Below are 72,089 nucleotides of genomic sequence, written 5' to 3' on the forward strand. Positions count from 1 at the left end.
ACTTTGCTGCATCACCCTTTCCTCTTCAAGGGAAAACCAACGCAGTGCTCAAGAGGTAGCAAGAAGGATTTCTGGTGCCGTTGTCGGGGAGTCTACGCAAAAGTCAACATACCAAGTACCCATCACAAACTCTTATCTCCCGCATTACATTATTTTCCATTTGCCTCTCATTTTCCTCTCCCCCACTTCACCCTTGCCGTTTTATTCGCCCTCTCTCTTTTCCGTTTGCCTTTTTTTTGCTCGCTTCTTGTTTGCTCGTGTGTTGGATTGCTTGCTTGTCACGATGGCTCAAGATAATACCAAATTGTGTGACTTTACCAATACCAACAACAATGATTTTCTTAGCACTCCGATTGCTCCTCTTACCGATACTGAATCTTGTGAAATCAATACTGCCTTATTGAATCTTGTCATGAAAGATCAATTCATCGGCCTTCCTAGTGAAGATGCCGCTACCCATCTAAATAGCTTCGTTGATTTGTGTGATATGCAAAAGAAGAAAGATGTGGACAATGATACTGTTAAATTGAAGCTATTTCCTTTTTCGCTTAGAGATCGCGCTAAAGCTTGGTTTTCATCTTTGCCTAAAAATAGTATTGATTCTTGGAATAAGTGCAAAGATGCTTTTATCTCTAAGTATTTTCCTCCCGCTAAGATCATCTCTCTTAGAAACGATATTATGAATTTTAAGCAACTTGATCATGAACATGTTGCACAAGCTTGGGAGAGGATGAAATTAATGATACGTAATTGCCCTACACATGGTTTAAATCTTTGGATGATTATATAAAAAATTTATGCCGGATTGAATTTTGCTTCTAGAAATCTTTTAGATTCGGCCGCGGGAGGCACTTTTCTGGAAATCACTTTAGGAGAAGCTACTAAACTCCTAGATAATATTATGGTTAATTATTCTCAATGGCACACCGAAAGATCTACTAATAAAAAAGTGCATGCGATAGAAGAAATTAATGTTTTGAGTGGAAAGATGGATGAACTTATGAAATTATTTGCTACTAAAAGTGTTTCTTCTGATCCTAATGATATGCCTTTGTCTACTTTTATTGAGAATAATAATGAATCTATGGATGTGAATTTTGTTGGTAGGAATAATTTTGGTAACAACGCATATAGAGGAAACTTTAATCATAGACTGTATCCTAGTAATTCCTCTAATAATTATGATAATTCCTACAAATTCTTATGGAAATTTTAATAAGATGCCTTCTTAATTTGAGACTAGTGTTAAAGAATTTATGAATTCGCAAAAGAATTTCAATGCTTTGCTTGAAGAAAAATTGCTTAAAGTTGATGAATTGGCTAGGAACGTTGATAGAATTTCTCTTGATGTTGATTCCTTGAAACTTAGATCTATTCCACCTAAGCATGATATCAATGAGTCTCTCAAGGCCATGAGAATTTCCATTGATGAGTGCAAAGAAAGAACCGCTAGGATGCGTGCTAAGAAAGATTGTTTTGTGAAAGCGTGTTCTTCTAGTTTCCATGAAAATAAAGATGAAGATCTAAAAGTTATCGACGTGTCCCCTATTAAATCTTTGTTTTGCAATATGAAACTTGATAATGATGGAACTGAATATGATCCACCTTTACCTAGAAGGCGTTCCAAAAATTCGGAGTTTCTAGATCTTGATGCAAAAATTGGTAAAAGTGGGAGTGAAGAGATCAAAATTCTAGATATTAATGAACCCACTATTATGGATTTCAAGGAATTTAATTATGATAATTGCTCTTTGATAGATTGTATTTCCTTGTTGCAATCCGTGCTAAATTCTCCACATGCTTATAGTCAAAATAAAGCCTTTACCAAACATATTGTTGATGCTTTGATGCAATCTTATGAAGAAAAACTTGAGTTGGAAGTTTCTATCCCTAGAAAACTTTATGATGAGTGGGAACCTACTATTAAAATTAAAATTAAAGATCATGAATGCTATGCTATGTGTGATTTGGGTGCTAGTGTTTCCACGATTCCAAAAACTTTATGTGATTTGCTAGGTTTCCGTGATTTTGATGATTGTTCTTTAAACTTGCACCTTGCGGATTCCACTATTAAGAAACCTATGGGAAGAATTAATGATGTTCTTATTGTTGCAAATAGTAATTATGTGCCCCTAGATTTTATTGTCCTTGATATAGATTGCAATCCTTCATGTCCTATTATTCTTGGTAGACCTTTCCTTAGAACGATTGGTGCAATTATTGATATGAAGGAAGGGAATATTAGATTCCAATTTCCGTTAAGCAAAGTCATGGAACACTTCCCTAGAAAGAAAATAAAATTACCTTATGAATCTATTATGAGAGACACTTATGGATTGCCTACCAAAGATGGCAATACCTAGATCTATCCTTGCTTTTATGCCTAGCTAGGGGCGTTAAACGATAGCGCTTGTTGGGAGGCAACCCAATTTTATTTTTAGTTTTTTGCTTTTTGCTTCTGTTTAGGAATAAATATTTGATCTAGCCTCTGGTTAGATGTGTTTTTATGTTTTAATTAGTGTTTGTGCCAAGTGAAACCTATAGGATCTTCTTGGATAATAGTTATTTGATCTTGCTGAAAAATCCAGAAACTTTCTGTTCATGAAAACAATTGTAAAAAATCACCATAATGTGATAAATATTGATTCCAATTGCTTCTGATCAATAAACAAATTGTCTAGGTCGTCCTATTTTGGCTGAATTTTTTGAGTTCCAGAAGTTTGCGTTAGTTACAGATTACTACAGACTGTTCTGTTTTTGACAGATTCTGTTTTTCGTGTGTTGTTTGCTTATTTTGATGAATCTATGGCTAGTAAAATAGTTTATAAACCATAGAGAAGTTAGAATACAGTAGTTTTAACACAAATATAAAGAAATAATGAGTTCATTACAGTACCTTGAAGTGGTGTTTTGTTTTCTTTCGCTAACAGAGCTCACGAGATTTTCTGTTAAGTTTTGTGTTGTGAAGTTTTCAAGTTTTGGGTAAAAGATTTGATGGATTATGGAACAAGGAGTCGCAAGAGTCTAAGCTTGGGGATGCCCATGGCACCCCAATATAATCTAAGGACACCTAAAAGCCAAAGCTTGGGGATGCCCCGGAAGGCATCCCCTCTTTCGTCTACTTCCATCGGCAACTTTACTTGGAGCTATATTTTTATTCACCACATGATATGTGTTTTGCTTGGAGCGTCTTGTATTATTTGAGTCTTTATTTGTTAGGTTACCATAATCATCCTTGCTGTACACACCTTTTGATAGAGACACACATGATTCGGAATTTGTTAGAATACTCTATGTGCTTCACTTATATCTTTTGAGTTACATAGTTTTTGCTCTAGTGCTTCACTTATATCTTTTAGAGCACGGTGGTGGATTTGTTTTATAGAAACTATTGTTATCTCATGCTTCACTTATATTATTTTGAGAGTCCTACAAAACAGCGTGGTAATTTGCTTTAATTATGATAGGCATTCAAGATTAGTAAAAAAATTCTTAAGAGTGTGTTGAATACTATGAGAAGTTTGATACTTGATAATTGTTTTGAGATATGAAGATGGTAATATTAGAGTCATGCTAGTGAGTAGTTTTGAATTTGAGGAATACTTGTGTTAAAGTTTGTGATTCCCGTAGCATGCACGTATGGTGAACCGTTATGTGATGAAGTCGGAGCATGATTTATTTATTGATTGTCTTCCTTATGAGTGGCGGTCGGGGATGAGCGATGGTCTTTTCCTACCAATCTATCCCCCTAGGAGCATGCGCGTAATACTTTGCTTTGATAACTTGTAGATTTTTGCAATAAGTATATGAGTTCTTTATGACTAATGTTGAGTCCATGGATTATACGCACTTTCTTCCTTCCACCATTGCTAGCCTCTCTAATACTGTGCACTTTTCGCCGGTATCATACACCCACCATATACCTTCCTCAAAACAGCCACCATACCTACCTATCATGGCATTTCCATAGCCATTCCGAGATATATTGCCATGCAACTTACCACCGTTCCGTTTACTATGACACGCTCCATCATTGTCATATTGCTTTCCATGATCATGTAGTTGACATTGTATTTGTGGCAAAGCCACCGTTCATAATTCTTTCATACATGTCACTCTTTATTCATTGCATATCCCGGTACACCGCCGGAGGCATTCACATAGAGTCATATTTTGTTCTAAGTATTGAGTTGTAATTGTTGAGTTGTAAGTAAATAAAAGTGTGGTGATCATCATTTTTAGAGCATTGTCCCAAGTGAGGAAAGGATGATGGAGACTATGATTCCCCCACAAGTCGGGATGAGACTCCGGACTAAAAAAAGAGAAAAGGCCCAAATAAAAAAATGAGAGAAAAAGAGAGAAGGGACAATGTTACTATCCTTTTACCACACTTGTGCTTCAAAGTAGCACCATGATCTTCATGATAGAGAGTCTCCTATGATATCACTTTCATATACTAGTGGGAATTTTTCATTATAGAACTTGGCTTGTATATTCCAATGATGGGCTTCCTCAAAATGCCCTAGGTCTTCGTGAGCAAGCGAGTTGGATGCACACCCACTTAGTTTCTTTTGTTGATCTTTCATATACTTATAGCTCTAGTGCATCCGTTGCATGGCAATCCCTACTCACTCACATTGATATCTATTGATGGGCATCTTCATAGCCCGTTGATACGCCTAGTTGATGTGAGACTATCTTCTCCCTTTTTTTCTTCTCCACAACCACCATTCTATTCCACATATAGTGCTATATCCATGGCTCACGCTCATGTATTGCGTGAAGATTGAAAAAGTTTGAGAACACCAAAAGTATGAAACAATTGCTTGGCTTGTCATCGGGGTTGTGCATGATTTAAATACTTTGTGTGGTGAAGATAGAGCATAGCCAGACTATATGATTTTGTAGGGATAACTTTCTTTGGCCATGTTATTTTGAGAAGACATAATTGCTTAGTTAGTATGCTTGAAGTATTATTATTTTTATGTCAATATTAAACTTTTGCCTTGAATCTTTCGGATCTGAATATTCATACCACAATTAAGAGAATTACATTGAAATTATGTCAAGTAGCATTCCGCATCAAAAATTCTGTTTTTATCATTTACCTACTCGAGGGCGAGTAGGAATTAAGCTTGGGGATGCTTGATACGTCTCCAACGTATCTATAATTTTTGATTGCTTCATGCTATGTTATATTCTGTTTTGGATGAATAATGGGCTTTATTATACACTTTTATATTATTTTTGGGACTATCCTATTAACCGGAGGCCCAGCCCAGAATTGTTGTTTTTTGCCTATTTCAGAGTTTCGCAGAAAAAGAATATCAAACGGAGTCCAAACGGAATGGAACCTTCGGGAACGTGATTTTTGGAACGAACGTGATCCAGAGGACTTGGACCCTACGTCAAGAAAGCTACCAGGAAGGCACGAGGTAGGGGGCGCGCCTACCCCCGCCCCTAGGCGCGCCCTCCACCCTCGTGGGGCCCACGTTGCTCCGCCGACGTACTTCTTCCTCCTATATATACCTACGTACCCCCAAACCAACAGAAGCATCCACGAAAACCTAATTCCACCGCCGCAACCTTCTGTACCCGTGAGATCCCATCTTGGGGCCTTTTCCGGCGTCCTGCCGGAGGGGGCATTGATCACGGAGGGCTTCTACATCAACACCATAGCCTCTCCGATGATGTGTGAGTAGTTTACCTCAGACCTTCGGGTCCATAGTTATTAGCTAGATGGCTTCTTCTCTCTCTTTGGATCTCAATACAAAGTTCTCCACGATTCTCGTGGAGATCTATTCGATGTAATCTTCTTTTGCGGTGTGTTTGTTGAGACCGATGAATTGTGGGTTTATGATCAAGTTTATCTATGAACAATATTTGAATCTTCTCTGAATTCTTTTATGTATGATTGGTTATCTTTGCAAGTCTCTTCGAATTATCAGTTTGGTTTGGCCTACTAGATTGATCTTTCTTGCAATGCGAGAAGTGCTTAGCTTTGGGTTCAATCTTGCGGTGTCCTTTCCCAGTGACAGTAGGGGCAGCAAGGCACGTATTGTATTGTTGCCATCGAGGATAACAAGATGGGGTTTATATCATATTGCATGAGTTTATCCCTCTACATCATGTCATCTTACTTAAAGCGTTACTCTGTTCTTTTGAACTTAATACTCTAGATGCATGCTGGATAGCGGTCGATGTGTGGAGTAATAGTAGTAGATGCAGGCAGGAGTTGGTCTACTTGTCGCGGACGTGATGCCTATATACATGATCATACTTAGATATTCTCATAACTATGCTCAATTCTATCAATTGCTCAAAAGTAATTTGTTCACCCACCGTAATACTTATGCTCTCGAGAGAAGCCACTAGTGAAACCTATGGCCCCCGGGTCTATTCTCCATCATATTAATCTCCCGACAACAAGCTATTTCGGGCGCCGTTTATTTTTCTTTCTTTACTTTTAGTCTTTATCATAAAAATACCAAAAATATTATCTTATCAGATCTCACTTTCGTAAGTGACCGTGAAGGGATTGACAACCCCTTTATTGCGTTGGTTGCGAGGTTTATATTTGTCTGTGTAGGTGCGAGGACTTGTGCGTGGCCTCCTACTGGATTGATACCTTGGTTCTCAAAAACTGAGGGAAATACTTACGCTACTTTGCTGCATCACCCTTTCCTCTTCAAGGGAAAACCAACGCAGTGCTCAAGAGGTAGCAGGGAGATGAGATGGTGGATTACGAATCTACGCCGGCTCAGGAAGGTATGGATATTAATATGGTGTATTACTTACGTGTCGAGTTTCGTGCTATAGGTGAAGAAGAGGATGTGGCCCAGCTGGATTTTGGTCCTAAGAACTCTATCTTCGAGAAGCCAAAAGAACCGGTGAAACACTTGAAGCCATTGTACATCAAAGGTCATATTAACGGATCGCCGGTTGCTAGGATGCTCGTTGATGGTGGTGTTGTGGCAAATCAGCTTCGCCGCCGCGCCTTGCACGCATCGTCGTGTCCCTGGCCGACTGTTGCGTTCGGTGCTGCCGCCGATGGTCGGGGGAGGAGAGGAACCCCGCCGCCGACGACGAAGGCCGAGCCCGCTGCGTCCCGTGCCACCACCGCTACTCGATGGAGGAGAGGGACCACGCCGCCTGTTGACATAGGCTGAGACCAGGCCTGGTCCATACATATTCGGGGCCCTGGGGCGAGACGGCAAAATGGGGCCTTGTGGACAATTTTGTTTAGAATATATTGTATTTCGAAAGCAATTCAGTACATAGCATAGATTGATGGTCCAAAGAACTTGTTGACGCTCAAAAGTGGCATGATCATGAAGAGTAGTTTGAAGCTATGTCAAGATTAATTCAAACTTATTACTGAAAGTCACCATGAGATGGCTCTCTTCAAGAAGATCAAGATGGGTATGAAGATGGTCTAAAACGGAGCTCGGATGCAAAAGTTATGACAAGTTCAGAGATGCTCATGTTGACACCAGATTAAAGAATGGCTTGAAACACAATTAAGATGGCCTCAAATGGAAAAAGGTTTCAACATGAAAGTTGTGCGTCTCGTCGAAGCGGTTGATTTTGATAAAAAAACATCTCCATCGGAGTTCGTATGCAAAAGTTAGAGCCGAAAATGCGCGGCTGCATCAGGATGGCTGGACACTCCGGGAATGATCATCCGGGTTTTGGATTTCTCCGAGGTAATACAAAAGATCGCTCTTCTAAGTGGCACAAAGATACCATCATCTCGCTCTTCTAAGTATGAAAACCTTGTCAAAACTGATAGCAACTTGAACCATTTGTGTTTTTCTTTTCACTTTCTTTTCTTATTGATAAACAGTTTTTAGAACACACATCCCCATACAATTGCAGAAAAACTATCAATACAGGGAACAAAAGCACCTGAATATGGGCATATGGCTTGATGTCGAATTGTCGATGTAGCTTCCAAGATTTGCAAGGCTGCAACAGTTATTCCCCGTACCCCCTTCTCAACCCTGGATCCAATGAAGCTTTGAAGAACAGGCCAAGAGAGGAGTATGAACTAGGAAGAGAAGAATTGCAGATGTCAGATGGAGCAATTAAAGACGGAGAGGCGGGATGTTTAACAGTGAATGAAAAGACTACTTGATTAGGCGAAGGAGGGATACGTACCATCTCTGATGCGGGACGTTGAGGATGCAATGAGAGATGATTGGGGAAGGGAATAGTACCATCGGTTTCCATTAATGGATGCACGGGAGTGGCACCTCGAATTTGGAAGTGCACTGGAGCGGCGGCGCTGTTCTTTGGGATTGGAGAATTCGGGGAGGAGCCGAGGAGACTGGAGGGGATCGATGGATTTAATTATTTTTTGAGGCAAAGGAGATCGATGGAGTGCTGCAGCAGCGTAGTGAACTAACGATCGATTCCTTCGGTCCGTGAGTGCTAGCTACGTGGTGGGCTTGGGCTTTCTTTCTTTTCCTCTTCTTTTTCTGGACCTAATACGTATATTGTAGTCTTACCTGGCCGGGGCCCCTACCTCCCAGGGGCCCAGGGCGGTCGCCCCGTTGCCCCGGCCTATGAGCCGGCCCTGGCTGAGACCCTGCACCCCGCTCCGCTGCCACTGCTCGAGGGAGGAGGGTCGTGCGTTGTCGCCCGTCGGGCGTGTGGGTTTTATTTTAGCGAGGGGTGGCGGCGATAGGTGCGGGAAGGCAGGGGCTAGAAGAGATGCAATCGCGGAGAAGTTAGCAATTAGATTTGCGTGATTGTAGGGGCGTCGGGCGCGTAGGTGGAATATGGGTGTGCTTGGTTCAAGTCCTGGACCTCATGCCTGGGAAAAATCAATGCCTAATGTTGGCCTGGGAGAAAGAAGAAATTTGCCTGGCCAGGCATGTGTGTGGATGTGCTGTTTGGTTGGAAGCCTGGACTGCGAGAAATGTTTAAACATTAAAAAAATATAGATTGCCGGTGTGATGTAACAGAGCGTACATCATGCATGTATCAAGTACAGGCTAAACAAGATGCCTGGAACCCAGGCATCCGGTTCCATCCGCCCGGACCAGGCTAAACAAGTTGCCTCGGAACTGGCCAGGCTAATCAAGAGCAGGTGACCACCGGGCCAGGCATGTGTCTGAGATTTCAGGTTACAAACCAAACACCACCAGGCACGTCTCAGGAGGCTTCCAGGCCAGGCCAATGTGTCCCAGGACTTGAACCAAACACACCCTATTTCTCTGCAGGAGAAGCACGGATAGCCAATGGAAATTGCTACGTGCACACCATAGAGGTATTAGATCAATGATGGTTGTTAGATTCAGATTTGTGGGACTAATCGTGCGGTGGTAAATGAGTCGTCCGGTGTGCCGGGGGTAATTGCGGGGTGCACTTAAGAAAATTCTTGTTAGATTGTTTAATAGAAGTGGAGAAGCGGAGAAGTGGAGAATCGCATGTCAGTCCAATGATGCATGTGGTTTCCTTCTAAGCTGATGTCCACTTTATTTATGGTCTTTTTTTTTCCTGATTTTTTTTGTTTCTTGTTGCTGCATTATATTTGTGGGGGTTTAGATGTGATATCCTTAAAAAACATCTAGATGTGAATTAGACAAACTGATCTTGAATTCCCGTCCGGTACAGATAATATTCAGATTGCAATTTGGTCGTTTGAAAAGACAAGATCGTCTATAATTAGAAGGAAACCCGCATATAATTAGAAGGTGGTAATCAAGCTAATATTAACTTGAAATCCAGCCCGGACGTGATTATTATAGCAGTTATTGCTAATCTTTTTGCAGGGAGGGTGTGATCCCTAGACCTCTCTCTGGTTCTTCTCCATATACAGGATTATATACATGTGTGCATGGACAAATCATCTTGGAGTTTTGCTTAGAACACATATTCTTTTGTCAATCTGTCGCATCACAATATCTAGATGGCCAAGTACACGACTTCCATCCGTGCACCACTCCGGCTGTCTCTACTTCTTCTCGTATGCATTGCTACTACCACACAAGGTAAGCCATCAATACGAAAGGGCGTCTTCACCTCCGATAATCTATCTTTACAACATATATCTGCACGCACAGGTTATGTATACACACGTAATAATTTAATTTTGCATTTCTGCTGGAAGTAGCTTGACAACTGCCTTTTTTCCGTTCATGTGCCATCTGGTGCTTCTTGTTAATCAATTCGAAATAATACTGATGTAATTGTTTGTCTGTTTTTCCATAGGCCAAATCATCGACGGCATGAATAATCGTAAGATCAGTTTACCAGGCGGGCTGTGCGTCTACAGAAAAAAGACTAAGGCCTTCTGCTGCCTTGCAAAGCCTGATTCGTGCCACATCGAGCTCTATTATTGCAACTTAGATTGCAAAAGATATGCAGACGTTGCGGCGATGACAACACCTCCTTCAGCTATCCTCCCTCCACTCCCATAGAATTAAACTTTTATTCAACGAAATAATATGTTATGCATGCGAGTAAGTTTGTCTTGTGATGCAGAGAATTTATCTTGATTATGGTGACAAAATAAAAGCCGAGCAATTTGCCGTGGGACGGGGAAGTTTTGTTTTCTAATTACCCATGTAAAACACGTCCGATCAAACCTCCAGCTTCAGATGTTCTCAGATATACTATGAGATGGAAACATTCAATCATATTACGTGCATACAAACAGTGTTTTGCATGTAATTATTTGTCGAAATTTCATTTCACATGCAACAATTCAGAAATAATCGGATTAAAAAAGTAAAGCCGAGCCACCTATTATCATACAAAGCCCTGTTTTTTTTACTAATTACCGTGGAGCAATAGCCGCAATGTCTTAGATTACCAAAAGCACAACACCGATTTTAATTAATGAATGATCCTCTTTTAGAGATCGTTTCGATCCGTCAGATGAAAATGACACGGTAGCGAGCACCTTCCTCATGAATACCAATGCCATCTAAGGAGGAATCTGCGGTTCTGAACCATTTTTCCTCGGAGCGCGATCAGGTCTACTCCTGCGCTACAAGGCCAACAACCAGTTCAACAAACAATTGTTGTCAAGCTCTCCAAAGAAACAAGAACTAGTGATAATAAAGCTGGGTTTTCAGTCACAATGGGTGGATATGATAATTGAGTGTTTCTCCTCTATGAGTTATAGAATCAAATTCAATAATACAGAGACCGATGAGTTTATACCCACGAGGGGTTTGTGACAAGGGGACCCTTTACCCCCATATCTTTTCTTGATCTGTTCTGAGGGCCTCTCCAGTTTGCTGGCTCATGAGGAAGACATTGGAGGAATTGAAGGTATTCGAGTATGTAGGAATGCTCCTTCGATTTCCCACCTTCTTTTTGCTGCTGACTCCCTTATTTTGCTGAGAGCAACAAATAATAATGCAGATACCATTAAAAGGGTCTTGGTCTCTTGGACACAAACTCTACTAGTTCAGGCCAGCGTGTAAGTACAGCTAAGTCTAGCATTTTCTTTAGCCCTAACACTAGTGTTTTAGTCAGGGAAGATATTTGTGGTAGACTAGAGATAATAACTGAACTCTGTTAGATAAGTACCTAGGCCGACCCACCATGTTTGTGGTGGATAGAAGTGACAGTTTTCAGCATCTAATTGACAGAGCTTGTCAACGGCTAAAAGGTTGGAAATAAAAAATTCTATCAGTGCAAGGTAAAGAAATATTATCGAAATCTGTGGCTCAAGAAATTCATTGTATGTTATGTCTGTTTTTAAATTGCCTAAAGGGATTTGCAAGTCAATTACCGATGAGATAGCGGGGAGATGGAGAAGAAAAGAAGAAGATGCGCTGGTATGCGCGGTGGAAAATGTGCGTCCCAAAGAAGAAGGATGGTATGGGGTTTAGAGACCTTCACAACTTTAATCTTGGTATGTTAGCAAAGCAGTGTTGGTGACTTCTCCAAAATCCCGACTCTCTATGTGCGCAAGTGCTGAGTGCTAAGTACTATCCAGATGGTGACATACTAAAAGCATGCCCACAGAAAGGTTCCTCGTTCACATGGCAAAGCATTGTTGCAGGAATTCAGACCTTTAAAAGCGGATGCATTTGGTGGGTGGGATCAGATTCACACATAAACATTTGGGAAGACCCTTGGATCCCTTGTAGTACAGTCTAGAAAAATCATAACACCAAGAGGAGGGATAATGTTGAGTAAGGTCGAAGAGATAATTGACCCCCACACGGGGACAGTGGGATGAGATTCACATTGAGTCTGTATTTTCCGTAATTTATGTCAATAGAACTATGCAATTTTTTTTCCATGTTGAGGCAATGGAAGACTTCGTGGCCTGAAACTTCACAAGATCTCGGACCTTCTCTGTCCGTTCGTCCTACCATGTGGAACTTGACCACTTGTTTGGGCATCATTTTTTGAGAGGAGATAGCCCAGTGAGTGCAAATATTAACACAATTTCGAAAGATCTTTGGCAGCTCCGAATCCTTGAAAAAATTAAGCATTTTGGATGGAAAATTCTAGAGGGATACTACCATGCTTGGGCGTGCTGGCGGGTAGACACATTCCTCTTATACCCGAATATCCCTTACGTAAAATTGTATTTGAAGATATCCAACACTGCCTCTTTACCCGTTCACGGGCAAAGGATGTATGGGCAGAACTAGGCCTAATCGATCGAACAACTGTTATACAGGATCGCTTCGGCTCAGTCAACTCAGAAACTCTTATCCATCTATACTTAGTTGTGCGGGACATACCTGTTGCTGAATTGATCCTGGTGGCTATGTGGTACATCTAATGGCAGAGATGACAGAGTACAAAAGGAAATACTATCCAGACTCCAAATCATACGGCCATGACTATACGGGTGTTAGCTACAAATTTCTATCGACACCGAACCAGCTAGTTCGTAAGATTGATCACATGTGGAAAAAACAGCCAAGTGAGGGGACTGTAAAAATTAATATCGACGCGTCATTTCATGCTAAAACTTTATTGGGAGTTAATGGTGCTGTGGCGAGGGACAACCATGTAAATTTTATAGCAGCAGCAACCTGGGAATTACCTCTCTAATGTTGAATCAACTTTTTTTAAAGATTCCAATGTTGAATCAACTAAGCTGGATTGATTCTAGCAGCAAATATTGGGTGCAGTAAAATAATCATTGAGTCTGATAGCATGTTTGCTTTGGAGGTGTTAACCAATTCCGATTCATATGTGGGCCCTGATGTATCGACCTTAACAAAATGCAATCAACTGGCTTTACACTTTGCTAGTGTCAGTTTTATTTACTGAGACAATATCAGGTGGAAACCACATATTCAGTGGAAGCATGAAAACTTGAGCATAGGCTGTTGGATCTTGTATCTATGGACTAGATTCAGCCATAACTGCTACATGCAGTTTTGCAGGAAAACGCCCGCTGCCAGCAATTCTATTTTACACATAACCCCCTACCGACTGCAAGTATTACAACAAGTCTGCACATGTCCCCACGTACGCCTGTGCTTCTCCATATATGATCCCCATAGCACAGCTAGCTTAATTTGATATTATAATAGCATTTAGATTAGAATCATAATATAATATTGAAGTCTGCCCAGTTCCTTGTAAATCCAAGTAGAACAAACAACAGCCACAACCATTGCCCAGATCATTTTCGTCAAACAAAATCAAAACCATTGCCCAGCTCCAGAACACACCTGCACTTCGCACAACACATTCCAACAATTGAAATCATTGTCTAAATAATAAACTTAAAGCAATCAGGCCAGTTGCACACAGTGTCATTATGCAGCATCAATATTATTCAGTCACTTAAGATAATGCTTTACTGCAGTACAAAGTTACAAAATAGAGCATCATTAACTGATGGCAAATCTGTAGCTTTATACATCGATCAGTCATAGAGCACATAGCTAGCTCATAACTTGCATAAGTCTGGCGCCAATAGCTAATGGCTCCAGTACACTAGATAAGAACATCACAATGCCATAGTGTATTAGTCCTAATAACTTGCAGAAGCCAGTAGTGCCACCAAGCAACCTGGAACAAAAAAGTTCAATTGGTCAGGGCATTAGGAAAAATAGCAAGAAATTATACCTAATTTTTTTAAACGAATTTCAAAACAAATCTACAAATATAGATACATTAGTGCGTTATATTTATTAGCAAGCAAAATTTTAGAAGTATTCTCTAAACTAAATCCAAAGGAATGTACCATAATCATGTCTTCTGCACTTCCTTTTTCTTGGTCTTCTCTTTTTGTCCTTTCTTTCCACCCTTATCCCTGTATCCCTCAGTCTTTTTATTCTACCCCTTGAACGAATATCATTTGGAGGATGGATATCAACCTCACTTGGAATGGAACAACCTAGAAATTCCTCATATTCTTCTGTTTGAGTTTGTTCTTCGCTGGAACTAGAGTAGACCATTTCTCTCCAAGTGCGAAAATGTGATCTCTCAAGAATTGTATGCCGACCCGAGAAAGCTTCGCTTGTACTAAAAGTTCTTCCATCTTCTCACGTGTGTTTGAAACTAGTTTTTGTATCTCCGGATCAATTGAACTGCTCTCATTGGCCTCCAACAGAATGCCATCTTCATCAAAGACTGGCTCTGTTTTGCACTCTTTTCTAAACCTTTTGAGTACATAGTGCTCTGGCAGTTCCTTTACCTGGGCGGTTCTTAGGACATGGATCAGATGACGACACGGGATACCATGTGTCTCAAACAACTTACATGTGCAAGAACCTACCATGGTTGTTGTGTTGTAAGTTACCACCCTTAGTTTCTTATAACCATCACGTATAGTTACTGTTTTCACCTCACCTTCATGTGCCATCATCTCAACAAGGCAATGATCCCTATCAACAACTCATGTTGAAAATCCTCAAATACCTCATGCGTGAAAACCTCACTGCCATGCTTTTCAATCGCCCAAGATGTCTTCAACACAGGCATCGTATGTAGGCTAAGATGGTCCTCTTGCAACTCTTTATGACGTTGTTCTTCCAAAACTGTGTCAAATCGAAGCCAAAACTCAACCAAAGCATGTTTGTAACCGATAATACGTGAGAAAAAAATTGGCACTCTCTGACCTTGAAGTGGTCCTCATAAGCCCTGACAAAGCTATTTCTTTAAAGTAAGCTGGTATCCATGATTCTCGAAGGCTGAACCTTTTACTGAACCAATCATCATCTTCCAGCCCATACTCCGACATAATTTCCTTCCATCGTTCCTCAAACTCGGTAGGAGTTTCAAAAGACCACACACACCGACCTAATCGTTCATGGAAATCCTCATCGGTATTCAAATCAGGGCCAACCTTCTGCGGAATCTTATTCATAATATGCCACATGCATAGCCTATGTGTGGCTGCTGGGAAAACTTCCCTTATTGCATTGTCCATGCTACTACATTCTTCGGTTATTATAAACCTAGGTGCAGACCCTCCCATAGCTTTCAAGAATGTGCGGAACAACCACTTATAGGAATCAGCCTTCTCATCGTGTAACATTACAGCACCAAAACAAACACTTGCCTTATGGTGATTGATTCCAGTAAAGGGAGTGAATATCATGTTATATTGATTGGTGCTATATGTCGAGTCAAAGGACACAAGCTCTCCAAATAGAGCATAATTTTTCCTACATGTGGCATCCGCCCAGAACACATGTACCAGCCTACCCTTATCATCAAGAACATAATCAAAATAAAAGCCTGAATTTGCAAGATGTTTTCTGGCAAGCTGGTCAACGAACATTTGAGCATCCGATGACTTGATGAGGCACCTAAGGTTTCGGTGGTAATTCTGCAAGTCCCTCTTCTTACAACCAACATGCTCAAACCCCCCCAAACCTACACGAAGGAACCTGTATGCCAAGGATGTGCCGATGCTAGCTCTATGGCAGTTCCATAATGTAGTTTTCGCTTGCTTGCTAACTTTCCTGTTTGATCTAATGAATTGTTTTTAGTTGGCGATACAAGTGTGTGTGTGCTCCTGTTCGAAAAGAGTCACAATGTACCTATTATCAACCGTACGTTTGACCGCAAGTTTAGCCTCACACCCACATCTAGCGATTTTCCTCTCATATTTCCTCTTACTGCCAATGCCAAGTAACAAGTTTTCCTTACCTTTCTGCTCCTGGCGGAAACCTTCACGATCACAGTAGAAACGCTTGTGAGTAATGACACCATTGGCTGTCTTATGTTGTCCTACACGTACTGAAAAACCAACATGATGTGCATAAGCTTCATAGAAATCCTTGGCTGCGTTCAAATCTGTAAAGGTCATCCCTATGGCTGGCCTAATGTCATCATCACACTCTGGAGTACAAGATGAGCGCTGAAATTTTCACGAAAATCCCAACGGATTTATAATGCTGGAATACAAGAAACTATAAGCATGTACATATTAGTTAGACAAGTACTTACACAGAATGGTGCACTGTACATTTTCTGCGGGGTGGTGAATACATTTTCCGAACTTGGTCTAGTGTGGATGGCTGATTCTGCATCAGACTGGACATCGCAAATAGTCAAAGGTGGAGCCTTGCTCAGTTCACTGTGGCATTCCATAGCTACTGCACAGAGAAGATATACAGTTTGTAAGTGGAAAGCAAATTATCATAGGAGTCGGTCAATATGTGTCTTCTGGAATAGCATGGAATAAAATAAACTGTTAGAAAGAACATTCAAGTGTTAGGAATACCTAATCTCAGATAGGACCTACCTGTTGCTGCATTAATATAACAACTACATACCAGATGAATTAGACTTTACCAACTTCCTCAAGACGAAAATCTAAACTGAACTTGTTGGATCTTGGTTTGGGTGTACACTGATCTTGTATGCCCAGTTTTTCAGTGTATAATAAGTTATTTGATCATGGACTATGCATGCTGGAAATATGTGTTTTTTGCATCACATAAACTGAGAGTTCAAGTGTTCTACATTCCAGTTGGTGACAGATTCTTGTGATGAACGACTGTGTACGTGGTTGCTCTCAGTTATGGCTATATCTAGTGTAAAAAGTTTTCTGGATATGCTTATTTTCAGATCTACAGAGAGGCTACTGAAACTGCTTCAGTTGAGGAAAAAGGCTTTGTAGATCTTGTTCAGAAGGCTAATCTTGAAGGAGACAACCAGAATCCACGACCTTTTCCTCTATATTTCCTTGGTAAATCTAGCCCAACTAGAAGAGAATATGGCACATCATATAAGATGAACAATGTGATAGAAATTCTCATACCTTCGGAACGGGATCCAGTACCAATTCGATGGGGAGCGCTCAGAGGAGGATTGGCGCGGTACGCCAGCCGCCGGAGAGAGAGAAGCCAGCTGCCGCAGCAGAATTAGCCTCGCCGGTCGGTCGCCGGCCCTGTGGGAACGAGGTCGTCGTGGTGGGTTGGCGCAGTGGGCCACCCGCCGGAGAGGAGAGAAGGCAGCCGCTGGAAAGGAATTAGTCGCGCCGGTCGCCGGTCGCCGGCCGTGCGCGGAACGAGGGCGTCTTGCTGGGCGAAGCCACCATCTCCAGATCTCCTAACCCTAGTTGTTGATGGAAGGAAATTGAATCGGGATAGCTCCATGGATTAAGGCACGGGATGGCTCAGCTTCCGTTAGGTTGTTGTACCACGGTACATTAAGATTACGGGGTTGTTTTTGCAGTTTGTACAGCTTATCATCTCACACCACACACTTCCTATCCAACGGCACATGATCAAGTTTCCATGCTTCCACTGAATATATGGTTTCCATCAGATATGTACTCTTATTTACTATAGTAGAGAAGCCAATTTAGTTGTTGATAGTCTAGCTAAACATTTTTTTAGTTCGAGTTTGTCTGAAACTTGGGAGTCGATGCTCCTGACTTTATTCTTCCTCTAATAGTAAATGATATGACAATTTTATAAGAATAAAGTTTTTATGCTTAGGGTTTGGTTTTCCTTAAAAGAAGACATTATGGTTTTTGTTTCTACCGTTTGCTTGCTAGCTGACGCAACGGCGTTATTCGGTCATGAGTGTATATTTTATTTTTTATTTTTTGTTGCTCCGGGAGTGTATACATGTTGTAAGTGATAAAACAAGAAGCTACACCATAAGTAAGGAAAAACATGACTTTATTTTAGTTTGAACCACCTTTTTACATGTTGAAACACTTTGAAGTTTGAGCCATGTGTTGGACCTAAAAATCTGTGGTTTCTAATGGAATAGGTACCAAGGCCACTTTGCCTCCTATTGCACACCGCCCTCGCCCTGAAAGATCTCGCTCCACTCCATTTTTTGGGTGTCTAGGTCCATGGTGATGTTCGCGGCTTCTTCCTCTCTCAGGTGTATTACGGTCCGAGCTGCTGGATAGTACTGACATGAGCAACTCCAAGGCATGCTCGACGCAAGTGGATACTAAGCCCAATGAATCTGTCGTGTCGGCCGCTTTCGCGTCTTACTCCTCACACAACTGGAGCATTACGGGGCACCCTGTCCGGCAATATCTTACTCCCACACGTCCTGTTTTGAGCTACCCGTTGTAGCAAGTGTGCGTCCACATGAACTCCCCGTGTGATGTCCACCAGAGCCTTGTTAAATTTAAATGCACTCTGAGTTGTTTTGGCTCGATCTTCTAGCAAAAACTTGCCCATCAACTGAGGTACAAATATGTGTCGCTCATTTTCACGGAGCGCTAGCTCCGCCTGAAGGACCTTCGAATGAGCTGGCAACCACGCAACCCATTTACAGGGACACCATTTTTCTTTGTTTAAACCTTAAGATTAACATATATACGTATACATACTTTCCAATATTTTTTAAAATGTGATGAGAAAATAATAATTATTTACATTTTAAAATATCAAGTAATTTGAAAAGTATTCACACCTTTAAAAATGTTATCGTAATTTAAAAAATATTCATATAATTTATAAAATTGTCAATAGATTAGCATTCACATGTTGTAAGATTTTTTATCTAACTAAAAAGTTTCGTATTGTAGGAAAATGTTCGTATAATTTAAAAGTGTTTTGCATTTTTAAAAGTATTAATTTATTTTTTGAAAACTTTAATATCTGAAAATTATTTCTTCAAAATAAAATAAAAATAAAATAAAAAGGAAAAGCACTTAAACATGAAACTAAAAAAGCCAGAGAAACAAAAAAACAAAAAATGACTCCAGTTAGTGCTAAGTTCTTCCTTGTCCGGATGGTTGAGAGAAGGAGGTGTCTCCTGTGAGCCTTTGGCGGATACATCGACTGATCAAGACACCTCAAGACCACGAGAAGTAGAAATAGTGATAGCAACACTTACAAGGAATGTTGTGATAAGTTGGAAAGAAGGCTAAGATGCTGGTGGAAAGGTTTTCCATGAGATGGTAAGTGAAAGGATCGAGAAGAGGTGTATAGAGGGGGGTGAATAGACTCTTAACAAGAAAAAGTTGCAGTTTTTATTTTCTTCAAGTTAAGGTAGAGTTTTAGTACAAGTTTAAACATTCACAATACATTCAAGCAAGCATGGCAGGAGTATATGAGCAGCGGAAAGTAAAGCATGCAATTTGCGAGAATGTAAAGGGATGGGATTGGAGGTGCAAACGCAATTGGAGACACAGAGATTTTTGGCGTGGTTCCGATAGGTTGTGCTATCGTACATCCACGTTGATGGAGACTTCAACCCACGAAGGGTAACGGTTGCGCGAGTCCATGGAGGGCTCCACCCACGAAGGGTCCACGAAGAAGCAACCTTGTCTATCCCACCATGGCCATCGCCCACGAAGGACTTGCCTCACTAGGGTAGATCTTCACGAAGTAGGCGATCTCCTTGCCCGTACAAACTCCTTGGTTCAACTCCACAATCTTGACGGAGGCTCCCAAGTGACACCTAGCCAATCTAGGAGACACCACTCTTCAAAAGGTAATAGATGGTGTGTTGATGATGAACTCCTTGCTCTTGTGCTTAAAATGATAGTCTCCCCAACACTCAACTCTCTCTCACAGATTTGGATTTGGTGGAAAGATTATTTGAGTGGAAAGCAAGTTGGAGAAGGCTAGAGATCAAGATTTATGTGGTTGGAATGGAATATCTTGACCTCAACACATGAGTAGGTGGTTCTCTCTTAGAAAATATATGCTGAAAGTGTAGGCATGTTCTGATGGCTCTCCTCACGAATGAAGAGTGGGTGGAGGGGTATATATAGCCTCCACACAAAATCTAACCGTTACACACAAATCACCAAACTTGGTGGGACCGAATAATGAAACTCGGTCGGACCGATTCAGTTCAAAATGTGACTGTTAGGCATTTCGGTCTGACTAATATGATCAACTCGGTGGGACCGATGTGCTAGGGTTAGGGTAAAACCTCATCTCGGTTTGACCGATTACACAAACTCGGTGGGACCAATTTTGGTAATAAGCTAACCAGAGAGTTGGTCAGGCAAACTCGGTGAGACCGATTACAAATCTCGGTAAGGCCAAAATTATTGCAACAGTCAACAGAGAGTTTGCAAGCCCATCTTGATGAGACCGAGATCCCATCGGTGAGACCGAAATGACTAGGGTTTCTGGCAGTGGCTATGTCAAGAGAACTCGGTGGCGCCGGATAGAATGTTTCGGTGGGGCCGAGTTTGACTTTTTGGTTTGGGACATATGTGGATATGAGAAAGTGGTTGAGGGTTTTGGAGCATATCACTAAGCACTTTGAGCAAGCAACCCATTAAGCAACACCTCATCCGCTTTTAATAGTATTGGCTTTCCTATGGACTCAATGTGATCTTGGATCACTAAAAGTAAAATGTAGAGTCTTGAGCTTTTGAGCTTGAGCCAATCTTTTATACTTAGCACCTTGAAGGGGTTCCACATCCTCTTGTCCACGCCACTTCATCTGTTGAACTTGTCTGAAATATTCTAGATAAAACATTAGTCCAACAAGAGATATGTTGACATTAATTACCAAAACCACCCAGGGAGCACTTGTACTTTCAATCTCCCCCTTTTTGTAACTGATGACAACATACATCAAAGCTTTAGGTAAAGATAAAGAGAATAGCAAGTAAAGCTTTGAAAAGACATGTAACATGCATAGGCTCCCCCTGCATGTATGCAATCATGTCAATATGGAATGTAAGAGCATGTGAATGCATAAACATGACAGAGCAAGCAATGTGTTACATGTATCTTGGCTATATGCATCGGAGCAAATGATGTGAATATATGAAGTTGTAACTTCATGTTCATGATTCCTTCTTGCAAACAATATGTACAATAGCAAGAGATCTTCATGCACATGAGTGTGATGCATATACTTACCTTGTGGTCTTGAGCTGGCTTAGGAAGAGATGAACCTGAGTAAACAAGGTTAGAGTAACACAGATACAACTACTAGACAGAGCAAACAAAAGGAACCACAAGAGTACCAAGACTGGGATGACATGTAGAGAGTGAGTACTAGGTACTCTAGTTTGATATAGACATGTCCCCAAAGATAAAAAAGATATGCAATGAATTCAAAGATTTCCTTCCCTAGCAGTCTTTCTCCCCCTGAATCTTATACTGGATAATGGGAGAAAATAGGGAAACAAAATCAGAGCAAAACAGATTAGATCACAAATCATAACACAAATTGACATGTCTTTTCCCCTCTTAAAGACATGTGATTTCTCTCCTCTTGAACACCAAGCATCTGGGGCCTTTGATGTGATTATCTCTCTCTCTCCCTTTTTCTCTCTCTCCCCTTTTGAAATGAATAAGCTTTGATGTGATCTCTCTCTCCCCCTTTGACATCAATTTCCAAGAAGGGATCTTCTGGAGTGTGAGTCAAAATAGGTTTGGTCCTTGAGTCACAGAGAAAAGCAGTATATAGAATATGATGCTGGTAGATGACAAGAATCATTGAGTGGAGCTGGAACAAAAGTGCAGGAACAAGTGGCAAATTGTCATCTCTGCAGTGAAGTCGGTGACACCGAGTTATAATTTTCGATTGCACCAAAATGGTTCGGTTTGACCGAAAGTGATAGATCGGTGTGACCGAGTTCAACACAGAGAAAGAGCAATTGTCACCTCAGCTCACTAGGCAAATAAGATCTCACAAAGATTTGCAAGGAATTTGATGCAGGGAATGCAGAACAAAACATAGAAAAGAAAATCTAGATGAAGTTTTTTTTATTAAAGGAAGGGGAACAAAAATGCAAGGGACAAATGCAAAAACTCAGAAACACTAGAGAACTTCATCTAGAATTGGGCGGTGACAAAGTCACCTATGTTAGAGTATATTGACTAAGGAGTCAAGTGAGAACACTTGATCATAAGTCATACTCATCGTTTAAGCTCAAAATGGGGTTACCATTTTTCGATTAAGCATTTTGATGTATTCGTATCTTGTTGAGCTGCTTTGACCCATGGCTTGGGGTAAAGCTTCTCTAAGATGGAATATCATACCTTGGGCGGTGGTGTTGAACTTCATCATGTAGTTGAACTTGTGTGGAGTGCTCAAGGTTGATGTAGCGCATCAATGGTTGGGAGCACCACTTGTAGTTTGAGTTCATCTACCTACATGGGTTAGTCTTGCAAGGAAGAGCACTTGTGTATCCAACATGGCAATCATGAAATTTGATACCAAATGAAATTTGATATATATATAGAATTTGTCAAATGATATGTTGAAGGGTTTCATGCTTCCTTGTCTTCAACCACCATGGTGTAGAAACTTGGTGATGTAGAAATTGCTCAAGATGTGAGTGGATTGCAATCTCATGGATTTAGATTCATCCAAGTACCTACAAGGGTTAGATAGCATGCAAGGGTACAAATATATTCGAGACACATGATGATCATCATAAGAGAAAAAGTCAAGGATTAGTCATAGGCTCATGCCTTGCATGTATCCAAATGGAGTTCCTACTCCAAGTTTGAAGCATCAATAATGTTCAATTCACCTCTCAAACGGCAAAATACTTTCTCATCAAGCGGTTTGGTGAATATATCCGCCAATTGCTTATCGGTACAAACATGCTTAAGATCAATGTCCCCTTTAGCAACATGATCTCGAATGAAATGATGACGAACCTCAATGAGCTTAGTTCGAGAATGTTGCACGGGATTATGAGCAATCTTAATAGCACTCTCATTGTCGCAAAGTAATGGAACATGTTTCACATAGATCCCATAATCCTTAAGAGTTTGGGTCATCCAAAGTAATTGAGCACAACATGAACCGGCGGCAATGTATTCCGCTTCGGCGGTGGATAAGGATATCGAGTTTTGTTTCTTGGAGGACCAAGATACAAGAGATCTACCAAGAAATTGACAAGTACCCGAAGTGGACTTTCTATCAACCTTGTCTCCGGCATAGTCCGAGTCGGAATAGCCCACAAGATCAAAAGAAGACCTCTTAGGATACCAAATGCCAAAATTTGGTGTATGTATTAAGTATCTCACTATCCTTTTCGCAGCCTTAAGATGACATTCTTTGGGGGCCGCTTGATATCGTGCACACATGCACACACTTAGCATAATATCGGGACGAGAGGCACATAGATATAACAATGAACCAATCATAGAACGGTAAACCTTTTGGTCAACCGATTTGCCATCCTTGGTCAAGTCAAGATGTCCACTAGTAGGCATTGGTGTTTTCATACCTTTGCTTTCTTGCGTTGAACTTCTTGAATAAGTCCTTGGTGTACTTTGTTTGAGAAACAAAGGTGACTTCCTTGGTTTGCTTGATTTGCAAACCAAGAAAGAACTTGAGTTCACTCATCGTAGACATCTCAAACTTCTTTGACATTAGCTTCCCGAACTTTTCACTAAAATGAGGGTTAGTCGAACCAAATATGATATCATCAACATAAATTTGGCACACAAATAATTCACCATTAACCCTTTTAGTAAAAAGAGTAGGATCTATCTTTCCAATCTCAAAGCCTTTTTCAATAAGGAACTTGGTCAAGCATTTATACCACGCTCTAGGAGCTTGTTTAAGACAATAAAGAGCTTTATGAAGTTTGTAAACATGGCTCTCCCAGTTGACGGCGACTCTCCGACGGCTATTGAAACCCGGCGGGTCAGGGAACTCCTTCAGACGGCACTGGCGCAGCAAGAGGCGTACTCCTACAGCCGGGATAGGATCCACTCGACCCCTCGTCCGGGCCGGAGCCCGAGTTACAGCAGGCACATGGTCTCAGCGACCGGCTCAAGCAACGTCCGACGCCATGACCCGCCCCCTGGCCATGGCCTGGCTTATAATGGAGCCTGTCACGCAGCGGACCAAGACAGAGCGCGGCAAGAGGCGGAGCAGGTGCCTCAATTGACGGCTTACCAGACCCCCCCCCCGGCTTATCCGACGACTTCCGTCGACGTGGGTATCCCTACCAGGACGGGAGGTGTCCCCTGTTTAGTGCCGGCTATCCGCAATGAACGTTTACCCAAGGACTTCAAAGGCCCTAGGAAGGTGCCCAACTACACGGCTGACTTACAACCCGCAGCCTGGATCGAGAGTTATGAGATGGCCATGGAGCTACTGGAGGTCAGTGAGGCGGCAATGGCCAAGTACTTCACCATGATGTTGGATGGGACTGCCCGCACTTGGTTAAAAGGGCTACCACCGAATTCCATCGGGTCTTGGGCTGAGCTGAAAGCCCGGTTCATCCAAAACTTCAAAGATACCTGTAGGCAGTCTATGTCAATTGTGGATTTGACTAACTGTAAATAGCAGGAGGGTGAGTCTACGACACATTGGGTTCGCCGGGTTAAGGAGATCATACACTCGTCAGACAAGATGGATGCCGGCTCAGCAGTTTTAATGCTGGAGAAGAATTATTATTTTGTGCCCCTGAAGATGAAACTCGGGCGGCTTAAGCGTGACTGCAGTGACATGGGCACACTAATGGCGGCTCTTGTCAAGTATGCCGATTCTGATGGTACCAAGGATCCCCCTTCAGATAAGGAAAGGACAGGGAAGGGAAAGAAGAATGGCAATGGCAAGGGTCCTCAGCATAACCCGGGGAACCAAGGAGGAGGCAAGCGCAAGGCAGATGGCAGCCTAGAGTTTGTAGCCAACGCCAGCGCACAAGGCAATAACCAGCGACGCAAGGGGAGGCCCCCTCCCCGAGACGGCGGGTTAGGACCAACACTGGAGCAGCTGTTGAATGAGCCTTGTCCAAGGCATGGCTCTATAGAGAAGCCAGCGACTCATCTATGGAAGGATTGTGCAATCATGAAGGCCTTTAAGAACTACAATGGCCCGGGCGGCGGCTCAGGCGCCGGCGGTTTTCATGGCCCGGGCAGCGGCTCAAATTCTAATCCTCAGAACGGTCAAGGGGGCTTTAATCAGCAGTCTGGCCAGGGTCATCAGCAGCAGCAGGGGGGTTATCAGACCAATCCAAAGCAGCTTAGCGGGGGACAGTATCATGTGTTTACCACCAGTCTGTGTAAACGAGATCAGAAGCTTCATAAGAGGGCAGTAAATGCCGTTGAGCCAGCGGTTCCACGCTACTTGCGGTGGTCTGAACAACCTATAGTGTGGAGTAGGGAGGATCACCCTCCCCGGGTGGATAATCCGGGTCACTTGGCCTTAGTAGTGGCTCCTCAGGTGGGAGGATATAAGTTCACTAAGGTGCTCATGGATGGAGGCAGCAGCATCAACATCCTCTATTATGAGACTTTCCGTTGTATGGGGTTGATTGATAAAAACCTCAGCCAATCCAACACTATTTTCCACGGTGTGGTACCGGGTAAGTCGGCTTATCCGGTCGGCAAGATTGAATTGGAAGTGGCCTTTGGAGATGAGAACAACTACAGGGTGGAGAAATTGACCTTTGAGGTAGTCAAGATAAGAAGCCCGTACCATGCTATATTTGGACGGCCGGCTTACGCCAAGTTCATGGCACGGCCATGTTATGTGTACTTACAGCTCAAGATGCCAGGTCACAATGGGACTATTACGGTTCATGGCAGCCGGAAGGTGGCCTTGGAATGTGAGGAAGGCGATGCGGCTTATGCAGAATCTGTTTGTGCAACAGAGGAGTTGAAGTTTTACAAAGATAATGTTGACCCAACAGACATGACCTCTCTGAAAAAGCCGACTACGGAAAATGAGCCGGTGATGAAATTTAAGTCGGCTGATGAAACTAAGCTTGTTGATTTTGTCCCAGGAGATTCATCTCAGCAGTTTAGCATCAGTGCAAATTTGGATCCGAAATAGGAAGGCGCGCTCATCGAGTTCATCCATGAGAATAGGGACATCTTCGCATGGAAACCTTCTGACATGCCGGGTGTACCTAGGGAACTCGCTGAGCACACTCTCAATGTTGATCCGAAATTTAAGCCGGTCAGACAGTTCCTTCGGCGGTTTAATGAAGAGAGGCGGAAAGCTATTGGTGAAGAGGTGGCCCGGCTCTTGGTAGCCGGGTTTATTGTTGAAGTCTTTCACCCAGAGTGGTTAGCTAACCCGGTGCTCGTACTCAAGAAGAACGGCACTTGGCGGATGTGTGTGGACTACACGGACTTGAACAAAGCGTGTCCGGCTGATCCTTTCGCCCTTCCCCGTATTGATCAAATTATTGATGCTACGGCCGGTTGTGCGCGTTTAAGTTTCCTGGACGCTTATTCCGGATATCATCAGATTAAAATGGCGGTTAAGGACCAGGAGAAGACGGCGTTCATCACTCCCTTTGGAGCCTTCTGCTATGTGTCCATGCCTTTTGGACTCAAGTGTGCATAGGCGACTTATCAGCGTTGCGTGCAGAACTGTCTTCATAAACAGATTGGGCGCAATGTTCATGCTTATGTGGACGATATTGTGGTTAAGTCCATAAAGGAGGAAACCCTGATAGATGATTTGAGAGAAACCTTTGATAATCTCCGGGTCTACAAGATGATGCTTAACCCGGCCAAGTGTGTCTTCGGTGTTCCTGCAGGCAAACTCTTGGGTTTTTTGGTTTCTGACAGAGGCATTGAAGCTAACCCAGAGAAGATCAAGGCCATCACCTCCCTGGCTAAGCCAGCGTGTATAAATGACGTTCAGCGCTTGGCGGGTTGCATCGCTGCATTAAGCCGGTTTATAAGCCGTCTGGGTGAGAAAGCCATGCCATTATATCAGTTGATGAAGAAGACTGATAACTTTGTCTGGAATGATGCAGCTAATACTGCCTTTGAGGACTTGAAGAAGCAGCTGGCAGAGCCTCCAGTCCTTGCTGCTCCGGTTGACAAGGAGCCCTTATTATTGTACGTAGCGGCGAACACACGAGCCGTCAGTGTGGCTATTGTGGTGGAGCGCAAGGAGGAGGGTAAGGAGCATCCGGTTCAGCGGCCGGTTTATTATGTCAGCGAAGTACTCATTGAGTCCAAGCAGCGGTATCCGCATTGGCAGAAGCTTGTGTATGGTGTATTCATGGCAAGCCGGAAACTTAAGCATTATTTTCAGGGTCATCCCATCACCGTAGTCAGCTCTGCCCCTCTTGGTGATATCATTCAAAACAGAGAGGCCACAGGGAGAGTAGCTAAGTGGGCTATAGAGCTTGGACCTCATGGTCTCAAATACGTGCCACGCACTGCTGTTAAGTCTCATGCCTTGGTGGATTTCATCAATGACTGGACAGAGTCACAGGTGCCCGAGCAGAAGCCGGATAACACATATTGGACTATTCACTTTGATGGGTCCAGGCAGTTGGAGGGCTCGGGGGCCGGAGTCGTGTTAGCTTCCCCTAAAGGTGACAAGTTCCATTATGTGCTACAGTTGCTATTTCCTTGTACTAACAACGCGGCTGAGTACGAGGCCCTGCTCCATGGTCTTCGGATGGCTAAAGAGATGAGCTTAAGCCGGGTAAGGTGCTTCGGCGACTCAGACTTGGTGGCTCAACAAGTATCAGGAAAGTGGGATTCCAAGGACCCTCTCATGGCGGCTTATCGCCGCGAGGTTGATGCCATTGCTGGGCATTTTCAGGGTTACCAAGTGGAACACATCGACCGCAGGAAGAACGAGGCGGCGGATGCTTTAAGCCGGCTGGGCTCTCAGCGAAAACCGGTACCGCCTAACACTTTCCTGGACGTCCTGTATAGCCCTTCTGTTAAGTTGCCTACAGAGGAAGACTTGGCTGTCCCTGACCCGGAGGCACGACTGGTGGCGGCTCTCCATATCAGACCAGACTGGACAATGCCATATCTGGCTTACATGACCCGGGGTGAGTTGCCTGAGGATGAAACTTTGGCCAGGCAAATAACCCGGCGGGCTAAGTCAATGATTGTTATTAATGGGGAATTGCATCACCGCAGTGTTACGGGAGCGTTTCAGCGTTGTGTTGCCCTTGAGGAAGGTCAGGAAATCTTGCGTGAGATCCATGAAGGGGATTGTGGCCATCACGCCGGCTCAAAGTCTCTTGTGGCCAAGGCTTTTCGTCATGGTTTTTATTGGTTGACGGCTCATGCTGATGTAGAGGACTTGGTCAGTAAGTGTGATGGTTGCCAAAGGTTCTCGCGACGGGCTCATGTACCGGCTCAAGAGCTGAGGATGATCCCAATTACTTGGCCCTTTGCGGTCTGGGGGCTTGATATGGTTGGGCCTTTCAAAAGGTCCAAGGATAAGAAGACCCACCTTTTGGTGGCAGTTGACAAGTTTACCAAGTGGGTTGAAGCGGAGCCCGTTAGCAAGTGTGATGCAGCCACGGCGGTTCAGTTTATGAAAAAGGTGATCTTTCGCTTTGGCTTTCCGCACAGCATTATCACTGACAATGGCACCAATCTCTCCAAAGGCGCCATGGAAGAATTTTGTCAACGAGAGCATATCCGACTTGATGTTTCCTCGATAGCTCATCCTCAATCCAATGGTCAAGCTGAGAGAGCTAATCAGGAGATTCTGAAGGGCATCAAGCCCCGGCTTTTGGTCCCTTTGCAACGGACGCCGGGTTGTTGGGTGGAGGAGTTGCCCTCCGTGTTATGGAGCATCAACACTACTCCTAACAGGTCTACAGGTTTTACACCTTTCTTCATGGTTTACGGGGCAGAAGCAGTCCTCCCCAGTGACATCCATCATGACTCACCTCGAGTGGCGGCTTATGTTGAGGCGGATAATGAGCAGGCGCGCCAAGATGCTCTTGACTTGCTGGACGAACAGCGTGATGTGGCAGCAGCCCGTTCAGCGATTTACCAACAAGACCTGCGCCGTTATCATAGCCGCCGGGTTAAATCCCGGGTCTTCCAGGAAGGGGATCTCGTGCTCCGGCTTATCCAAGATCAAACTGATACGCACAAACTATCCCCGCCTTGGGAAGGGCCCTTTGTGGTCAGCAAGAACTTGCACAACGGGTCATATTACCTCATTGACGTCCGGGAGCACAAAGATTCACGTAAGTTGGAGGAAGAGACCCGTCGGCCGTGGAACATAGCTCAGCTTCGGCCTTACTACACTTGAGCCGCCGGCTCTCATAATGTACATATTTCTCTCAGCCATGTATATATTATGATAAAGCAATAAAGCAGGACCTCTGTCCTTTTTTCTCCTCCAAATGTGCATGAGCTTTCTTTGTAAGATCAACATGGTAACTTGAAGGAGGATCCGTCTTATGATCGTATTTGAATCTAGCCGCAGGTAATAAGGTCACTTGGGGGCTTCCTGTTCAAACATGGGTCGTATTCGAACCAAAGAGAACATAGCTGTCGATACCCATTTGATTGGCAAAGTGCCGAGCTCATGGGGAGGTTTTCTCTGATCATATTTGAATCATAGTTTAACCCCTTTGAGAACCGACGTGGATCGTATTCGAATCAGCGTCGTTAAACAATTCTTAAAATCACTTGGGGGCTTCCTGTTCAAACATGGGTCGTATTCGAACCAAAGAGAACATAGCTGTCGGTACCCTCTTGATTGGCATCGCCACACCCACTGGGGGCTATATGATCGTATCCGAATCTTAGCTTAACCCCTTTGGGCCGGGTCTCTGGTCGAATTCGAACCGGAAGCCCCCAAGTTTCTTCTGCTTTATCACAAGTTTTCTCTGACTATGTCAAAGTGTGTGCAGCCAGGTCTCGCTTGGCTGGTTTAAATTTTGATTTCCAGTGTTGGTTCAACACAATAGGTGTCATTAAAACAGATACACCGGAGTTAAGGTACCAACCTTATTACCCGGGTTATCTAAACCGGAAATACGCTGGCAGGCCGCTAAGTGTGTTATCACGGCTATATTAAAGACATAATTAAGGGTCAATCTTTTTGATTCATATCCGGGTTATATATCTAAAACCGATGATTCTCAGCGCGGTAAGCCGCCTAGAGACTTGCGATTTGTCCTTTTATGCAGGATAGTTCAAGGCAATTATTTGAGACTAAGGAGAATGAATGACCCGGAGAAATATCAAGAGACAACTTCAATAGACTTCAGCATTCAATATGTGCACGATGGCACGGCAAAGATAAAATGTTGCACCTACTCTATTACAAGACTCATCGAGTCCAAAAGGGTGGAGCATTGTTTGGTAAGCCGGCTGCAGAAGCTAAGACGCTTGCTGGGTGGAAGTCTCCGGCTCATTTCTTTCTTCTCCTCCGGCTGTCCCCAAGGTCTGGAAAGTCGACGACTTCCAGTCGATGCCGCTCAGCGCTTCGAATTGGGCTTCCTCGTCGATTAACCCGGCCGGGTCAATCTCCAGGGCAAAGGTGTGCTGACGAGCCGGCGGAATTAAACTCAGAGCTTCATAGCGAGGGGTTGGAATCCTCTGATTTTCTGCATTATAACCCGGCTGGTACTTGGTCAGATCCGTGTCGTTTCCAATAAGAGTTGCCACCGGGCGCACGATCTTCACGCAGGCGGCGAAGTCTTTTTGGTCGAAAGCCGTGCCATCTTCCTTCAGACTTGGATAGCCGAGGGCGATGTCTGCCGGGTCTAGCTCCGGCAGGAAAGCCTTGGCCCGGCTCAGCGCGGAGATCGCTCCGGATCTCGCAGAGGCCCGTCGCAGCTCTTGGGTACGTTGCGGCAAGACGGCGAGCCGACGAAGAACCTCCGCCAAGTGAGTCGGCACCTCGTTGGATAAGGCTACCACGGCTAAGGCACGTTGTGACCCGGTGTAGAGTTGCTCCACCAGGGTGTACACGGCCTTTAGCTTGGTTACCACACTCTGGTTGAGGTTGGCACTTCTGGAACCTGTTTCATAGAGCAGGACAAGCCGCCGACCAGGGTGAGTTATGAGGCATTAAAATTTTAAACTGAATACAAGCCGGCGGATGACTTACCGAAGATTGCAGCAACCATTTGAGACACTTGGCGCTTTAAGCCGGAGAGTTCGACCGTCTTCTCTGACAGGGCCCTCTCCGCCTGATCAGCCCGGTTCACCAATGCGGCCTTTTCTTCGGCCCACGCTTTTCGTTAAGCGTCAAACTCTGTCTTCAGCTTCTCTTGTGAGGCGATGCTGGACACGAACTTGGCATTTGCCTTCCGGGTCTCCATCTCTTGCATCTTCAGCCGGTTCTTAAGATCGGCAAGGTCAGCCTCAAGCTTCTTGCCAACAGCCTGTATAAATGTCCGGGTTATGGCATGAACGGTTACTATACAAATTTCAAGTCCCAAGTGTTTTCCAAGCAAAGACACTTGGCACTTGGGGGCTAATGCATGTTCAACATTTCTATTTACAACTTTCCGGTTCATGCGAGTAAGCCGGAAGATAAGTCCCAAGTGTTTTCCAAGCAAAGACACTTGGCACTTGGGGGCTAATGTGTATCGAAGGTTCTTATCTACAAATTACCGGTTTAATTGGCTAAGCCGGAACTTCAGTCTACAACATATTCAATCATAAGTCGTTGACTTGAGGGCTAGCATGGTAAAAGTAACTAGGCAGTAAGTAAGAGGACAGAAGGATAATACCTCAGATTTCTGCTGGATCTGGGTCACCATGGCAACCTCTGCGTCCCGGCTCTTGTGCACTTGGTTGACGTAGCCGGAGACGAGCTCTCCGATGCTCAGGTTGGCATAGTCAGTTAGATCCAGACTGACGCGGTGGGGCTGCAGTACTTCCCCCTTGGCAGAGCACTTGGCCAGTGCCGTAGGCCTCCCCGGCTCAACAAATTCCGTCCGGGTGATTTCCACGTCCGGGTCATTTGTTGGCTGAGCCAAGCCGGAGGCCTCCGGGTCAGCAGAAGCTTCTACAGGTGCCTTGTCGATTGGAGTGGTGGCTTCGGAGGCGGAGGCAGCTGGCGGTTCTTGAACCGTCACCTCCAGTTCAGGCAAATCCGGCTCTCCGGCCGACTTGGTTTTCTTCGCCCTCTTGGTGAGCTTTGCCTGGGCACTGAAAGAACAACAAAGGTTAGTACAAACAGTATGAGCAAAGATCAGAACAACATGAGATGGTTATCATTACCCGGGCACGGTCTTGAAAGTTGGCAGATTCGACTGCATAGAATCGCCGGAAGAAGGGGAAGTCTCCTGATAATTTGAGTCAGAGGAATTAAGCGGTTGGCGTATAACACCCGCAAAAGGATGAAAAGGGTACAATTTTGTGGTCACCTCGGTCCGGCGTTTCCTTGATGCATCAGGTAACCCGGAGGAGAGGTCAGTGTCCTTGTTGGTCCGGGTATGCCGCCGGCTCTCATGAACCTGTTGCTTCAAAATAAATTGAGGATCTTGGTAAGCTAAAGGATGGGAAAAGCTTACTTTCCGGGTTACTCTTCGGGTTTTCAGCCGTGGCAAGGGCTCCGAGTCGGAGGAAAGTATTGTTACCTCTTCAACCACCGGATTACTGGCTCCGGTGTCCTCCTGTTGATAAACAGCATTGATAAGGCGGACAGAGCTAAAACAACAAGTATAACAAGAGCTTACAAGTCTAGGAATTACCTCAGACTCGGAGCTGTCACTTAGCTGCAACAGCTCCGAAGCAGTGGGCCTACTTCCCTTCTTACGGGGGGCAGCTTTCTTGGCAGCTTTCTTCGCCTTTCTGGCCTTCTTGGCCGCGTCATGGTCATACTTGACCCGCCAGAACTTGTCGCCAGCCTGAAAAATACAATGATGATTTCTTAAAAATCCAGATGAAGGTTATCTATGGTCAAAGACAAAATGTTTAAAGCAGTGGCTTACCGCTGGGGCTGGGTTGGTCTTGCAGAAGGGGGCTAACCCGGTCCTCCCGCAGTCTGCCAGGCTCTCGTTCAAGAGAGCCTTGGTCATCTCCTCTGCAACATCTTCTGGAAGATCATTGCGGCTGTGTCTCTGGGGGTCATCCTTTCGTCCTGTGTACTCGCACATTAAGCCGGGGCGACGGCTTAATGGGATCACCCGCCAGGAGATCCAGACCCGGACCAGATCGATTCCGTTGAGACCATTGCCCAAAAGAGCCTTGATCTTGTTTATGGTAGGGAGTAGAGGCTGGCGCTCCGCTTGCGTCAGCTTGTCAGACAGTGAGTGTGTTGACTCTAGACGAGAGGGGCGAAAGCGGGGCAACGGACTTTCATCAGCCGGCGACGTGTCTTGGCAGTAGAACCACGTCAGATTCCAATCTTTGGGGTGGCTTGGCGGCTCTGCGTATGGGAAAAGGCAGTCCCTTCGCCGCTGGATGGAGATGCCACCTAACTCCAGACTTGGCCCATTGGCGCACTCATTCTGACGGTTCAAGTAAAAAAGCTCTCTGAAGAGCAGCAGACTAGGTTCTTCCCCAAGGTAAACCTCGCAAAATACTTGGAAGTTGCAGATGTTGGACACTGAGTTGGGTCCTATGTCCTGAGGCCGCAGGTCGAAGAAGTTTAGAACGTCTCTAAAAAACTTTGAGCCGGGCGGTGCGAAGCCCCGGCTCATATGATCCGCAAAAATCACTACCTCCCCGTCCTTTGGCTGTGGTCTCTCTTCTGATGGGTCAGGGGCACGGTAGGACATGACGTCCTTCTTGGGCAGATATCCAGACTTGACAAAGTCTGCTAGTGTCTCACTGGTGACATTGGACCTCATCCAGTTGCAAGTGACGGAGGCTTTGGGAGCTTTGGGAGGCATGGTGAAAGTCGGCAGTCTATGACAAAAAGGAAAACGTCCGGATTAATTATAAGCCGGAGGAAATCTACAGGTCAAAGTCGAGGTGGCGGCTTGTGAAGGGGACTAATGGTATATACCTAAGTACAGCGGGTTATTTAAGCCGCAGGGGTATTAAGAGTAATTTGATTGTCTACGGCCTTATCACAGCTAAGCCAGAGGATTCTACGGAGCATGGTTTTCTTTAAGCCGGAAGGTTCTATGGTGTGTGGTTTCTTTAAGCCGGAAATGTAAACCGCCGTGATTCAATGATTGCAGTTTTTTACTAAGCGTGGTAAAACATGTTTCACACATTGCAGTAACTATTTTGGATCAAAATGGTCGGGCAAAAGAAAAGTTTCTAGACCTAGAAACGGACATGAGGAAGTTCTTAAGCTCGAACAAGGCTCTTATGCAGTAAAACGAGGCTTACTTGGATTTGAGATGAATGCTAAACAGCCGCCGCACTAGTTCTACCCTATGCTAAGATCAAAAAGAGGCAGTAAAATTCAAATCTACTGCGGGCCGCGAGGAACTACGAAGAACAGAGGAAGAACTATGAAGCCCTAGTGCGGATCTGCCCTATGGAGTAGCAAGGACTCACTGATGCTGAAGAGGAGCGGAGGTTGCCGCCGTTTGTCTGGATCGAGTCAGGGTGATGCAGCGGCCGAGGTTGACGAAGACCGGGGGCGAGGCGGTGGCGGCAGAGTTCGAGCTCGAGTAGAGGAGCAGTGGCGCGAGGAGGAAGAAGGGTGGCGGAGAAGCCCGTCGGGCCGGCCTATTTATAAGGGCGAGCTCATAAGTGGGCGCGAGAATCAAGGAGTCCACGGCGTGGTTATCTCCTCACGAAACGCCTCGATTTTCGGGATGACAGTAAATGTAAAGATCCGTTGCGGATCTGGCGGAGTAAAAAACGGGCTTAATGGAAGATGACGTCACGGCGGATTATCCGGAGTCCAGAGGATGACGTCACGCCGGGTTATGGTCTTCACACAATTGTAAGCCGGCGATTTTCTGTCGAAGGGATTGAAGATTGACATGAGCCGGCTCAAATCAATCTGGGGCCTAATGTTGAGGATATAGACCTTAGAGTCACCCGCCAGGAGGGGCCGGGTTACTACAATGGTCATTGCCAGAAGCCCGACGCCAAGCTTAAAGACGGTGGGCCGAAGATGGGCTTAAGACCCGGATATGGCTTAAAGCCCGTAGTTACAATCATTATTATGGTAGAACTTGTAGTGTAAGGCAAGAATAGTTGAGAGTCCGAGCCGGACACTCTTATGAGCCGGCCGGGACTCTGAGAGCTGCTGGGCGTCAGCCTCCCTATATAAAGGGACGACCCGGCAACGGTTTAGGGACAAGAACAATCTCGACGAAAGCCAGGCATAGCAGTTAAGCTCCCTGGTCATCGAAACCCTAATCAATACCACCGCAAACTGGACGTAGGCTTTTACCTTCACCGTAAGGGGCCGAACCAGTATAAACCCTCGTATTCCTTGTCCCGCTTAACCCCTTCAAGCTTCCTAGTAGCGATGGCTCCACGACTAAGTCCTAGCTCGAGGACATCTGCCGTGACAATTCCACGACAGGTTTCTTAGGATTGACAAAGCCGGGAGGTTGTTTAACATAAACTTCCTCCTTAATTTCACCATTTAGAAAAGCACTTTTAATATCCATTTGGTACAAGGTGATATCATGGTGATTAGCATAGGCAAATAAGATGCGGATGGACTCAAGTCTAGCAATGGGGGCATATGTCTCACCGTAGTCCATACCTTCGACTTGAGTGTAGCCTTGGGCGACGAGACGAGCTTTGTTGCGGACGACTTGACCATCTTCGTCTTGCTTGTTGCGAAACACCCATTTGGTACCGACGATGTTGTGGTTGTTGTCGGGCTTCTCGACCAATGTCCACACTTGGTTTCTGTTGGGGATATAGCTATTGAGTTAACCCGCCCAGGAGGGGCCGGGTTAACTCCTGGCGACTCACAAGACAAAGCCCATGAAGGAACCGAAGATGGCGGTTCATGAGGATGACTCATGAAGAGCCCAAGGCCCAAGGGCAGCTTAAGGCCCGTAGGTATAAACCGCCATATGTGTATGACTTGTATTATAAGGCAATTGTAGTTAAGTCACCGGGCCGGACACGTTTATGAGCCGGCCGGGACTCTGTAAAGCCACCGGGCGTCAACCTGTATATATAAAGGGACGACCCGGCGACGAGTTAAGGGCAAGAAACAACAACTCGAAAGCTAGGCAAAGCGTATTTGCTCCCTAGTAATCGAAACCCTAGCAATACCACTTCAAACTGGACAAGGCCTTTACCTTCACCACAAGGGGTCGAACTAGTATAAACTCCATGTGTCCTTTGTCCAGTTTAACCCCTTTAAGCTAAACTCGTCGCGATGGCCCCACGGTGGGCGCCAACTGTCGTGGGATTGTCACGACAAATGTCCTAGTGCGAGGACTTAATCGTGGGGCCCTCTCAAAGTTGTCTAGCTATTCATGCATGGCATTTATCCAGTCCGGATCTTCCAATGCTTCTTCAACCTTCATAGGTTCAATGCTAGAGATGAATAAATAATGTTTACAAAAATTAGCCAAACGAGTTTTAGAGCGAGTGATTCTTCCGGTTTGGATATCATTGAAGATTTGCTCGACGGGATGGTCTCTTGAGACTCTTGCTCGAACTCATGAGAGCTTTTGTTTGGGTCAGGGTGGAACATCTTCTTCATCATCTTGTCCTTCTTCGTTGTTGACGTTGTCGTTCTCTTGTCGAGGTGGAGAAGGAGGTTGATGAGGTTCATCTTGGTGCACTTCCTCGTTTTCTTCATCTTAGTGTGTCCCACTTGTGGATGCTTCCATGTCAACTCTTGGTTCACCTTGACCTGAGGTAGAAGCTTCCACTTGGACGGACGAGGTACTCTCCTTTACCTCCGTTGGACGAATCTTGCCAATAGACAAGTCTTGGATTGCTTCCGAAGGATCTTTATCTCCTACATCAATTGGAAATTGCTCTACTTGCGAGCCGTTAGATTCATCAAACTTCACATCTACCGTCTCTTCAACCTTTCGGGTGAAATTGTTGTAGACACGGTAAGTGTGAGAGTTTGAGCCATAACCAAGTAGGAAACCCTCATGAGATTTAGGAGCAAATTTAGAACGACGATGCTTGTCAAGAATGTAACACTTTGAGCCGAATACCCGAAAGTATACAACTTGAGGTTTGTTACCAGTGAGGAGCTCGTATGCCGTCTTGCCGAGTAGCTTGTGAAGATACAAGCGATTTGTTGCATGACAAGCCGTCTCAACTGCTTCCGCCCAAAAGTGTTTTGGAGTCTTGTACTCATCAAGCATCATTCTCGCCATCTCAATGAGAGTTCGGTTCTTCCTCTCAACAACTCCATTTTGTTGAGGTGTGTACGTGGCCGAGAAATCATGTGAGATACCTTCTTCGTCAAGAAAGGTATCCACATTTTGCGTTCTTGAACTCCGTTCCGTTGTCGCTTCGAACCTTCTTGATCTTCACTTCAAATTGATTTTGGGCCTTCCTAGCGAAGTTCTTGAAGATCTTTTTGACCTGCGATTTATCATCAAGAAAGAACACCCACGTAAATCTTGAAAAATCATCGACTATGACTTGACCAAATGAGTTACCACCGAGACTTTTGTAGGCATTGGGACCAAAGAGATCCATATGAAGTAGCTCGAGCAGTCTTCTCGTGGTCATGATATTCTTCACGGGGTGACTTCCTCCAACCTGTTTTCCTGCTTGACAAGCACTGCACAATCTATCCTTGTCAAATATAACATTTTTTACTCCAAGGATATGATCACCTTTAATAAGCTTATCAATATTTCGCATGCCCACATGACCTAACCTTCTATACCACAACCAGCCTTTAGAAGATTTAGCAATTAAACAAGTTCTAGGTTGAACCTTTTTAGTAAAATCAACAATGTAAAGATCACCTCTACGTACGAAACACTTGGCAATCTACTTCAGTGAATAGGACATTGAAACCAAAGTCAGCAAGTCTAGATATGGAAAGTAGATTATAGCCAAGAGATTCAACGAGCATAACATTTTGTATGGAGCTATCATGTGAGATGGCCACCTTACCAAGGCCAACCACCTTACCCTTTGATTTATCACCAAAAGTGACATACTTTCGAGGGCCGTCGTTTTCAGCAAGCTCACGAAACATATCCTTGTCTCCAGTCATATGATCAGTACATCCACTATCAAGGACCCATTCCTTTCCTCCAGCCATGTAGCCATGAAGATTAGCCATAAGACCAAAGTGTCTCATAGACTCATCGAGATCAAAGTCACTATCATCATCCTCATCATAGTATCCATGTTCAACATCATCTTGTGATGGATCAATTCCTAAAGAGAGTGATTCATTAGAAGTATGACCGTAACAATGTTCATCTCTATGGATTCTAATGACTTCGGGAATGATGTTGCTAATGATTCCAACATCTCCTTTGGCACGCATGAGGTTAGTAAGCTCAAATAGACAATCACCAAACTTAGGATCACTAGTACTCATCCTATTAAAGGTAATAGACTTATGGAGAATCTCATCTAGATTTCTCAAGGAATAATTTGGGAATCGTTCCTCAACAAATCTCCATATGGTGTAAGCACAATCAAGAGTAGGTAAGCTAGCAGTCAAATTTTTGGGCAATCCTCTAATGATAAGATTGATAGTTCTAAGATTGCGAATCATGTCAAGATCCTCATCGGGAGTGGGATGCAAAGGATCACTAGGGGAATGCAAGGACTAGTAATGTACTTGTTCAAGTGATATTCATTGAAAATCTCAAGCATCTCATTTTTCCACTCATGAAAGTATTCTCCATCAAGAATAGGCACTCTACGTCTAAGACTCCCCAACGTAGACTCATCCATGTTCCTCCAAAGGTGTTTAAACCAAAGCAATGGAGATCAAGGCTCTGGTACCAATTGAAAGGATCGAGAAGTGGTGTCTAGAGGGGGGTGAATAGACTCTTAACAAGAAAAAGTTGCAGTTTTTATTTTCTTCAAGTTAAGGTAGAGTTTTAGTACAAGTTTAAACATTCACAATACATTCAAGCAAGCATGGTAGGAGTATATGAGCAGCGGAAAGTAAAGCATGCAATTTGCGAGAATGTAAAGGGATGGGATTGGAGGTGCAAACGCAATTGGAGACACAGAGATTTTTGGCGTGGTTCCGATAGGTTGTGCTATCGTACATCCACGTTGATGGAGACTTCAACCCACGAAGGGTAACGGTTGCGCGAGTCCATGGAGGGCTCCACCCACGAAGGGTCCACGAAGAAGCAACCTTGTCTATCCCACCATGGCCATCGCCCACGAAGGACTTGCCTCACTAGGGTAGATCTTCACGAAGTAGGCGATCTCCTTGCCCGTACAAACTCCTTGGTTCAACTCCACAATCTTGACGGAGGCTCCCAAGTGACACCTAACCAATCTAGGAGACACCACTCTCCAAAAGGTAATAGATGGTGTGTTGATGATGAACTCCTTGCTCTTGTGCTTAAAATGATAGTCTCCCCAACACTCAACTCTCTCTCACAGATTTGGATTTGGTGGAAAGATTATTTGAGTGGAAAGCAAGTTGGAGAAGGCTAGAGATCAAGATTTATGTGGTTGGAATGGAATATCTTGACCTCAACACATGAGTAGGTGGTTCTCTCTCAGAAAATGTATGCTGAAAGTGTAGGCATGTTCTGATGGCTCTCCTCACGAATGAAGAGTGGGTGGAGGGGTATATATAGCCTCCACACAAAATCTAACTGTTACACACAAATCACCAAACTTGGTGGGACCGAATATGAAACTCGGTCGGACCGATTCAGTTCAAAATATGACTGTTAGGCATTTCGGTTTGACTAATATGATCAACTCGGTGGGACCGATGTGCTAGGGTTAGGGTAAAACCTCATCTCGGTTTGACCGATTACACAAATTCGGTGGGACCGATTTTGGTAATAAGCTAACCAAAGAGTTGGTCAGGCAAACTCGGTGAGACCGATTACAAATCTCGGTAAGACCGAAATTATTGCAACAGTCAACAGAGAGTTTGCAAGCCCATCTTGATGAGACCGAGATCCCAACGGTGAGACCGAAATGACTAGGGTTTCTGGCAGTGGCTATGTCAAGAGAACTCGGTGGCGCCGGATAGAATGTTTCGGTGGGGCCGAGTTTGACTTTTTGGTTTGGGACATATGTGGATATGAGAAAGTGGTTGAGGGTTTTGGAGCATATCACTAAGCACTTTGAGCAAGCAACCCATTAAGCAACACCTCATCCGCTTTTAATAGTATCGGCTTTCCTATGGACTCAATGTGATCTTGAATCACTAAAAGTAAAATGTAGAGTCTTGAGCTTTTGAGCTTGAGCCAATCTTTTATCCTTAGCACCTTGAAGGGGTTCCACATCCTCTTGTCCACGCCACTTCATCTGTTGAACTTGTCTGAAATATTCTAGATAAAACATTAGTCCAACAAGAGATATGTTGACATTAATTACCAAAACCACCCAGGGAGCACTTGCGCTTTCATTAAGCAAAAAAGATTAGTCTTACACAAACTCGAGGGTTAGGAATAAGTTTTTTTAAACAATATAGGTTTGGGAATAAGTTTTTCTTTTTTGAGCAGTGGTTTGGGAATAAGTTTTTTTTTAGAATCTGGTTTGGGAATACGTTTTTTTTTTTGAGAATTGGTTTGGGAATAAGTGAGTGTAAAAAAAAAACGAAAATCGCCCAGCCCCGGGCCAGCCCGCTAACACGCGCGCGTGGGCGACCTATCGCCTTTGCTCATCCACCCAGCAAACCCCACGATGGGCCGAAAGTTGCAGTCCCTGCGCCCCAGCCCAATTGGAAGAGGCAAATCGACTCGGCCTCTTCTTCCTCCCCATAAAAATCCCCACCACGAACAGACAATAATAAAAAGTAAGATTTCCCAAAACGAACCAAAAGTAAAACTCTCGGGCAGCGCGAGGCGTCACGAATCGAATCGAGCTCGAGCCGGAGGAGAGCGTCGGAGGCGGCGGGCATGGAGGACCTCAGCGTCGAGGAGCTCGCCTCCAATCTCTCCACCTACAAGGACCAGCTCCGCGAGGTCTCTCCCCCACCCCTCATCTCCCCCTCGCGTCCAATCCTCGAAATTCGTTGTGTTGCGGCGTTTCCTCCATCAGTTCTGGTTTCCCCACTTAGGTGCTGCGCGTTATTAGGGCCATGATAATTTGGGCGCAGCTACGTGCTTGTTTCTGTGCTTTGGATGCTGTGTGTTCAGAGATTAGGTTTCGGGGATGCGCGTCCGATTCTAGGGTTTCGAGAGGCCTACGTGAAAAGTCCAGAACCTTACAATTGATTAAACCTTGATTAAATAGTAGAGTAGACGAAATAACCTGCTCTTATCACTATTTCCCCTGCTAAACGAGTTATCATTTTCATTATGTTAAAGGGACACTGGGTTTTGGAACAATCTGTGGAAATCTGCCTGCTCATGTCAGTGATAGATAGCTAAATTAGTTTGAACTGCAGAGTTAAAAAAAATCCTAAGGTAAGTGTTTGGTATCATTCAGTTCAGCCTGTTGGATTCTGAGACTTCTTATAGAAATACATACTGGACAACACTGGATTGACACATTATGTAGCTTGATTGGTTCCCATGAATTATATACTAGGGCTGTATTGTATTGGTGCTGTTTGGTGGAGGAAAATGTTTTGATGTCCATCGCCCATTTGATAGAAGACAGAACAGTCCACTGGTTCACAAATCAGAGCATGCAACTTTTTATGTTCATGCGGTTAACGCTTTGTAAAGTGCACATGGTGGTTGAATTTTGTCTTGAGACTAGTTGATGTATTTGTTCCAAGTTTGGTCCCTTGTTGCAGTCAATGTTTTGCGCTAGATTCTACTCACTCTTTTTAATATTTTGTCCATGTCTTTCTGTTTTAGACGAGTGATTTACATTGAAAATTGATTAAATGATCTTCTGTAAACAAATATGACATCTGTTCTGATCTACCCGAACACTAGCCAAGGTGTTCAACTGGTGACCAGTTAATCTTTGTCAGGGTAGATCTTGCACTTTCGCACATGGCAGGGCAACTGCTATTGAAATTCCTTTTTTTTTCTTACTGCAGTTTCGTGCTATTTCCTTTTACTTTTACCTATTACAAATCTCATTTGTTGTGAAGCTTTTGAGCAATCCATTTATTTACATTGTGGGTAATGTTTTGTCGTCCAATTGTAGGTTAGGAAGTTCATCAAGGAGAAAAAAGATGATGCTGGAATTTCTGAATATGTCGATATGGAAAAGGAGCTTCAAGAGGTGAGTTATCCTGCATTTTTTATTATGCTGCTGTGTGTTGGTATCTGCGAATTATCAGATGCTTTTTATTTTACTTTGTTGCTAGTATGAGTAAACTGTTTGTAACAAAAGGATGTTTGCTTTCTATTTTGTAATTTGGGGCCTATGCTATCAATCCCTTTCTCTTCTTTGTTACAAGGAGCCATGCCCGGCAAGCTATCATGAAAAGGCAGCTTGGAACAGTGGATTTGTTTTTGGGCCATTTAGATTTTATTGTAATCTTGAAAGGTGAGAAGGTAGATTATGTCAATGGTAGGGACCATCTGAACAACCATATATAACTTGTGAACACTAAATATAAAATTTCATAGCTTCAAAGTTGTCCATTACCCTTTATCTTGATTGGTTGCAGGTTTGTTTCTCATGGTAGAGTACCTCCTTCAGATTTTGGGTGTCGATGCTGCTGTTCTGAGTGAATCACAAAATTTGGACAGTTTAAATGATAGCAGGAGTCTAGTTTTGTTAATTGCGCTAATGTATTTCTCTGCAACAACTGCAGGTTATTACATTAACCGAAGAGCTTTTGGCAACTGCAAATCCAAGTGAGAGTGCGCAGAATGATGTAGGTCTATCGCCGCCAAATTATTCTGCTGGAGTGCACTCAGAGGTACTCGTAGTTTTGTTTTACATATGGATTACTCACCTGGAAGTTACACGTGCACTTCTGTTCATCATAACTGTTTCATACCACTAACATACTTTATCTGTTTTTAGGCACTGGATGGCCTCTCACAATCCCATGAAAAATTTGCAGTTGGTACCAAAGTGCAAGCTGTGTATAGTGAAGATGGGGAGTGGTAAGACCTTTTGAGATATGTGTATGTTGCAATTGTACATTCTTCTGTTTACTTTTGCATATATAGTCTTTTTGCAATTTGTTTGATCAGCTGAATTGTTAGGTACAATGCGACAATTGAAGGTCTGACACCAATCGGCTATTTTGTCAGTTATGAAGGCTGGGGAAACAAGGAAGAGGTATGCTAATTGTGGGTCATGTGGCTTAAGTCTCTGTCTTTGACAGCTTCATTGGTTTGAGGTCATTCATGTAATACTTTTGTCATCGGAATGCAATTTGCATATTCATAAAATTTGACGGAGTACATATATGTTATGACCATGATGTTTTGCGCTGGTTCTGAAGTTGTTGAGTTGTCAAGTAATGCATCCTCATATATGCTTTTCATCTGCAGCGAAAAGAATTTCTAATGGCATTTGGCTGTATCTGCCATCCTGTTTATTTTCCCATTGTAATGTTTATTCCTGTTTAGCATCCTTAACGTACAAAGGAATTCGCCGACTTAAATAACCTTTGCCTGTAGTGTTTTGTCTTTTGTTGGACCAAACTGCCACCCATAATTTCTGAAATTCCACTTGGTATGTGAATATGCTATATAATACTCCCTCCATTCCTAAATATAGGGTGTATAATTTTTGGCACGGAAATTAAAGAACGCACATGGAGGGAAAATTTCACAAGTTTTGGGCGAGATTGCACCTGAATAATTGACATGAGAAAATAGAGGAGCTTGACCTATATAAGGAAATGTAATCAAATCCCTTAGAAAATTATTCAAACGAGTGGTGAAACGCAATAGACCTTATATTTTGGACTTTTTCTCAAAAATTTATACACCTTATATCAAGGAACGGAGGGAGTAAATAAATAGAATGGTGGCTTCAGTTTACATACCAGTCCTTTTAGTTGCCGCTTCAGTTTACATATCAGTTTTTACTTCAATAATAGTGTGTGCAAACTTTTTTTTTGCCTTATACAGGTGGACCCTGCTAATGTCAGGGCACTTGACGTGGAAGCTGCTGATGCTTTAGGACTAGCTGAAAAAGAAGCTGAAGCGACAAAAATGGCATTAAAGAGAAAAGTTGAACAAGCAGCAAGATCTGACTATCAGATTCGTAGCTTACCCACAAAACTTAAGATCGATCCAAATGATCCTGAAGATGTGGTAAGTGAATTGGTCTTTTGTTCAATATATTTACAATTGCAAGTTAGCCTTGAATACCTCCCATCTACGTTGCACGGTACTTGGATAGGTATCGGATACGCAATACGGGGATACGCCCGATACGTCAATTTTCTAAAAACTAGGATACGGGGATACGTCTGTATATACATATTAATTATTAAAGTTATGAAAAAATAACGAGTTAAACTGATCTAATCTTAAAATCTAAACCTAAAACACCTACGTACAGAATTTAGAGAAGGAGATGGAGAAGAGAGATCAGAGAAAGAAGGGAGATAGAACATACCTGCTGCAAGGGAGACACGGATGTCTTCTGCCGGCGACGAGCCGGCGACCGATCAGTGTCGATTGGATTGGAATTCAGAATGTGAGAAGGAGAGAAGAACATGTGGGAGAGGAGAGGACTGGAGCTGAGATTTATGAAGAGTTGGAGACCTGCGGGCTGCGGCTGCTCATCTGCTCCAAGGAGTCGAGGGGACGAGCTGGCCAGCTGGGAATTGATGACGTGTGGCGGCGCCAGGAGGGGATCGGGGAGTTTTCAGTTTTACACGTCGAACGAAGGGGTTGCCGTATCCAAAACGTATCCCAGAGGTATCCCAGACGTATCAAACACTATTTTTTTTTTTAAATCAATAAATCACAGGATACTTACGGGATACGTATCGGGGCAGTATCCGGCGGGATACGCGCACTTTCTGAAGTATCCGTGCAACATAGCCTCCCATGTGCCACCATTCATCATATTACTTCTGCCTTTAAAGGAGCAAAGTTGACTGATCCTCGCTTTTGAGGATTGATGAATGCATTTGTTACAAACAAGTATGTACATTCATGTCCATGAACACCCCAGGTATAGCTTATGACAAACCAAAGGTGAAAATCCTAGGTATAGTTTTATGACAAACCTCAGGGCTTCCACGTTATGTCTACTGCTGTTCTTTTTGCCCCATTTTAATTAGCGGCTCATTTGTACTTTCATATATAGAATCCTTCTGATCTAGCAAACAAGCATGCCTTGTAATTTTTTGTAGCTGCATGGTCATGTGTTCTGACTGGCTTTTGTGTCTGCAGAAAGCTGCAAAGCGTAAGAAGATCCATGCTTTCAAATCAAAAGCCCGCTTTGAGCAACTAGATTTCGCACAGAATAAGCGGCAAAATGCATGGCAACAGTTCCAGACTACCAAAGGAAAGGCTAAGAAGGTAACATCTCTATTCCTAGCAGCTAGAAGGCAGTGGGACTTTCTCACTATTTGGCTAAAACTATCCCCAGAAGAGCTTGCAAGCCCTTATATTTGGCTAGGACAGTCTAACGACACCCTAACTAGCCTATCTACAATTGTTTCCTTTTGTTGATTGGACTGTTCACTTAGACTTCGAATTTTTTTTGTTCTGTTTGCTTTCAGGTGGGATTCTTTTCGGGTCGCAAGAAGGAGAGCATCTTCAAGTCACCGGAAGATCACAGAGGTAAGGTGGGGGTCACTGGTAGTGGGAAAGGCCTGACTGACTTCCAGAGGAGGGAGAAGCACCTTCATCTCAAGGATGGCTCTTCTGGGGATACACTGGACTGTGAGGAATAAATCTGGTTTCACAAAGTTGCCATGTCCGGCACTTTATTGCCGGACTGGCCTCTGTCAGAGCTTGTACTCCGTAATGTGTATGCTGAACTTGTTGAAAGCTAGAAATCACATATAGATATTAACATTGTCTTCCTCATGTTTAGTCTCAATTTTGTGAAGAGATAAACTTACCATTCGTCACTGAACTCTTGTGAGATGAGCACATTGGTCACACAAGTCTCAAAACGTGGAAAACGGGTCAGTTTAGTTTGCTATATATGCAAACGGGTCACTCTCTTCTTTTGAGTCGTTGGCGCAGCCCACGTGGCGTTGTGAGTCAGCGGTGTACATTTGCAAGAAAACCTCCAGAAAGAAAAACATATTCAGTACCGACCCCCGCCAGCGCACTCCACCCCCAAACCCCGACCGGGCGACCTTGACGGCGGCTGGGTGCCCGTCGGCGGCAATGTCAACCCCGTTGGCTGTCTCCGTAGGTTGCGGCGGCGGAGAGGATGGCGAGGTAGCCGCCCCCCCTACACTAGCCGCGCCGGCTGATGACGGCGACGAATCTACGGGTACTGGCGGCGGCAGTGTTTGTGGTGAAGCTGTTGTCGGTGTGGTTGATGCCGGTGGTCGCGCTGGTGCTGAGCTTCTTTCTCGACGGCGATTTCCCTGGGATGATGCACCCGAGTATGGTGCAACAACAATTGAATTTCATGCAACATCCTCACATCAGTCACACATCATAAATAGATCTCTTGCATAAAATAGGTTCACAACCCAACATACTGCATGCAGCAGGTCTGGATACAATAGTGTTACAGACATGTGCTCACATTGGCACACAACAAACATACATGATACATTGCTGAATAAAAGAGATGCAACATCTCTGTCTCATCTACATCCTGAACAGAGCACCTGCATGGCCATCGGACCCTGGCCCTGCAAAACCATGTCCACCACCAATGTATGCCCTCTCTGCACCATCTATTGTACCAGGATAACAGGTGAAAGTGTGACACCGAGCGTTGTACGATTCTTCGTCATAGTCATAAGCAGGCGGCAACTCTGTTAAGATAGGGCTGTGATCTATAACCTTCAGAACATGGATCTTCATAAAATGAACAACTGTTGGCTTCTCATCTTTCAGACGACTACTAGGCGGTGAAATTGGCACGTCAGAGTCAGAGGTTGGGTAATCTTGTCGAAATTCAGGCTCTGGCAGCTCCACTTCATATAATTTAGGTAATTTGTTTGGGTTCTTCATCCACGCTTCAACAACGACGAAGCACCGATCAGTGGGCTTCAACATCTTAACAAGATCGCCGCCGAGACTGCTAACAAGGTTGGTAACGAACTCGACCTCCCATGCCTCTTGCGGGAGCCCATCAAAGCTCAACCTTGTCAAAAACTTCATAGACGACTCCTCGCCACCCATCCCACGATGCCACCGGCAAAACTGGATTGTCTCGCCGCCGACGGTAAGCCTGCGAGAGTGGTAGATGAGCACGCGAGTGCAGTCGTCGCCGGACCGAAACTGTACAAGAAAATCCGCCGGAGGCGAACATACCTCAACCATGACGTCCTCGCGGCGGACGCCGCATTGCGCCTCCAAAGCAGCAACCACCTGTGCCGGCGACACTTGCCTTCCACTGTACCCACCAGGGCACGACCGCGTAGCTTCTCCTCCAGCCGGTACATCCCAGCCGTGCGCCTCAGCACACAGCGACCGACCTCAGGCCGCAACTCCGGCTCGCCGCGCCTCCAGCCCTCCGCCGGGAAGAAGATACTACCCTCCCTGTTCGCCGGACGCCAGCTCTCTCCCTCATACCGGTCCATCTCGAGAGAGGTGACGACAACGGAGACGGCTATGGCAGATCTGGAGAGAGGAGAAGGTGAGATCGAGAGAGAGCTAGGGTTTTCCCCGAATCGGGCTGAATTGGGGATTTTGACCAGGGAGGGGATGCACAATTTGCAAAAAGACCCTTCACATAGATCCTGACAGTGGGCCATACGCTGAGTCAGCAAGCCACGTCGGCCCCGTAACGGCTCACAACAGGGAAGTGACCAATTTGCTCATAAAGCAAATCAAACTAACCAATTCTCCATATTTTGAGACTTGTGTGACCAATGTGCTTATCTCGCGAGAGTTCAGTGCCGAACGGTGCGTTTATCTCTTTTGTGAAAGTCATGTTTTCACTGCCTGAGTTTTACACCGCATCATTTGTCGGAGTTCAATACAAGTACTTCTTGGCAGAAAAAGGTGTTGAGGCCATGTACACTGAACCAGACTCTTCTTGCAGTTGAAATGCTGCTTCTGGACATTCATCATACCAGACTTGGAAGGTGTCTTAATTTCTTCACCCCCATGGCCCACACAAGCAAAAAAGGAAGCTGATTTTTCTTCCAGCATTTTGTCCTTGTAGAAGTCCTAGACATAACTTTGGCAATTTTTTTGGGGCGATTTTGTCACCTCTATTTTGAAACAAAACAACTGTCAGGAGAAATTTCGTTGTCTCTGGAACCTTGTTGCTGCTGACGCTCGCGTTGCTGCGAGTTTTGTCCACTTTTTTGAACAAAACAATTGCCAGGACAAATTTCTGTTGTCACCTCTTTTGTTTCGAAACAAAACAATTGTCAGGAGAAATTTCGTCGTCTCTGGAACCTTGTTGCTGCTGACGCTCGCGTCGCGGCGAGTTTGTCCGCTGCTCAGATATGAAAACGAGAGTTTTATCTTCCTTTTGTTGTCTTCTGCAGGACCCTGTCTAGTCTTTGACTGTGCTTTCTGACATATATGGAAGAAAAATAGAAAATAAGTGGTAACTGATGTCCCAGTTTCTCTTTATTTTCAAGCCAACTCACAGCTTGCTGGTACTAGTAATAGAGATATCACCCATGAGGACATTACAAAATTTGCCACATGTGGCACATGTTGCCGCTGAAGGTCTGTCGAGGTCAGCTCTCCCCATAAAATCGACGAAAAGGAAAAACCCGATGACGTCGCGAAAGGAAAGGAAAAACAGTTCCCTTTTTCCCTGGTTAAATTGGTGGCGCACACACATGATCCCCGTGAAAGGGTTGAGAGGTTGGCATGTCAATTCAGGAGGCCGTGCGGTGTGGATCAAGACGCGCTGCTGCATAGGGAAAAGGAGTAAAGGAAGAAAACGTCTTGGGTTCCTGACTTGGCTTGTGAGGCAGAATTCGTATCTCAGACCACATTATGAACATGATACCGTTTTTCTTCTTTCTTTCTTTTGCTTTTGTATATGTTTCTTGTTGCAGGGAATGAACGGTGGGCCGACCGCCGTGGAATCGCAATGTCAATGGCGTGGCAGAACATATCGATAAAAGCGCCTTGTTTTTCTCGTCGCGCGTGTTGTGAGCAAGGAATTATACAAGGATCAGTGGAGGATGGGACCTGAATTGGTCATTCAAGGTGCATTTTTCCGAGAGAAAACTAAATAAATATCCTTGTGAGCGAATTTGGCATGGTCCATTTCTTGCAGGTAACAATTATTATTATCAGTTGATTGTCTTCTATCAATATAAGATACGCATTGCTCATGCGTATTCTAGAAAGAAAAAAAATTACCAGTTGATTGTGCATTGCTTGGACGATCAGGCATAGTAGGGGTATTTACCTACCCAGCTTATGAGGTAAGGCTATCGAGTCGAGTCCAGTAGTTACCTACCGTTGAGATGTGACCCTCCTGATAACCTGGAAAGTTACGTTGCCTGAAGCTTTCGTCTTTTCTTCCCAATCTTACGCCACCAGTGCCCCCTTTTTCCAGGCCATTTGGCAGCGGCCGGTTTCCCTTTCCCGGATTAATTGCTGGTGGCCGTGCACCTTCTTCTTCCCGCCGGTTTCATTGCAGGTTTGGAGAGAACTGAAAAGGACCAGTGATATACTATAGCTTTCACGTATTTTTCACAGCATGATTGATTGGTTCCTTCCAGTTTCTTCAACAACAACAACAACAAAAATGCTTCTTAATTCCCTGCATATATACTGGTAACTACTAGTCATGCTTCTAGAAGAGATGGATGGATGGATTGGATGACAAGCTGCACTTGCACCATGCATCATATTCATATCATCATATGCATATGCATGCAGTTTGATGGACAGCCATCTGGTCTGATGGGTCTCAGAGAAGGAAACGCTGCTGGTCTGGTTTGGTGCGATCTCATGTGTGTGCTTGGAGAGTTGACACGGATGCAGCAAGCTTGGCAGACACACCATCAAAGAAACTTTTTTCCCACTTTCCCCATCGTGCGGCCTCCCAGTCTCAAATCTTTTCGTGATCTTGACATGAGAAAAAGGGAGTCCACCGGGTCGAAGCAGTCGCTTGTTGGGAAATGCGCACGACGATATATGCGCATTTCGCCGTCTTTCGTTTCACATTTTCACCTGCGTGTAAAAAGGCGTCATGATTCACCAACTTGACTGTAGTGTAGGCAGGTTATTCTCAGTTTGGTCTGATGAACCTGGAGCTGGCTGGTTGGTTAGACGGTCGCCATGAACTGTTGCATGTGTGCACGGCACAGGGGAAAAAAGAAGCTGTGATTTAGATGGGGTTGATGGGATTCAGTTTGGTGTGAGGATTTTTTTCTCATGACAGGTGCAGCAGCTATCATGTGTGCAGCCAGGAACTTGCATTGGCTGCCCGCTGCCGCCTACCTAACCTTACCTTTGATGCTCATGTGTATGGTAAAATATACTCCCTCCGTTCCTAAATATAAGTCTTTGTAGAGATTTCACTAGATAGACCACATACGGAGCATAATGGACGAATCTACACTTAAAATGCATCTATATACATCCGTATGTGGTTCATAGTGAAATCTCTACAAAGACTTAAATTTAGGAACGGAGGGAGTAGTAGTATCATCGTGACGCTGTTGATATCTGAAACAACATATTTTTTCTTTCTCTTTTGCGTGAGAACAGAAGAGACGTCCTGTTTTTTACTCACCAGAAAAACGTTGAAAATTGATCTCGGTGCGCTGACATCTCCAGGGTAGCTTTGCTTTGTCCTGCAAACTAATTAAACGTTTCTGCCATAGTGGCCCCATAGATGAATGCAGCAGATAAGATCAATATGGCTGTATCTTGATCCTTCAAATGTCAGTCATATGTGTTTAATAGTAAGTACTCGTGTCCACCATTGCATGTGCTAATTAAGCGAGTCACGCATCGGATAGACAGACGGGTGCATGCACTTTTTCAACAGAAATTGAATGGCGATCGTAACAAAATGCAGGCAGAGGCCCCTTGCTTTGCTGCTGCTGTTGCTTACAGCAGCAACATTATTTGAGCAATTAATCTCAATGGCAAAATCAATCCATTAAATTTGGTCTACACTCTACGCAACCTCCTGCTTGTCGCGCACACTAGGCGCAAACATAATCACAAATTACCTGCTGCTACAATTACCGCATGTTTTCTTTTTCTTTTAAGGAAAACGGCAGGACTCTGCTGCGTATTTTTATTGATTTTCAAATAAAGTTACAGCTCAAGTCTTATAAAAAACCAAAACAGAACAGATACCACATGGTTACTTGCTCACTCCATCGACCTCGTCCGTTTATCCTTTTTATTTCTATGAAAGTAGACTTGGGGTTATATGGTCTGAAACTCTGAATCAAGTGGCCAACAAGTGGCTGCTAGGTGAGTATCGATGACTCAGCCACGATTACTGACTGACTCCGTATAGATGTGTATACACGGCGTAAAATGCGTAGCGCGTGCCCATCCAGTTCCATGTGGATGAAGACGCGTAGTGTGAGGGAGTGTGGGCGCCGAGCCAGACGGAGACGGTCAAGTATATACTAACTCAAAATTTCAGTCAAAGTCACGTGGATTATCAGTCTACTATATTTGAAACCTTGCATTAACAGGATGCATGCACTATACTAGTGCTGTGCTGCGTTGCAGGGTTCAGACCTGGGATGGTCAAGACTCAAAGTACCCGTGCAAACTAAAAATAAATAAATGTTTGAGTTCATTTGCACGCGGCAAGAGGAGCTGGATCATGATCCGTATCCTGGCGCACAGCAGTATATGCAGCTGTGACATCAACTCGACGTCCTTGTTTTGTGGAGAGACAATGTCAACGAGATATGTCTGAACTCAACCCCTGAATGGATGGATGGATGGCAACACTGCAACCGTCTAACTTGGAACAACTGAGTTCCTCGAATATTATACATGGAGGATCCTCGCAATCTGCATTCTTCTTCTTCTTCAAACCATCATGATTCAGCTGCGCAACAACATACTATATCTGATCTAATCCCCGGACGGCAATGCATAATACAACTGGTTAATTTATTACATGTATCCTAGACAAGCTAGATAGAGATGACACCGTATGTATCTTTGCATGTATAGTTAAACATATATAGTGATGGAGGAATGAGAGCTGAAAACGACGCCGGCTAAAGTCTAACATGTATTCCTCAAATTTGTCCCCAAGCTATATTCGCAAAATGAAAAAAAGTTTTGTCCCCAGGCTAGGATCGATGAAAACTGCACCGCTGTGCTTGCACGGTTGCTTTCAGAATACATGCTCGTGAGTGACACACACGCACACATCCATGTCCTGCCAACACAGCAAATTCAAGTCTGTGATCAAAACAGGCAGAAAGAAACTGGAATTCGAACGCAGGCATCAGCGGTACGTAGTACTATTGGTTGATGATCCAAAAAGAAGAAGAGGTAGGGTGGCCCTAATATGATGATGATGTCTTGTTTATTAGATTTGACAATTTTCCCAGCATCGCCATCAGAGGCATAGCAGCCAGCCTCTCGTCAGTTCCTAACATGAAAGAGACGACTGGCTGCAACATCATTACAACGTGTGTGTGTAGCAAAAATTAAACACTATGATGTGGTATGCATGCAGCGTCGTCCATAGTACTCCTATAAATTTCAGCATCACCTGTGTTATTTTAAAGGCAGTCATTCTCGTGGGGCGTCAGATCCACATCCAAAAGCCATCTTTCGGCCATACTGGATGGTGTTTTTATAATGATAACACACACAAAAGAAACACAAAGGAGCTTATGGTTCTTCCGAAATGACTTTGTTTTCTAGGGGCGAACATGGCAAAGTTGGGGCGGGGGAAAACCCCTTGATTCAAAACACACACACACGCGCGCACAAAGGAATGTGATATTCTGTATAAAATATATAAATAATACCGATGCTATGAAACTAGTGAACCCTTAGAAAAAAGGGTGAATTCCATATATGCCACTCAAAACTTGCCCGTATTCCTATCTGCCATTGGAAATTTCCCTCTCCCAGATATGCCATTGAAAATTTGCACCGCATACAGATATGCCACTATGGTCAGTTTGACCGTTAGTTGACTGTCAAGCGGCACTTGGAAAGACGATTTTGCCCCTGGTACTGTAGCGGCGATACACTGTAGCATTCCGAACAAATTTGGTCACTTTCGAAATTGCGGGCACACATACTGTAGTGTCCACTTTTACAAAAAAAAGGCAGTTTTTTGAAATTGCGAACAATTTTTTCAAAAAAAGTGTTAGGAATTCGGAATTTGAAATTACTGAGATTTATTTTGAAATTCAAAAAAATTGTTCGAATTTCAAATATGTTCGGATGCTACAGTATATCTTCGCTACAGCACGGGCGCCCTGCAATTCGAGATTGGCCAAATTTGTTCAGATGCTACAGTATGTCGCCGCTACAGTGCCAGGGGCAAAGTCGTCTTTTCACATGCCACTTGACAGTCAACTAACGGTCAAACTGGCCATAGTGGCATATCTGTACGCGGTGCAAATTTTCAATGGCATATTTGGGAGAGGGAAATTTCCAATGGCAGATGAGGGTACGGGCAAGTTTTAAGTGGCATATATGGAATTCATCCTAGAAAAAAAACAATTTTTCAATAATCTCTAATGTACTGTTGATTAGCATACGTGCATACGTGTCGCTCTGATCAGGAACTAAATGGCTCGACAGATGAAAGCTTAATCTCTGTAGTATGAAAATTTGGCAGTACGTAGCTCAGGACATATGTGAGTGGGTCAGGATTTAGGCGCTAGCTGCATCTGTCACTGTCACCGTCTACGTATGACGCTTAGCTACCTTTTAGCAACGAAATACAAGGAATTCTAGCTGGTAGCTGCTTGTATTTCCTGAAATGTGGATCATGATTCCCGAGTGACGAGGACATCACTACCATGGACACAACAACGACTGCCACTACTTCGATTACACCACATGCCGATCAGGAGCAAGACATGTTCAAGGGGAACATCCTGATGATCAAGATCAGCAAGCATAACAAGGAAAACGGTTTACACTACTGTTCAAAGTCGATACCATCGACAATCGATCGTGGAGAAGACTTATTCGCTGATACGTCGTCTGCCGATCCGTAATTTGTGGAGATGGCCCAACGTTGTCCTTGGCGACTCGGGTGGCAATCCCCTGCTAACCAGAACCGCCGCCACCTCCCTCCCCTTTTCCCTTCGCCGCCATCAGACAACACCGACGACATGGGTATGCACATCAACTCCTGTATATCTGGACATGTATGCCATGGAACGGTTTGGATTTCAATTCAATTTTCATGACCATGGTGTATGTGTGCTCCTTCACGCAACATTATCTTTTTCGACAAGTGGTGGCAGCAACACAATTCGGCTTCGGCTAGGTGGTGCTCTTCAAGTACCAGGTCTCGAGTTTTGGGTGAAAATCCTAGGACTGACCTTGAATGGTTGCACTGGCAATGACAGCATGCACACGCCGTGTACTTGATGAGGGCATTGCTTTGGAGATCGCTCATACTTGCTCTTCGGCATGAAAACCCAACATTTGACCTTTTGTGGTTAGATCCGGCATGGCGGCGTTTGCGTTTTGTTTCCTTCTTGGCGATGTTGGTTTCGAATATTTTTCATAGTTCATGTGTTGTCAAGGATGGTAGATTGGTGTTGCTTCTCGTGCCACGTGTGGTTGGTCGCATAATTTTTTCATCTTCTTCTTTTTAACTTTTTAGCTTTGTGCATCCTCGGTGTCTTGACTAGTTCTGGATATTGTGTCGTTGCGGAGGCTGGGTATAACTACTATTAACTTGATATTAATCTATTCTCATTATAAAAAACCCTAGCTTTGGAGGGGCGTCAAGCTAAGGAGGATTCATGAAGATGATGAAGACATTGCAGTCTAAAATAAAGCCACCATGAAGACTTGGGCGAAATAGTGTTATCACCGAGTACAGAATCACAATACCCATGCAACTTTATTCCTTTTCATGCGAACTATAAAAATCCTGCAAAAAGTAGAAATAACCACTGTTGTTATTTTGTCATGCTATTGTTGATCGCAACCAATTCATCTTGAAGAAAAGATCTCTCACGAACGTGGTTAGAGGCGCGAGGTGGAGCCATCATCATTGCAAGAAGTACTACACTGGTGGAGCTAAGGAAGGAGACTGTGTCGTGGTTAGAAACACGAAATGGAGGAATAAAAATAGTGGGTGAAGCAAAGGATGAGACATCACCAAAGTGGCTAGTGTTGTGAGGCAGAGTTTCCGGCAATGGCGAAGGAGCCAAAAAAGAAGACATCGACAATTTGATTGTTACAAACTATAGTTTGAAGTTTGTTTTTGGTGAAGGAGGCAAAGCTTCCAGCGACCACAATGGAGCCAAGGAATGAGACCTCACTGGAAATTAAGGGTTGTGTGTGTGTGTGGGGGGGGGGGGGGGGGTTCACTAGAGTCCTTCCCTCCACATGGTTAGATTGATGACTGGCCACCAGATACCGATAATCGGAGGCAAAGGGGGAAGGCAGAGATGACATCTATGGAGGAAGCAACCATTGCCGAGAAGCGGTGATGTAGGCAAATCACAATTGGGATACCTTTTCAAAGCGGCTACGTCGGAAGAAGGAAGGAAAGTTGCCATATGAAAAATCAACTTCATTTTATAACATACACCACCTCTAGACTTTTGTCAAGATTATTCAAGAACAGATCCTTCTTTTCTTGTGAAACTTCACTCGAATTGCCACCAAAACCCCCATGTAAACATCTTCGACAAGAACAGTAAGAGTATCGTGCACCGCATAAGGTGGCGTACAAAGACAAATGTGAGGCAATGCTTCTTTCTTCTTTTTCAAAAGCTGCACACTCCTTGAAGGTGAACTGAGAAATTTGGATTCCAAGGTTGCATATTGTGTAGGCGAACCCAAATGAAAGAGGGTTATTTCTTAAATTCATGAGATAAATAATTGTGTGTGTGTGTGCGGACGTAGCACGTATGTGTATGTGTATGTATGTGAACCTGGAGATGCGAGTTTGTAGCAGGTAAACGTTGCAATCAAGGCTGCCATGTCAAACAGTTGACAAAGCACATAGATGTCGATCGGACGGACCGTTTCAGTTTTGCATCATGAGATGAGTAGAAAAACGAAAATGTTATGATCCTTGCCAGCAGCAGCAAATATTGACACGCCCGCGTTCAGAAGTTTCCTTTGGATCCGTTATTATGCGAATCGAACGACAGCGTATTGCATGTTTGTGCCGAGAACCTTAGTCGCTCTTTGACTTTGCCCGGTCCACCGACCGATCCATGTCAACCTTCGGGTCTATCTACTTATACTTACTCTCCGAGTTTCGCCTACCCAACGACATCACATCTCACGAATTTGAAGCAAAGCTTCTCCATGCGTGCATGCATCTCCATTCTTCGGTTGCTTCGCGTGCGAGACCATCCATGATCCATCACCTATACCACTAGGTATCTACAGTAGCTATGTAAATAGTAGAACTCTATATTAAGTGTGAATTTCATATTTTACCCTTATACTAGGGGAAATAAACCAGCCGTCGTAACGTGCACATTCAGCACTGAAACATGGAAACATATATATTCAAATGGGGTAATTTATGGCATAATTTCGCTTCAATTGGGTAAGAATATGAAAATTTGCTAAATGGGGTAAATGCTGTCAAAAACATGAAACTAGGGGGTAAAATGCAATTCGTGACTATATTAGCCCAATTTAGATCATATGTGAATCTAGTTCATTGTAACTTCATAACAAAAATCTCATAGTTTAAATTAGCTAGTATGGCCTTCGGAAATACAAAAGGTGATCATGGTTTCATGCACACCCATGTGAGTAGTAAATTCCAAAAAAAAAACACTACGAAAGTTTAAAAAATTCTATAACTTTGGGATATCAGATTTGGCCATTCTACCCACATGTGAGGTTTCATGTATTGACACACGTGATATTCTTAGTACTAAAATTACACTTGCTACCTGATGTCATTTCTTCGTGAAATATCACATGTGAGTATATTTTGTCGACTATGTATGTTGCAATTTCGATTAGATTTTTTTTTGTATATTTTGAATTTACTATTCATAAAGGATGCACATGAAACTATGTTCACAAAATTCGCGTCCACCTGGCCTTATACTTGAAGAAAAACTAGGACGTCCATACTAAAATTATATATGTACGTATAATTAATTATTGTACGATCAGGGACGTCCACTCGTGCATGTTGCATGCATGTTCTGGATGAGTAGCCTTGACTTGCCTCGCGGGTCGATGTCAAACGTTCGGAGTACCTAACTAATGACCGACCGAAGAAAACAAAGGTAAATCTTCTCCATTCTGCAGGGCTTCTCGCAACTCGACCTCTGTTTCCTCCTCTAGTTTCTTTGCACGAGTCAATTGCTTCGCGTGCTAGACTATTCAGCTACAATATGTTACATATATACAGTGTACATTAGTCAGGTAGTGACATTATATCTTTCTTGCAGAGCCTTCCATAATTTCCACGCTTACATGCACGCACAGTCGACCAAACAACGCGTACGTCGCGCAGGTACGTAAGCAACTCACGTACAACGTACGAGTGCACGACTAGTTGGTTGATGCACATAGCCGTATAAGGGCATCTCCAACGCTTGACCCGTAAATTTGCTTCGGCATCTTTCCATGAATAGGAGAGTCATTCCACGGATACGGATGCGGGAGCTAGCCATCTAACACTACCCACATACATTTCTTTTCTTCTTTTTGTGGGAGGAAAAAAAATTCTCATTACTCAAGGGGGCCTCTCAGCCATAGCCAAGTTTACAACAGACGGGAGCTGGCCATCTAACACTGCCCACATACATTTCAAGCCGGGTTTCAACTAACGGGAAAAAATTCATGCAATCACGGCGGATTTTCATATAAATCAAACAAAATTCATTACATTTCGAACATTTAGGACAAAAAAATAGAGGTCCGACCCTAAACCTATCATACGACGGTGATCATCCACTTTCTTTGTATTTCGCATCGGTGACCACGTCCTCCACCTGCCATCTCCATGAGCGGCGGCGGAGTTCAACACCCGTGAAGTGAAGGTACGGTCTCCGGCGAGGAAGAGTAGAACATGGGAGACGGACTGACCCGCTTGAGACACAATACCCTGTCGCCTCCCATGCCCTACTCATCCTTGGAGTGTCCTGTACGTCGCCAGCGCCGTGAACATGAGGTCGATGATGGACGTGGACGGTCCGTCACTATCCACCTGCCATGTGCGCCCCCCGAAAGTTGGGCGGTGCATAGGACGTGCAGCTGGCGCCGTTGGAGTCCTGCACCGCCACCGTGTGTGCGGACGCGTCCGGGTCCGGCTGCCCTGGCTCCGCGTTGCGAGCAGCGCCTTAAGCGCTCGCGGCCTCGTAGAGCGACCGCTGCTCCGCAACGATGTTCGGGTTCACCGCGGGCATGGCAGCCTCGATTGCGCGCTCGCTGTAGATTTGGCCCTCCACCAGCCGGTGCTGCTCGAGGAGGAACATGTTGTACCTCTCCTGCTCCCGGGCCCGCCAAAACGCCGACATAGGAGCCGGCGCAGGTTGCTCCTTCCTCCGCCATGGCGGCGTTGTAGTGCGCCTGCGCCTGCTCCATGGCCAAGCCAACATGCACAAGCGCGGGGTCTGGCGCTGTGTCGTCGTCAGACCCCGTAGAGTCATCGTCGGAGACCTCGGGCGAGCTGGCAGGCAAGACATGCTTGACCGCCTGGCACGGCGGGACTGCCAGGTAGCTGCAAGGGCGGCCACCTCGTGTTTCATCTCCGACGAGAGAATATCCCACAGAGCGTTCCCCCTCGTGGTCATGTCGGATGTGGAGCAAAAGAGGAGTATGCGGAGCCGATGTGTTGTGGTGTGGGGTTAGCCAGACGTGGCCGCCTTTAAATAGCGGATTCCGGTGAGGCCAAGCGTATGGTTGCGTCAATGCGCACGCCGGAGTTGGTTCCTCGGCCGGTGAGCTTGCTTAATGGCGGCATACATATGGATGGCCATTGAACGAGCGTGGTAGATATACGTCCTGTCCCGTACATCAAATGTCGCTCCAACATTGAACAGGCGCGGACACCGGGGACGCGGCGCAGGCGGCTCCCTCGACGCTTCAATGCCGGTGCAAGTGAGAGGCCGTGTCCGCTCTGGGCCGACATCATTGCGGAGTGGCCGCTCTATAGCGGCATGAATACGGGCAGCTGGCGCCAGGCGGGAACGCACGCGGGCAAGTGAGAAGTGTTTTGGATGGGTCAGGGCAGTCAGGAGCGGATGTGGCAGCGGTCCGGACGGTCCGCAAAGCCCCCTCCCCTACTTAGTTTGTCTTCGGTTTGCGAGGAAAAATGCGCCCATACCACCGAGCGGACTGATACAGGACAACGTCGAATGGCAGAAAGAACACGGCCGAATCGCGCGGCCTGAACGTTTGCGGGCGGTTTGAGGATACCGCGTTGGAGATGCCCTAACTAGCAAGCTAGCTAATTAAGGTTGGCTGATGAATCGTGTTGAATTAATGGCTAGGTTTAACACGATAGAAACTTAACTTGATAGTGCTCCATGGACCATAATGTAACGATCAGTAGCTACTCCAGTCTAGTTAGCATCCATGTCCAGACCTTTTTCTGCAGCTGCTAATCCCAGATATCAATGCTAACCGTGGACCACCTGCTAAGTAGGGAGTTAACGTCGGATGGCTACAAAATAATTCGAAATCAGCTGCTCGATCAGATGCATGCATGCATTCATGTTCGAGTTGCGGACGGACGTGCAACGTGCGGGAGACCGGCCGGAGCAGCGCGCATGATGAACCTAATTGAAAGGTTAATTAGGCCATGGCTATCAAATTAATGGCGGAGAAACTGACGATGACGCAGTTGGTGCCCCGACGTTCGACCGCTAATCAGTGGCGTCGTTGAGGCTTTTTAGCTGCTAGCCGGACTTGATTGACACGTGTTCTATATGCAGCCTGGCGTTGGTTGAGGCTCACACCAACCAGCCTCACCCAGCTTGACAAATTTAGTCAATACCTAGCAGCTTAATTAGCCTACACATCAGCTGCTTATACTCTATCACAAAATTCCTTGCTGTTAATTAGAGGACCAGAAGAGGGTTCACAAGAAAAAATCGCGACACTACTAAAAAACAGCTCTCCTTTCTCGTAAATACTTTAGGTTAAGAAGAGGAGTTAGACGACCCCGCAAAAAAAGAGAGAGAGATAGGAGTTGGGCCAAAAGTGCTCCGGCAGTTCTCGTAAACGCAATTTTTTAGAGGACCTCCAACTTCCCCTCCATCTAGGGGAGATGACCCCCTGTAGGCCTTCAAGTATAATTGTCATGTCAGAGCACCACCGAAGGAGTCCACCGCGCCACCGCTAATGACCACTGTGCTGCCACTGCACCGCCATCATCCTCATCGCTGGCATCCCAACCGTTATCGCTAGCCGCCGCCGACAACTGTCGTCCGTCATCTGCTGCCGATGCCGGCCAGTCGCCACCACCGCGGTACCCACGCTGCTGCCTAAGTGAGAGACATAGAGCAAAATAGAAAGGAAAAAAAAAAACTGAATTTAGGGGCAGATTTTCACGGACCTGCAAAAGCCGCTCACGTGTGAACTTTCCCTAACTTATATGCACACCTGTAAAATCAGTTATAGGGGGAGCTTTTATGGGAATTGGTTGTCATGCTTTGAACCCTGTGATTGGAGACATGTCATTTAGGATGATTTATCAAACTCAACCCTCTTTAATACAGGCAATTGCGGCGGTTTCGGACTAGGGCAATCTACAATATTATCACCGATGGTACGGCTAGAGACTTCTCCTATTCTGTGGATCTACGAATACCACGGTAGAGCCAGTATGTCGTAATTGTTTGGCGTGCTCATGCCATGCAATGTTTGTTTACGTTTGTGCAATATGTCATGCATTGTTTGTTTACCGCATCGTTTGCTTCTTTCCGGTTTGGTTCTTCCCGATAGTTCCCGGCAACTATATGGGGTGCGAGGATTCGTTCGACTACACTTTATGGACTCAATCTTCTTCAAAGCGGGATACCATGCAAGGATGAGGATACCATTGCTACCTTACTTGATAGATGTTCCGATGCTATCGTTTGGTCTCGTCACCTACCACATGTTCGTAGCCTCCATATTGCCATGATAAAGCCTTTAATCTCCACTTCCTAGCATACCATTGATTGGCTATGTTGCCGCTTGCTCAACCCCTCCTTTAGCGTTGCTAGTTGCAAGCGCAGGATTCTTCCATGTGTTAATATGGATATCTTTGGGATATCATTACTATCATCCTTAATTATTAAACCTGTTAAAATGTGGCTAAGGGTGGAAGGGTTAGGCTTTTGCCACGGTGTTTTGTTCCACTCTGGCCGACCTTAAGCACCGACAATCTGGTTCTTATGTTCCATGATGAGCGCATTCTACCATGTGAGGGGTTATGTGGCCTCCCTCGAATCCCTTTATCTAGCGTTAAACTCTTCCAGAAAGCCCAATATTGGTACTAAAATTTGCCAACATAAAAATTGCATAAGGATTCATGAACCCGAGGTATCTAAATAAACAACTTGGGCCAGCGTATGAGGTGTGTTGGTCCACAATGGCGGTATGCGGTGCCACCACTGGGGAAACTCGGGGTTTGGCTATCGTATCCCTTGCCCATTCGGCTGGGACCGGGTCACGAGATACATGCGGATCTGATCCGAATTTTGACCCACTGGGAGGTCTTCTAGGTTAATTTAACATTAGCTAGAGGAACTTGTCCGAACTTCTCGAATGGATTCCAGGCTTTAACGGTCCGGAACTTGGAGGAACGAGTATTCATGAAAAATATACAATGGAAAGTTGGAGCACCCCTGTAAGGTTAAATCTTTCATAAAGACGTGTCCACGGTTAAGGACGACTTGGAAATTTATGATGTCAATGGTAGACAACATCAACTAATAATTAAAACTTGACCAACGTGTGCATAATTGTGACTGTCTCTTCTTGTGTGTATCCAAGCAAGAAGAGGACGCAACAGGGTTATGAATGAATCGTAGGTAGGTATTCAGGAACAATCCTTGATCAACTAGTTACGACCCCCCCTTATGCGTAGGATTTATGTTATCTTGTTGTAGTATTTGTAGGACTAGATAGTTTTAATTGCTTAGGTGCTTGCTGCAACCTCACCACTTAACCACATCCAACCCATAAGTATTGCTAGTCTTTATACCCTTGGTAATGTACCTGTGAATCCCAAAAGGCTCACAGATACCACAACAACCCCAGATGTAGGTACATGTAAAGCATTGCTCTAAGGTGAGACCGTGGTACGTTCTATATGGAGTTCCTTCTTCCACGATGATCACTAGGATGGGATCCTGGTTCGTAGCCTGGGATTAGTAAGGTGGACGTTGCTTATTTCTCTTGCCTCTTAGGCATATTTGCTTCTTGTCAGTCGGTCCCATTCCTTCTCAGCTACAATGATTAATGTAACATCGGGTCATATTGACCTATCATTGGTGAAATATTTATGTATCGGCATATATTTGCAATATTGTATCTCGTATTAAACTCTTCTATTCATGGGTAGTTGTATTTGTTGTGATGTCCACCTTGTTACCAACATATGACCCTGCGTGTATGTTATGAAGTCATATGTTGCGGCGACCAATATGCGCTTATATCCTTAGCGAGGATTGGAAAGTATTTGTTGGGCTAGGAGCACATGTTGGGCATTACACATTCCTTCCGGCAAGCTTACACCTTGGTGCACAAGTCAAGGACCCTCGAGCGATTAGGACTCTAGGTTAGTAAAACGTGTAACCCTAGGCCTCATCCCCCTTTATAACGCGAGGCCCACGATAGTTCAAGGCATCTCACATCAAGTCGTAGTCCTGATGGTGCAAAACACCATCAGATCCCTCGGTAGGGTTCCTGACGAGGTCGAAAGTACCGGGCAGAGCCTGCACGCAGAAGTTACCCAGGTTCGGGCCTCCGAGAGTAATACCCTACACCGTGCTTCTTCTTGTTATTCATGGTGAGGGGACACCTCGTGTGAGGGAATACAAAAGTATGGACTAGGCTACTACCGAGAGTTGCTTTCTCTATGATCAGATGTCGTGGGTGCTCCCCAACCTTCCCTTATATGAGCGGGGAAGGTTAGGGTTTATAGTAGGAGATGCGATCTAGGCCGGTGATACGTCTCCAATGTATCTATAACTTTTATTTGTTTCATGCTATTCTATTATCAATTTTGTATGATTTCTATGAAATTTTATATCAATTTTGGGAACTAACCTATTAACCTAGTGCCCAGTGTCAGTTCCTGTTTTGCCTATTTTATTGTTTCGCAGAAAATTAATACCAAATGAGTCCAAACACGATGAAACTTTACGGTGATTTTTTCTGGACCAGAAGGGACCCTAGAAGATTCGGGAGGAGACCAAAAGATGTACGAGTGGGCTACAAGCTCACACGACGCGCCCCCAGGGGGCGGACCATCTGAGCTTGTGGGCCCCTCATAACTCCGATTGACCTAATCCCACTTCCATAAATTCCCTAAATTCCAGAAACCAGCCGAGCGATACCTAAAACAATTGTTCCATCATCGCAGGCCTCTATTCTTCCGCGGCCTCATCTAGAGGCCTCCATCAGTATGCTAGAGGGCCAATCGATCACGCAGGGCTTCTATATCAACCTTGCTGCCCTTCCGATGATGTGTGAGTAGTTCCCCATATGACCTATGGGTCCATAGTGATTAGCTAGATCTTGATGGAAATATGCCCTAGAGGCAATAATAAAGTTGTTATTATTATATTTCCTTATTAATGATAAAGGTTCATTATTCATGCTAGAATTGTATTGATCGGAAACTTAAATACATGTGTGGATAGATAAAGAAATACCTGTCCCTAGTAAGCCTCTACTAGACTAGCTCGTTGATCAAAGATGGTTAAGGTTTCCTAACCATAAACATGTGTTGTCACTTGTTAAAGGGATCACATCATTAGGAGAATGATGTGATGGACAAGACCCATCTGTTAGTTTAGCATATGACCGTTCAGTTTATTGCTATTACTTTATTAATGTCAAATACATATTCCTTAGAATATGAGATCATGCAACTCCCAGATACTGGAGGAATACCTCGTGTGCTATCAAACATCACAGTGTAACTGGGTGATCATAAAGATGATCTACAGGTATCTCCGAAGGTGTTTGTTGAGTTGCCATGGATCGAGATTAAGATTTGTCACTCCATGTATCGGAGAGGTATCTCTGGGCCCTCTCGGTAAAACACATCACAAGAAGCTTGCAAGCAAAGTGACTAAGGAGTTAGTTACGAGATGATGTATTACGGAACGAGTAAAGAGACTTGCCGGTAACGAGATTGAACTAGGTATGAAGATACCGATGGTCGAATCTCAGGCAAGTAACGTACCGACAGACAAAGGGAATTATGTATGTTGTCATAAAGGTTCGACCGATAAAGATCTTCGTAGAATATGTAGGAACCAATATAGGCATCCAGGTACCGCTATTGGTTATTGATCGGAGAGTCGTCTCGGTCATGTCTACATCATTCTCGAACCCGTAGGGTCCGCACGCTTAACGTGCGTTGACGATATAGTATTATATGAGTTATGTATGTTGGTGACCGAATGATGTTCGGAGTCCGTGATAAGATCATGGACATGACAAGGAGCTCCAAAATAGTCCGGAGGTAAAGATTGATATATGGGATAATCCTGTTTGGCTTCCGTAATTCACCGGAAGAGGTTTCAGATGTTTCCTGAAAAGTTCAGGTACAAGAACACTTTATTTGGGACAAGGGGTAAATCCCACGGGGCTTTTGGTAAGTGCAAAAGGTAGTTTTGCAGAGGCCAGGGGCTAGATGCCAGGGACCCTGGCGTCTGGTCCTGGAGTCTGAGAAGGACTCTTGCCTTTCAGGCAAAACCGACTTTGAGGAGGCTTTTGCTCCAAGTTTCGACCCCAAGGCTCAACATATAAATAGAGGGGCAGGGCTAGCACCCAAGACACATCAAGATTCACCAAGTCGTGTGCCGGCAACCCCGCCCCCTCTAGTTTATCCTCTGTCTTAGTTTCCGTTGTGCTTGGCGAAGCCCTGCGGAGATAATTCTTCACCACGCCGTCGTGCTGCCGGAACTCATCTTCTACTTCGTCTCTCTTGTTGGATCGAGAAGGCGAGGACGTCATCGAGCTGAACGTGTGCTGAACGCGGAGGTGCCGTACGTTCGGTACTTTATTGGGACGGATCGTGAAGGTGTACGACTACATCAACTGTGTTGATAAACGCTTCCGCTTAGCGATCTTCAAGGGTACGAAGATGCTCTCCCCCTCTCGTAGCTATGTATCTCCATGGATAGATCTTGCGTGTGCGTAGAAGGTTTTTTTGTTTTCCATGCAACGTTCCCCAACAGTGGCATTCGAGCCAGGTCTATGCATAGATGATATGCATGAGTAGAACACAAAGGAGTTGTGGGCGGTGATGGTCATACTTCTTACCACCAACATCTTATTTTGGTTCGGCAGTATTGTGGAATGAAGCGGCCCGGACCAACCTTACATGTCCACACACATGAGACCGGTTCCATCGACAGACATGCAACTTGTTTTGCATAAAGATGGCTGGTGGGTGTCTGTTTCTCCTACTTTAGTTGAATCGAATTTGACTACGGCCGGTCCTTGAAGAAGGTTAAAACATCAAACTTGATAATCACCGTTGTGGTTTTTGCGTAGTTAAGAATGGTTCTTGCTAGAAGCCCGTAGCAGCCACGTAAAAGTTGCAACAACAAAGTAGAGGACGTCCAACTTGTTTTTGCAGGGCATGTTGTGATGTGATATGGTCAAGACGTGATGTGATATATGTTGTTGTATGAGATGATCATGTTTTGTAATACCGACAACCGGCGGGAGCCTTAGGGTTGTCTCTTAATTATTGTATGAAGTGCAAGCGCCATGTAATTGCTTTACTTTATCGCTATGCGTTAGCAATAGTTGGCGAGATGACCCCGACGCAACGGTGGAGATCAAGGTGTCGAGCCGGTGACGATGGAGATCATGATGATGCTTTGGAGATGGAGATCAAAAGCACAAAGATGATGATGGCCATATCATGTCACATATTTTTTGATTGCATGTGATGTTTATGCTTTATGCATCTTACTTTGCTTAGAACAGCGGTAGCATTATAAGATGATCCCTTCACTAAATTTCAAGATAAAAGTGTTCTCCCTGAGTATGCACCGTTGCCAAAGTTCGTCGTTTCAAAGCACCTCGTGATGACCGGGTGTGATAGACTCTACGTTCACATACAACGGGTGTAAGACAGTTTTGCACATGCAGAATACTTGGGTTAAACTTGATGAGCCTAGCATGATAGACATGGTCTTGGAACACTGGAGGCCGAAAGGTCGAACGTGAGTCATATAGTAGATATGATCAACATAGAGATGTCCACCATTGATGACTACCCCATCTCACGTGATGATCAGACATGGGTTAGTTGATTTGGATCATGTATCACTTAGATAACTTGAGGGATGTTTATTTAAGTGGGAGTTCATAGTAATTTGATTAACTGAACTTAATTTATCATGAACTCAGTCTTAATAGTTTTGCATATTTATGTTGTAGATCAATGGCCCGTGCTACCGTTCCCCTGAATTTTAATGCGTTCCTAGAGAAAGCTAAGTTGAAAGATGATGGTAGCAACTACACAGACTAGTTCCGTAACTTGAGGATTATCCTCATTGCTGCACAGAAGAATTATGTCCTTGATGCACCGCTAGGTGACAGACCTCCTGCAGGAGCTATTGCAGATGTTATGAACGTCTGGCAGACTCTATCTGATGACTACTCAATAGTTCAGTGCGACATGCTACGGCTTAGAACCGGGACTTCAAAGACGTTTTGAACGTCACGAAGCATATGAGATGTTCCAAGAGCTGAAATTGATATTTCAAGCTAATGCCCGGGTTGAAGTCTCCAACAAGTTCTATGGCTGCAAGATGGAGGAGAATAGTTCTGTCAGTGAACACATACTGAAAATGTTAGGGTGTCCTAACCACTTGACTCAGCTGGGGATTAATCTTCCAGTTGAGAGTGTTATTGGCAGAGTTCTTCAGTCACTGCCACCAAGCTACAAAGGCTTCGTGATGAACTATAATATGCAAGGGATGACGAAAACTATTCTCGAGCTCTTCGCGATACAGAAATCGGCAGAGGTAGAAATCAAGAAGGAGCATCAAGTGTTGATGGTTAACAAGACCACTAGTTTAATGAAAAAGGGCAAGGGAAAGAAAGGGAACTTCAAGAAGAATGACAAGCAAGTTGCCGCTCCCGTGAAGAAGCCCAAAGCTGGACCCAAGCCTGAAACTGAGTGCTTCTACTGCAAAGGAAGTGGTCACAGGAAACGGAACTGCCCCAAATAGTTGGCGGATAAGAAGGATGGAAAAGTGAACAAAGGTATATTTGATATACATGTTATTGATGTGTACCTTACCAATGCTCGTAGTAGCACCTGGGTATTTGATACTGGTTCGGTTGCTCATATTTGTAACTCGAAACAAGAGCTATGGAATAAACTAAGATCGGCTAAGGACAAGGTGACGATGCACGTCGGGAATGGTTCCAAGGTCGATGTGATCGCCGTCGGCACGCTACCTCTACATATACCATCGGGATTAGTTTTAGACCTCAATAATTGTTATTTGGTGCCAGCGCTGAGCATGGACATTATATCTGGATCTTGTTTATTGCGAGACGGTTATTCATTTAAAACAGAGAATAATGGTTGTTCTATTTATATGAGTAATATCTTTTATGGTCATGCACCCTTGATGAATGGTCTATTCTTGTTGAATCTCGATCGTAGTGATACACATATTCATAATATTGATGCCAAAAGATGCAAAGTTGATAATGATAGTGCAACATACTTGTGGCACTGCCATTTAGGTCATATTGGTGTAAAGCGCATGAAGAATCTCCATGCGGATGGACTTTTGGAATCACTTGATTATGAATCATTTGATACTTGCAAACCATGCCTCATGGGCAAGATGACTAAAACTCCGTTCTCTGGAATAATGTAGCGAGCTAATGACTTATTGGAAATTATACATACCGATGTATGCGGTCCGGTGAGTGTTGAGGCAAGCGGCAGGTATCATTATTTTCTGACCTTCACAGATGATTTGAGTATATATGGATATATCTACTTGATGAAACACAAGTCTGAAACATTTGAAAAGTTCAAGGAATTTTAGAGTGAAGTAGAAAATCATCGTAACAAAAAAAAAGTTTCTACGATCTGATCGCGGAGGCGAATATTTGAGTTACGAGTTTGGCCTTCATTTAAAACAATGTGGAATTGTTTCACAACTCACGCCACCTGGAACACCACTGCGTAATGGTGTGTCTGAACGTCGTAACCGTTGTTTATTATATAGGGTGCATTCTATGATGTCTCTTACCGATTTACCACTATCATTTTGGGGTTGTGCATCAGAGACATCCGCATTCACGTTAAATAGGGCACCGTCTAAATCCCTTGAGACGACACCGTATGAACTATGGTTTGGCAAGAAACCTAAGCTGTCGTTTCTTAAAGTTTTGAGGATGCGACACTTATGTTAAAACGCTTCAGCTTGATAAGCTCGAACCCAAATCGGAGAAGTGTGTCTTCATAGGATACCCTAAGGAAAATATTGGGTACACCTTCTACCACAGATCTGAAGGCAAGATCTTTGTTGCCAAGAATGGGCCCTTTCTAGAGAAGGAGCTTCTCTCGAAAGAAGTGAGTGGGAGGAAAGTAGAACTTGATGAGGTAATTGTACCTTCTCTCGAATTGGAAAGTAGCACATCAGAGAAAACCGTTCCCGTGATGCCTACACCAACTGGAGAGGAAGCTAATGATGATGATCATGAAACTTCGGATCAAGTTACTAATGGACCTCATAGGTTGACCAGAGCACGTTCCGCACCAAAGTGGTACGGTAATCCTATCCTGGAAGTCATATTATTAGACCATGGCAGACCTACAAACTATGGAGAAGCTATGATGAGCCCAGATTCTGATAAATGGCTTGATGCCATGAAATCTGAGATAGGGTCCATGTATGAGAACAAAGTATAGACTTTGGTGGACTTGCCCGATGATCGGCAAGCCATTGAGAATAAATGGATCTTCAAGAACAAGACATACGCTGATGGTAATGTTACTATCTACAAAGCTCGACTTGTCGCAAAAGGTTTTTGACAAGTTCAAGGGCTTGACTATGATGAGACTTTCTCACCTGTAACGATGCTTAAGTCAGTCCGAATCAAGTTAGCAATGCCACATTTTATAATTATGAAATCTGGCAAATGGACGTCAAAACTGCATTCCTTAATGGATTTCTTAAAGAAGAGTTGTATATGATGTAACTAGAAGGTTTTGTCGATCCTAAAGGTGCTAACAAAGTGTCAAGCTCTAGCGATCCATATATGGACTAGTGCAAGCATATCGGAGTTGGAATATACGCTTTGATGAGGTGATCAAAACATATGGTTTATACAGACTTAAGGTGAAGCCTATATTTACAATAAAGTGAGTGGGAGTTGTGTAGCATTTCTGATATTATATGTGCATGACATATTGTTGATTGGAAATGATATAGAATTTCTGGATATCATAAAAGGATACTTGAAGAAGAATTTTTCAATGAAAGACCTCGGTGAAGCTGCTTATATATTGGGCATCAAAATCTATAGGGATAGATCGAGACGCTTAATAGGACTTTCACAAAGCACATACTTTGACAAAGTTTTGAAGAAGTTCAAAATGGATCAGTCAAAGAAAGGGTTCTTGCCTGTGTTACAAGGTGTGAAATTGAGTCAGACTCAAAGCCCGATCACTGCAGAAGATAGAGAGAAAATGAAAGTCATTCCCCATGCCTCAGCCATAGGTTCTATCATGTATGCTATGCTGTGTACCAGACTTGATGTGTGCCTTGCCATAAGTTTGGCAGGGAGGTACCAAAGTAATCCAGGAGTGGATCACTAGACAGCGGTCAAGAACATCGTAAAGTACCCGTAAAGGACCAAGGATATGTTTCTAGTTTATGGAGGTGGCGAAGAGCTCGTCGTAAATGGTTACGTCGATGCTAGCTTCAACACTGATCCAGATGACTCTAGGTCGCAAACTGGATACGTATTTACATTGAATCATGGAGCTGTCAGTTGGTACACTTCCAAGCAGAGCGTCGTGGCGGGATCTACATGTGAAGTGGAGTACATAGCTGCTTCGGAAGCAGCGCATGAAGGAGTCTGGATGAAGGAGTTCATATCCGATCTGGGTGTAATACCCGGTGCATCGGGTCCAATGAAAATATTTTGTGATAGCACTGGAGCAATTGCCTTAGCGAAGGAATCCAGGTTTCACAAGAGAACCAAACACATCAAGAGACGCTTCAACTCCATTCGTGAAAAGGTCAAGGATGGAGACATAGAGATTTGCAAAATACATACGGATCTGAATGTAGCAGACCCGTTGACTAAGCCTCTTCGGCGAGCAAAACATGATCAACACCAAGACTCCATGGGTGTTAGATTCATTACAATATAATCTAGATTATTGACTCTAGCACCGGTGCGCGTCGGTCCTAAACAAATGGTTTAAAACCCCTTTCTGCGACGGCATTTGGAACCGTCGCCAAGTGAGTGTGGGCGATAGGGGGGTCCTTCCCACACGCCCCGGAAACCGTCGGGGATAGGGCCCCTACAGGACTCCTACTCGTTTCTGCTTGCATTGCCATCGCAGTTGGTATTCTGTGGTGCTACGTTTATGATGCGGGGTCCATCACAAACGGTTCACTATTATAGAACATGTATGATGCGCAGCCCATCACAAACGGTTCACCATTAAGAAGATTAGCTAATTGTCGTACGAGTGTCGGACAGGATTACGAAACGTCGGACCATCGTAATATCGTCGTACACGACAACTATCACACACGCTATTCTGTGGTGCAACGTTTATGATGCATACTTCATCAGAAACAGTTCATGGTTGCGAATCGTGTACGATAAGGCAACTAACACAAACGTTTAGTTTGCCCGCACCGTTTGTTTTCTGACATCGCACACGCTTTGCAAATGGCAACTGTGTGCATGCTTGCACACGTTTCCTCTCCGTGAACCGTCTTGGATTATGGTGCATATCGCAACCGTTTGTGTTTTGCCAACTGTGTGTGCCGTAACAACCTAAAAAGACAAATATTTAGGAACGGAGGGAGTATCTTATAACATCCAATATACTCACATATTAGATGAATTAACATCTTATATTATGGGCCAGAAGGAGTTTAGTTCATTCTTACAAATTATCTGCTTCTGTATCCACGGGTTACAGTTAGTTTGAGCTAGTTTGGGCTCAAATAGCCCTAAAGTATATCTAAACAAGAGGGCTAGTTTGAGCTAGTTGCGCCTATAACCCACCCAAAAAAACTAGTATCCAACCCAAGAGGTGCTAATTGGAGCTAGTTCTCCTAGTGCATTTATTGTCAATCTAACCCTGCCATCCAAACAACTCTTTGGGTGGAGTTAGTTCAGGGTTAGTAATGTGCTAGAAACTAACTCTAACCTCTAGCTAACTTGAGTATCCAAACAGGGTTGTGTTGTTGCTGTTGCTGTTGCTGCTGCTGCTCTTCTACGTATATCTAGACATCATTAGAACATTAATGTAACACTCTTCCTTGTTGCTATGTAGCCTAGGATTGCATATTTAGACATTATGTACAGTGCATGTTGCTATGTAGCCTCAGATATATTACATATGGCCCTAGTTAACCGAAGGAAAAATGGGTTGCAGATATATTCAGTTAAAAGTCCGATTCACAGATTAGTCCCT

The 72,089-nt window shown here is 44.3% G+C and overlaps 2 protein-coding genes and 1 long non-coding RNA gene across 3 annotated transcripts; 2 read left to right on the plus strand and 1 right to left on the minus strand.

Moving 5' to 3' along the window:
• Positions 1-9,248: 9,248 nt before the first annotated feature.
• Positions 9,249-10,524, plus strand: LOC120969346 (uncharacterized). The gene is made up of 2 exons (XR_005763483.3): positions 9,249-9,998; positions 10,219-10,524. It is a non-coding gene; the product is annotated as an uncharacterized lncRNA (long non-coding RNA).
• Positions 10,525-13,751: 3,227 nt separating this feature from the next.
• On the minus strand, positions 13,752-17,578 carry LOC109743351 (uncharacterized). The gene is made up of 6 exons (XM_073503770.1): positions 17,213-17,578; positions 16,396-16,544; positions 16,096-16,306; positions 15,060-15,240; positions 14,183-14,978; positions 13,752-14,007 (listed from the first exon to the last, which is right to left on the minus strand). The coding sequence occupies exons 2-5, from the start codon at positions 16,537-16,539 to the stop codon at positions 14,957-14,959; spliced, it is 558 nt and encodes a 185-aa protein (XP_073359871.1). The 5' UTR covers positions 16,540-16,544; positions 17,213-17,578; the 3' UTR covers positions 13,752-14,007; positions 14,183-14,956.
• A 23,283-nt stretch (positions 17,579-40,861) lies between these two features.
• Positions 40,862-46,044, plus strand: LOC109743347 (uncharacterized). The gene is made up of 8 exons (XM_020302441.4): positions 40,862-41,047; positions 42,189-42,266; positions 42,805-42,912; positions 43,020-43,102; positions 43,205-43,280; positions 44,081-44,266; positions 45,359-45,487; positions 45,691-46,044. Exons 1-8 carry the CDS (start codon positions 40,982-40,984, stop codon positions 45,862-45,864), a joined length of 900 nt encoding a protein of 299 aa, XP_020158030.1. The 5' UTR covers positions 40,862-40,981; the 3' UTR covers positions 45,865-46,044.
• Positions 46,045-72,089: the final 26,045 nt, after the last annotated feature.

Source organism: Aegilops tauschii, chromosome 7, assembly GCF_002575655.3.
Source record: "Aegilops tauschii subsp. strangulata cultivar AL8/78 chromosome 7, Aet v6.0, whole genome shotgun sequence".
Classification (NCBI taxonomy): domain Eukaryota; kingdom Viridiplantae; phylum Streptophyta; class Magnoliopsida; order Poales; family Poaceae; genus Aegilops; species Aegilops tauschii.

Excerpts from the sequence above, each read along its gene's own strand:
- LOC109743351 (XM_073503770.1), bottom strand. The coding sequence starts at position 16,539 with ATGGAATGCCACAGTGAACTGAGCAAGGCTCCACCTTTGACTATTTGC. Across the intron at positions 15,241-16,095 it reads TTTCCGCCAGGAGCAGAAAG|GTCGGTGTGTGTGGTCTTTT; the intron begins GTAAGGAAAACT and ends ATGAACGATTAG. Across the intron at positions 14,979-15,059 it reads CTTATGAGGACCACTTCAAG|TTTTGGAAGAACAACGTCAT; the intron begins GTCAGAGAGTGC and ends GATTTGACACAG.
- LOC109743347 (XM_020302441.4), top strand. The coding sequence starts at position 40,982 with ATGGAGGACCTCAGCGTCGAGGAGCTCGCCTCCAATCTCTCCACCTAC. Across the intron at positions 42,913-43,019 it reads CTGCTGGAGTGCACTCAGAG|GCACTGGATGGCCTCTCACA; the intron begins GTACTCGTAGTT and ends ATCTGTTTTTAG. Across the intron at positions 43,281-44,080 it reads GCTGGGGAAACAAGGAAGAG|GTGGACCCTGCTAATGTCAG; the intron begins GTATGCTAATTG and ends TGCCTTATACAG.